This window comes from Papio anubis, chromosome 6 (assembly GCF_008728515.1).
Source record: "Papio anubis isolate 15944 chromosome 6, Panubis1.0, whole genome shotgun sequence".
In the NCBI taxonomy this organism is placed as follows: Eukaryota; Metazoa; Chordata; class Mammalia; order Primates; family Cercopithecidae; genus Papio; species Papio anubis.
The window spans coordinates 26,448,866-26,518,030 of record NC_044981.1 but is presented as its reverse complement, the minus strand read 5'-3'; the positions used below and the strand labels follow the sequence as shown (position 1 = coordinate 26,518,030).

At 44.0% G+C, this 69,165-nt stretch overlaps 2 protein-coding genes across 8 annotated transcripts in view; both read right to left on the bottom strand.

The window, feature by feature from the left end:
- Positions 1-9,681: 9,681 nt before the first annotated feature.
- Positions 9,682-55,308, bottom strand: LOC101026652 (butyrophilin subfamily 3 member A3). The gene is given in 25 exon segments (XM_009204591.3): positions 9,682-10,746; positions 10,748-10,952; positions 10,955-11,416; positions 12,954-12,980; positions 13,399-13,425; positions 14,325-14,351; positions 14,446-14,466; positions 14,639-14,839; positions 17,113-17,223; positions 17,226-17,393; positions 18,801-19,121; positions 19,124-19,144; positions 19,405-19,494; positions 19,622-19,681; positions 34,855-35,199; positions 44,433-44,459; positions 44,878-44,904; positions 45,922-45,948; positions 46,039-46,059; positions 46,219-46,419; positions 48,050-48,331; positions 49,747-50,094; positions 50,963-51,107; positions 51,180-51,240; positions 55,136-55,308. Coding segments are annotated over 23 exon segments (3,156 nt in total). The 5' UTR covers positions 51,048-51,107; positions 51,180-51,240; positions 55,136-55,308; the 3' UTR covers positions 9,682-10,694.
- A 7,472-nt stretch (positions 55,309-62,780) lies between these two features.
- Positions 62,781-69,165, bottom strand: part of BTN2A2 (butyrophilin subfamily 2 member A2) — an 11,891-nt gene continuing 5,506 nt past the window's right edge. For 4 of the 7 annotated variants that reach the window (XM_017957662.3, XM_017957669.3, XM_003897189.5 and 1 more), the window contains 4 exons: positions 67,323-67,529; positions 66,833-66,853; positions 66,711-66,737; positions 62,781-65,173 (listed from right to left, as the gene is read on the bottom strand). In XM_017957662.3, the coding sequence (XP_017813151.2) occupies positions 64,581-65,173; positions 66,711-66,737; positions 66,833-66,853; positions 67,323-67,529 (848 nt within the window). In that variant the 3' untranslated portion in view covers positions 62,781-64,580. Of the gene's footprint in view, positions 65,708-66,031; positions 66,126-66,710; positions 66,738-66,832; positions 66,854-67,322; positions 67,530-69,165 lie in introns of all 7 variants that reach the window. The other 3 variants (XR_004184529.1, XM_021936636.2, XM_021936637.2) reach the window with 3 other exon arrangements.

Sequence of the window (69,165 nt, the reverse complement as noted above, 5' to 3'; positions counted from 1 at the left end):
GGCATAGCCGAACAAAAGGCAGCAGAAACCTCTGCAGACTTAAATGTCCCTATCTGACAGCTTTGAAGAGAGTAGTGGTTCTCCCAGCATGTAGTGTGAGATCTGAGAACGGACAGACTGCCTCCTCAAGTGGTTCCCTGACCCCCAAGTAGCCTAACAGGGAGGCACCCACCAGTAGGGGCAGACTGACACCCCACACGGATGGGTACCCCTCTGAGATGAAGCTTCCAGAGGAACAATCAGGCAGCAACATTTGCTGTTCAGCAATATTCGCTGTTCTGCAGCCTCCACTGGTGATACCCAGGCAAATAGGGTCTGGAGTGGATCTCCAGCAAACTCCAACAGACTGCAGCTGAGGGTCCTGACTGTTAGAAGGAAAACTAATAAACAGAAAGGACATCCACACAAAAACCCCATCTGCACGTCACCATCATCAAAGACCAAAGGTAGATAAAACCACAAAGATGGGGAAAAAACAGAGCAGAAAAGCTGAAAATTCTAAAAATCAGAGCACCTCTCCCTCTCCAAAGGAACACAACTCCTCGCCAGCAACAGAACAAAGCTGGATGGAGAATGACTTTGACGAGTTGAGAGAAGAAGTCTTTAGACGATCAAACTTCTCTGCACTAAAGGAGGAAGTTCAAACCCATCGCAAAGAAGCTAAAAATCTTGAAAAAAGATTAGACGAATGGATAACTAGAATAACCAGTGTAGATGGAGCTGACAACCATGGCATGAGAACTATGTGACAAATGCACAAGCTTCAGTAGCTGATTTAATCAACTGGAAGAAAGGGTATCAGTGATTGAAGATCAAATGAATGAAATGAAGTGAGAAGAGAAGTTTAGAGAAAAAAGAGTAAAAAGAAACGAACAAAACCTCCAAGAAATATGGGACTGTGTGAAAATACCAAATTTACATCTGATTGGTGTACCTGAAAGTGACGGGGAGAATGGAACCAAGTTGGAAAACACTCTGCAGGATATTATCCAGGAGAACATCCCCAACATATCAAGGCAGGTCAACATTCAAATTCAGGAAATACAGAGAACGCCACAAAGATACTCCTCAAGAAGAACAACTCCAAGACACATAATTGTCAGATTCATCAAAGTTGAAATGAAGGAAAAAATGTTAAGGGCAGCCAGAGAGAAAGGTCGGGTTACCCACAAAGGGAAGCCCATCAGACTAACAGCGGATCTTTTGGCAGAAACTCTACAAGCCAGAAGAGAGTGGGAGCCAATATTCTTAAAGAAAAGAATTTTAACCCAGAATTTCATATTCAGCCAAACTAAGCTTCATAAGTGAAGGAGAAATAAAATCCTTCACAGACAAGCAAATGCTGAGAGATTTCGTCACCACCAGGCCTGCCCTACAAGAGCTCCTGAAGGAAGCACTAAACATGGAAGGGAACAAGTGGTACCAGCCACTGCAAAAACATGACAAATTGTAAAGACCATCGATGACAGGAAGAAACTGCATCAACTAACGAGCAAAATAACCAGCTAACATCATAATGACAGGATCAAATTTACGCATAACAATATTAACCTTAAATGTAAATGGGTCAAATGCTGCAATTAAAAGACACAGACTGGCAAATTGGATAAAGAGTCAAGACCCATCAGGGTGATGTATTCAGGAGACCCATCTCATGTGCAGAGACACACATAGGCTCAAAATAAAGGAATGGAGGAAGATCTACCAAGCAAATGGAAAACAAAAAAAGGCAGGGGTTGCAATCCTAGTCTCTGATAAAACAGACTTTAAACCAACAAAGATCAAAAGAGACAAAGAAGACCATTACATAATGGTAAAGGATCAATTCAACAAGAAGAGCTAACTATCTGAAATATATATGCACCCAATACAGGAGCACCCAGATTCATAAAGCAATTCCTTAGAGACCTACAAAGAGACTTAGATTCCCACATAACAATAATGGGAGACTTTAACACCCCACTATCAACATTAGACAGATCAACGAGACAGAAAGTTAAAAAGAATATCCAGGAATTGAATTCAGCTCTGCACCAAGTGGACCTAAGGGACATCTACAGAACTCTCCACCCCAAATCAACAAAATATACATTCTTCTCAGCACCACATCGCACTTACTCCAAAATTGACCACAAAGTTGGAAGTGAAGCACTCCTTAGCAAATGTAAAAGAACAGAAATTATAACAAACGGTCTCTCAGACCACAGTGCAATCAAACTAGAACTCAGGATTAAGAAACTCACTCAAAACCGCTCAACTACATGGAAACTGAAAAACTTGCTCCTGAATGACTACTGGGTACATAATGAAACGAAGGCAGAAATAAAGATGTTCTTTTAAACCAATGAGAACAAAGACACAACATACCAGAATCTCTGGGACACATCTAAAGCAGTGTGTAGAGGGAAATTTATAGCACTAAATGCCCACAAGAGAAAGCAGGAAAGATCTAAAATTGACACAATAACATCACAATTAAAAGAGCTAGAGAAGCAAGAGCAAACACATTCAAAAGTCAGCAGAAGGCAAGAAATAACTAAGATCAGAGCAGAACTGAAGGAGATAGAGACACAAAAAACCCGTCAAAAAATCCATGAATCCAGGAGCTGGTTTTTTGAAAAGATCAACAAAATTGACAGACCACTAGCAAGACTAATAAAGAAGAAAAGAGAGAAGAATCAAATAGATGCAATAAAAAATGATAAAGGGGATTGCACCACCGACCCCACAGAAATATAAACTACCATCAGAGAACACTATAAACACCTCTACCCAAATAAACCAGAAAATCTAGAAGAAATGGATAAATTCCTGGACACATACACTCTCCCAAGACTAAACCAGGAAGAAGTTGAATCCCTGAATAGACCAATAACAGGCTCTGAAATTGAGGCAATAATTAATAGCCTACCAACCAAAAAAAGTCCAGGACCAGACAGATTCACAGCCGAATTCTACCAGAGGTACAAGGAAGAGCTGGTACCATTTCTTCTGAAACTATTCCAATCAATAGAAAAAGAGGGAATCCTCCCTAAGTCATTTTATGAGGCCAGCATCATCCTGATACCAAAGCCTGGCAGAGACACAACATAAAAAGAGAATTTTAAACCAATATCCCTGATGAGCATTGATGCAAAAATCCTCAATAAAATACTGGCAAACCAAATCCAGCAGCACATCAAAAAGCTTATCCACCATGATCAAGTGGGCTTCATCCCTGGGATGCAAGGCTGGTTCAACATATGCAAATCAATAAATGTAATCCATCATATAAACAGAACCAAAGACAAAAACCACATGATTATCTCAATAGATGCAGAAAAGGCCTTTGATAAAATTCAACAGTCCTCCATGCTAAAAACTCTCAATAAACTCGGTATTGATGGGACGTATCTCAAAATAATAAGAACTATGTATGACAAACCCACAGCCAATATCATACTGAATGGGCAAAACCTGGAAGCATTCCCTTTGAAAACTGGCACAAGACAGGGATGCCCTCTCTCACCACTCCTACTCAACATAGTGTTGGAAGTTCTGGCCAGGGCAACCAGGGAGTAGAGAGAAATAAAGGGTATTCAATTAGGAAAAGAGGAAGTCAAATTGTTCCTGTTTGCAGATGACATGACTATATATTTAGAAAACCCCATCGTCTCAGCCCAAAATCTCCTTAAGCTGATAAGCAACTTCAGCAAAGTCTCAGGATACAAAATCAATGTGCAAAAGTCATGAGCATTCTTATAACCCAATAACAGAGAGCCAAATCATGAGTGAACTCCCGTTCACAATTGCTTCAAAGAGAACAAAATACCCAGGTATCCAACTTACAAGGGATGTGATGGATCTCTTCAAGGATAACTACAAACCACTGCTCAGTGAAATAAAAGAGGACACAAACAAATGGAAGAACATTCCATGCTCACGGATAGAAGGAATCGATATCGTGAAAATGGCCATACTGTCCAAGGTAATTTATAGATTCAATGCCATCCCCAACAAGCTACCAATGACTTTCTTCACAGAATTGGAAAAAACTACTTTAAAGTTCATATGGAAGCAAAAAAGAGCCCATATTGCCAAGACAATCCTAAGCCAAAAGAACAAAGTTGGAGGCATCACGCTACCTGACTTCAAACTATACTACAAGGCTACTTTAAGCAAAACAGCATAGTACTGGTACCAAAACAGAGATATAGCCCAATGGAACAGAACAGAGCCCTCAGAAATAATACCATGCATGTACAACCATCTGATCTTTGACAAACATGACAAAAAGAAGAAATAGGGAAAGGATTCCCTATTTAATAAATGGTGCTGGGAAAACTGGCTAGTCATATGTAGAAAGCTGAAACTGGATCCCTTCCTTACACTTTGTCCAAAAATTAATTCAAGATGGATTAAAGACTTAAATGTTAAACCTAAAACCATAAAAACCCTAGAAGAAAACCTAGGCAATACCATTCAGGACACAGGCATAGGCAAGGACTTCATGTCTAAAACACCAAAAGCAATGGCAACAAAAGCCAAAATTGACAAATGGGATCTAATTAAACTAAAGAGCCTCTGCACAGTAAAAGAAACTACCATCAGAGTGAACAGGCAACCTACAGAATGGGAGAAAATTTTTGCAATCTACTCATCTGACAAAGGGCTAATATCCAGAATCTACAAAGGACTCAAACAAACTTAACAAGAAAAAAATCAAACAACCCCATCAAAAAGTGGGCAAAGGATATAAACAGACACTTCTCAAAAGAAGACATTTATGCAGCCAACAGACACATGAAAAAATGCTCATCATCACTGGCCATCAGAGAAATGCGAATCAAAACCACAATGAGATACCATCTCACACCAGTTAAAATGGTGATCATTAAAAAGTCAGGAAACAACAGGTGCTGGAGAGGATATGGAGAAATAGGAACACTTTTACACTGTTGATGGGACTGTAAACTAGTTCAACAATTGTGGAAAACAGTGTGGCGATTCCTCAATGATCTAGAACTAGAAATACCATTTGACACAGCCATCCCATTACTGGGTATATACCCAAAGGATTATAAATCATGCTGCTATAAAGACACATGTACACGTATGTTTATTGTGGCACTATTCACAATAGCAAAGACTTGGAACCAACCCAAATGTCCATCAATGATAGACTGGATTAAGAAAATGTGGCACATATACACCATGGAATACTATGCAGCCATAAAAATGGATGAGTTCATGTTCTTTGTAGGGACATGGATGAAGCTGGAAACCATTATTCTCAGCAAAATATCGCAAAGACAAAAAAACAAACACTGCATGTTCTCATTCATAGGTGGGAATTGAACAATGAAAACACTTGAACAGAGGAAGGGGAACATCACACACCGGGGCCTGTCGTGGGGTTGGGGGGACAGGAGAGGGATAGCATTAGGAGATATACCTAATGTAAATTATGAGTTAATGGATGCAGCACACCAACATGGCACATGTATACATATGTAACAAACCTGGATGTTGTGCACATGTACCCTAGAACTTAAAGCATAAAAAAAAAAAGGTTCCCAGCACTAGGAGGATTTAAAACTCTTATCATAAAAATTATAGTAGTAATAGGAACCTGCTTACTGATCCCTTGTTTACTAACTGCACTCATTCAAATGGTAAAAGGTTTCATCGCTACTCTAGTTCACCAGAATGCTTCAGCACAAGTGTACTACATGAATCACTATTGATCTGTCATGCAGGAAGACATACATAGTGAAGATAAAGGTGAGAACTCCCACTAATAAAATGAGAGAGAGTCTCAAAGGAGCTGAATAAGGGAGTAGAACACCCCTCATATTGTCTTATGCCCAATTTCTGCCTCCAAAGAAAGAAGTAAAAACTAAAAGGCAGAAATGAAATCCACAGGCAGACAGCCCAGCACTGAGCCCTAGGCCTGGTAGTTAGAGATCAACCCTGACCTAACTGGTTATGGTTATCTATAGATTACAGACATTGTATAGAAAAGCACTGTGAAAATCCCTGTCCTGTTCTGTTCTGTTCTGATTACCAGTGCATGCAGCCCCCAGTTACGTACCTGCTGCTTGCTCAATTGATCACAACCCTCTCACACGGACCCCCTTAGAGTTGAGAGCCCCCAAAAGGGACAGGAAATGTTCATGCGGGGAGCTCAGCTCTTGGGACAGGAGTCCTGCCAATGCTCCTGGCTGAATAAACCCCTTCCTTCTTTAACTTGGTGTCTGAGGGGTTTTGTCTGCGGCTCTTCCTGCTACATTCCCATGTCCTGTCTTGTATTATTGTTACTCAGGTATGAACTGTGTCTTTGCTGTGATGGGTGTACCTGCTTCTCAGGATAGACTTCTGCAGGATGTGATTCCTCTCACCTTACAGGGCCCAGCTCTAAGCTCTAAGCTCTAAGCTCTGCTTTCAGCTGTTGTTCAATGCATGAGTGACATGTTCAGTGTAAGGTCATTCCCACCACATCATGGCCCAGTTCCTGGAGTCATTTGGCACCAGAGTGTGACAGAGAGGTGCTAGCAGGATTAAGCCACTCTAGGTCAGGATTTCTAGGACTGGGAAGGAGGAACCAGTAGGTTCCTTCTGCAGAGAAAGCTCTTTGATGAGAATAAGCTAAAGAAAGCTCAGAGAACTGTTTTATCCATTGGACTGACCCTTAAACTTTCTCTTTCTCATACAGTAGTCTCACACATCACCTGATGCTTCTGGATTATAATTCAAATAAGATTCTGGGTTGAGTGACTCATGAGGGTAAATACATCAGTATTAGAACATTCCAAACAGGACTGGGCAGCTGTTGAGAAGAGGCAGAAGAGAAGGATGCAAGGGTCTAAGAGCATGGTCAGCCAGGATGAGATCTGACTTTACATTTTTTACCTGAAGAAATAAGGCTCAGGGCTTTGAAGCAGCCCTTTTGCCAGAAGCATCCAGCTAAGCCAGGCCTCAACCTCTGCCAAAGTTGATCTGAGCCAGAGGGAAACATGTGTGTTCTGAGAAGAAAGAGGATCAGTTGAAGATGGGGTAGCTTAGAAAGAAATCAAGTTCTACTGGGGTGTGCCCAGTTAGATAGTAACAACCTAACCCAATCATGCTCTGTAGTGGGAGGGATAGAGACAGGAAGGGTCACTTTAGCAAGGTTGTTTATGGACTGGCCAACCCTGGAAGAACCAAGACACAGGGTGAACACTGATTCCCTTTTGCTTTGCAATAAACTACCGTCTTTGAAGGTAATATGGGTGTGTCATCTCCAGCTATGGAGTACTCCCAGGGGATGCCTAGACATCTTGGCACACAGAAAATCCATTCCTACTCTGCCCTGTTCAAATTCTAGATTTCTGACCCACAGAATCACTGAACATATTATAATAGTTGCATAAGCTTCTGAATATTAGGACTATAGCAATATTAATGAGTACATTTACCTTGCCTCAAAAGAACAAATTTTTTCAAAGAGAAGAAGTGATACTGGGCTTCTAAAAGAACCAAACAGGAGAAATTTGCCTAAACTCTTTCCATCTTGTAGCCTTCTCTCTGCTCATCGGCTTTGGTGTTCTCTCTGCAATCCACCATTTTTCAGTCCACACCATGAAAGAAACAGTTCTTCCCACAGCTCCCATGCACATCTGCTACAGGTGTAACTGGTCACATGTCACTTGGTCCTCTGGCCTAGCCTGGGTCGGGTGTCCATCCCAGGCCCAGTCCATGTGGTGAGGCTGCAGGGCCACGTGATATGGACATGTATTGGAAGAGAAGAGGTCACTAATGCTAAATGTGGTACAGGGAGGGCAGAGAGACCTTGAAAGGCATTCACTATATTCTCAGAGGCAGAGCCCTTGGAACAGGCGCTGTTGATGCCCCATCCCATATTCTCTTGGCCTATCACAGTTTGCCAATAGCTGAGGCACAGTTTTCTGCAAGGATGACAACCTCCCCACCTCCAGTGAGTATCTCCCTTCTCCTTTGCCTGTGAGCTTTATCACACCCATGATAGTTGCTTTTCTGCAGTTATATAGCTGAATCTTAAAGTGCATTAGAATTAACACTCCCAGGCCAACCTTCGACCAATTCAAGCAAAGGAGGATGGGAAGTGGAGATAAAGTCTCAGGCCCTGTAGTCCTTAGGAAGATTCTGAGCTATGTCACACATTTCATATGGTTTCTTACAGAGTCCTAAAAGGGATTGAGCCAAGTTATCCACATGGTAACTGACTCATGAGTGAACCCTTTATCCCATTTCTCATGTAAGTGGCTTTCTTTCATTTCTCAATTTGTTTCTGCACTTGTGTTTCCTGGGATCTCTTCCCAAATCAGTGTGGTGAGCTGAATAGTGCTGCCCCCACCCACCCTTGGAGCTATATCCACTATGAAAGTTATGAAAAGAATGTATAACACAGTAAAATGAATTTTACACAGAATTAAGATTATGGACCTTAAAATAGAAAGATTATTCTAGATTGTCTGGGTGATCTCAGTTTAATCATAGGAGTCTTTAAAAGTAAAAGGCAGACTAAGCGCTGTGGTTCACGCCTACAAACCCATCACTTTGGGAGACCAAGGTGGACAGATTGCTTGAGTTCAGGAGTTTGAGACCAGCCTGGGCAACTTGGCGAGACCCTGTCTCTACAGGAAAATACTCCGGCATGGTGATATGGGCCTGTGGTCCCAGCTACTTGGGAAGCTAAGGTGGGGGGATTGCTTGAGCCCAGGTGACAAAATATGTGGTGAGCTGAGATCACGCCACTGCACTTCAGCCTGGGTGACAGAGTGAGTCCTTGTCAAAGAAGAGGAAAAAAAAAAAAAAGGAAAGAAGTGAAAAAAAAAGGAGAAGGTGAAAGAATCAGAGAGATACAATGAGAAAAAGACCTAGGAGATGAGCCTCAATGCACTGTTGCTGCTTTGAAGATATAGGAAGCGAGCTAGGAGCCAGAGTGTGGCAGCCTCTAGAAGTGGGTACAGCCCTTGGCTAAAAACCGGGAAACAACTGGGACCTCAGTCCTATAAATGAAAGGAACTGATTCTGTCAACAATCTGAATAAGCAAGGAAACAGTTTCTTCCTTAGAGACTCCAGAAAAGAATCCAGCCTGCAGACACCTTGATTCTAGCCTGGTGAGATTCCTGTGGGACTTCTCACCTACAGAACAGTGAGATAATACATTTGTTTTGCTTTAAGTTTATGAATTTCTGAGGCCAGGCGCGGTGGCTCATGCCTGTTATCTCAGCACTTTGGGAGGCCGAGGTGGGTGGATCACGAGGTCAGGAGATCGAGACCATCCTGGACAACATGGTGAAACCCCGTCTGTACTAAAAATACAAAAAATTAGCCGGGCGTGGTGGCACACACCTGTAATCCCAGCTACTCGGGAGGCTACGGCAGGAGAATCACTTGAACCTGGGAGGCAGAGGTTGCAGTGAGCTGAGATTGTACTCCAGCCTGGGAGTGGTATGATCCAGTCTCAAAAAAAAAAAACAAAAAAACAAAAAAACAAAAAAAAGAATGTTTATAAATTTCTGATAATTCAGATGGCAGCAATAGAAAATGCACCCAATAAGGGTTTTGTGAAAATGCTGTAGTGAGGTAAACTGAGACTGTGGTGAGTACAGTGGGTGTGCAGACTACTCCTCTTTGCTGAGTAGACTCCACAGTCTAGAAAAAGCCAAGTTGAGGAGTAAGCATTATTAACACTTTATTAAATGACTAGAACTTGACAACCACTTGCCAAGTAGAGGGGATACAGTGGTGAGCAATAATAGTGATGACAATGAGGAGCAGTTTTCCCTAGCAGGCATCAGTTGAAAGGAATATGGGTTTAACATCCACCAATGACCAGGGGTGGACAGACCTATTTCCAGAAGACTGAGTCCATAGCGGGATTAAAACCATCCCTGTAATTCTTCTAGCTTCCTTCATCCAAATTTCCTATATCACAGAGAGTCTTTAGGGTATTTGTTCTGCCTGGAAACCTTGACTGTAAGAAGGCTGGTTCTGGCTGCGATATCACTTATCACATTTTTGGGTGGGCACACATCTGTGCCCCATTATTTATTGCGAGGGGCCTCTAGTCTCATTCCAAGTCACATGTCATGTGGGTACTATGAGGTTATTCTCTCAACCAAGACACTCTGCAGAGCTAATCCAAGGAGTGCTGGGTCTAAGGCTCTGATAATCAGCTGGGAAGGAGTCAATAGGGATGTCAACTCCACAACCACTTACAATGATCTGTACCCTGGAGCTGTTCTGGGGAGGAAACCTCAGGGCTACATGTAGGTTCTTCCCATGGGAAAACATCAGGCTGGAAAAGAATGGGCAATTAGCCAGGGACTGAGGCTGAACATCTCCCAACTACACAAATTACGATATGAGTTATGTAAATTACTTAATATTGCCCTGCCTCAACTTCCATACTTGCAAAATGAGACTACCCGATGGGGTATTGTGAGGATCAAAGGACTGACATCCACTAAAGCGTACAACACAGCACTCAGAACAGTTTAAATTCTCTGTTAATGTTAGTTATTGTTGTTTAGATCCCAGCTCTGTTGTTCACTAGTCATGTCTACTTTGTAAAGTTAATTCACCTTTCTGTACCCCAGTTTCCTTATCTGTATAAAGGGACAATAAGGTGGTACCAAACTCAAACAACTGTCATATGGAATCATCGAATGAATATCAGTGAAATGCTTCAGTGAGTGCCTGTAGCTTTATGGTTCTGATTGGTTGTTATGGAGGGGGAGGCCGTCAACTCCAGGGTGGGCAGGCAGAAGCAGAGATGTTGCTTCAGCCCGAGGCTCTCCATTTTCATTAGCTAAGCCTGGGGCCACTGGTGTCTCCAGGGAATGATCAGGCACTAGGTCAGGATCGGGGGAACTCTCTACTTGTTTTGGTGTTGGGCAAATGGTCAGGGCAGTGGGCTCCAAGGTCAAAATTCTGAATACAGGTACAGAGGCTCAGAGAAAGTGGTGTGCGGAAAGGTGTAGATATGAGATCCATCCGTGGCATTGTAGAATGAGATATCTCCAGTCTCATGGTCCAGGAAGATCCCCACTTTCTTAGGGGGCTCAGGAAGTTTCAGGTTGTTTCTGGCCTCAGTGAGAGCCCGATACTTACTCCCATCAGTCAGTCCTATAGTCCAGTATCCATTCTCCGGTGTCATTTTGACCCAAACTTTTCTCTGCACATTCTTACTACACACCCCTATATTCCACTCTTTCCTGTCCCCTACCTCCACCTCCCAGTAATGTCTCCCTTACGTGAAGTTTTCACGGCCAGGCACACAGTAACGCCGTTCAAATCTCTCAGGGTTGTCTGGCAGATCCCGCGGCTCTTCGGCACGCTGCACACTCCTCTGGTCTTCAGAAACAAGGAGGATGGCATTTGCCGTGTCTGGATCCAGAATCACATCCGCTGCAGAGAGTTTGAGGAGGTGTCCATGGGGTCAGCCATTTTTCCTCGATTTCAGAGCCTCAGCATGCAAGGCCTGGGCCATGCTGAGGAGGTCCTTCTATAACCTGGCGTACTTCACCTGCCCTGAATTTGACTCTCTCATCGATGTCATGGGAGAAAGCTTAAGGGGTCTTGTGTCCAGAGGGGAAATGAAAGTAAGGTCAGTGTTTGCCTAACCCAATACCCTGATGCTGCCTCAGGAAGCAACAAGGATCCTCTTACTACATTTTTCTTGTTTCCCTCCCCAGATTGACTCTGCCCCTGAATGCTTTATAATCAAAGGTTAAATTTCAGTCGTCACTCGACCACTCATGAACTAAATGAATTTCCCTTTTCTGCAGTCTATTTTTCCATACATCCAATTTATTTAACAAGGTGGAGCGTCATCTGAAGCATTTCCTCAACTGAAAAATGGGGATAAAAATACGAATCTCTAGCGTAGTATAAGGGAATCATGTTATTTACTCAGCCCACAGCAGGGCATGAAGAAAGCTCCTGATATTCTAATAGCTGCAAGGTAGTCTCTGTGCTGGGCTCTGTGGGGGCCCGTGATTCACTCTCCAACCTTCAGCTTTCTCCACCCTCTTCTGGGCCCCAGGAATCTGTACTCTAGCGACAGTGCCACTGGGCTCCCTTGTCCTCTAGTTTGCTGTTGGGTTTGGCCAATGGGAGGCCCTGGCAAAAATTGGAAGGAGAAAGAAAGGAGAGACACACCGTTTATTTTCCTGCTTCCTCCCTGCCAGCAGCAGCTGGTGTGGCTCTAACAAGGCCTGACGACTCTTCTCAGGAAGCCCTTTCTTTGTGCTACTTTTCTCTGGGTTCCAGTAACTGACTCCCCTCCCTATTCCTCCCAGGCTAGGGGTGGAGACAGCTCCCCACTGTTGGGAACCATGGGGGCACTGCACTTTTCTTTGTTGCTTTCCCTTAACCCTCTTTTCTGCAAACCTTCTTCAACCACGCAGTGTGAACTCATCATTTCTTTCTAAGTAGGTTTTTGACCAATGGATATTTATTATTCCTTCAATCTTCACCTCAACCCCCACAAACACAGATTGCAATCATCATCGAAAAATGTGGAGGCCAAAACTCAGAAGCATTAAATCCTTTGAAATGACACAGGCGGTAGGTGGCATGAGAAGCCTGGGAAGGGCAAAGTTCTTTGGGCAGGCGTCACCTCTTCTGTTTGGCATTTCCATCCTCACTCTCCCTGCAGTATCACTCAGTGTGTGTCATCTTCCCCTCAGCTCCACCCTTTATGTGTCTTCCTTCCCAGGAAGGTCTGAGGAAGCCCAAGGCAGCAATTCTCTCTGGTTCCCTGGGCTCTCAGCAGGAAGGGTCTTGGAGATGGGCCCACTTTTCAGATTGGGATTTAATGTTGTCTACCCCAAACTCTCTTAGTCAAAGAACTTTTCTTCCCCAAATCACAAGAGTTGGAGGAGGAAAAAGGAATATAGTCCCTCAGGTTGTTGGTCCAGGGAACATACAGTGATTTACTCACCAGGCTTGAAGAGGGCCATTTTCCATTCTGAAAGGAAAGAGACACAGATAAGAAAAAGGTCAGTAGTTTTATTCTTTTCTCCACTCCATTCTCCTTTCACTACATGTTTTCTCTCCTTTTCTTCAGAGTCTCTTCCAGGGTTCAGCCTCCCTCCTGTACAGGTCTGATGGATCAGAGGTGGCACCTTCTAAACAATGTCAGGCTTGGCTCCCTGTGCCATGGGGGGTGCAGGCTGCATGGCTATGCTTTGCCTGGGCATATGTGGGGTCAGGAGTCTCTCAGAGGCTCCAAAAAAGCAGAAGTCAACCCCCTACCATGCAAAACTGAGTCTATGGGTTAGAACTGATTAATCCAACTGAGAACGTCAATGAGTCACAGCAGAGAAAAGGTTGAAATGTTCATGGTACATGACCCGGCAAACCCAGAGAGCATCAGGCTCACTCACCATGATAGGCCAAAGACTTCTCTCCCCCTACAATGAAAGAAAGATAGAGATGTCACCTGACGTCTGCCTTTTCTGTGTTGGCCCCTTCCCCTTCCTTTTGTGTCCATCTAGTCTTTCTTTTTGGCCATTCCACCCTTCCCTATGGTCTCACTCTGCATGCTCAATTCTGTCTTCACCTCTTCTTCTTAATATCCAGTCTGGGAACACTGGTTGAATGCTAGTGGCAAGGCAGTCACTGTGAGAGTTCCTTAACAATGGAGCCCAGCTAATCTATTTTGAATCTGTTTATACTCCTGTACCTGGGCATAGGTGTCACCATGTCTATATGTGAATGTCTAGGAGTACAAGATCCATCCTTCTCGATCTGTATCATTTCCTACCGTGCTCTAAACAGAATTTGGGAAATTTAATGCGCAATTTCAGGGACTAGTTTTGAAAGCAGCTATGATCAATCTGTACCAATTGAGCCACTGTAGCTACTCCTCTTTATTAGACACATTTTCTCCCTCTCTCTTTTCTGATTTTCTTATCTCTTAAATCTTCCCTTCTTGTTTTCCTTTCAACATCCTCTAGATTATGGAAAACAACAAGTAAGTTTCCTGCCATAGAAAATGCACCTCATCCTTCTCTTTCCTCTTCCTTTTGAAGTGCACCCCTGGATATTCCTCAGTGCTTTTTAGGCCATAAATGTCTGTGGCCCCTAGTACAAAGAGATTGAAGATCTCTTTTTCTTTTCTTAGAGAGAAAGAGGAGAGAGAGAGACTCCTTCTGGGTGGTTTCTCCAAAGAGCCTCACTTACTTTCTTTTCCTGAGTAAGGGGATCTAGGACCATTTTTCAACCCTGGGCAAAGACTTATGGGCTGGAAAATTTCCAAGTAGAAGAGAGCCATAGATTCAAATTCAGAAAAAATGTCAGAGTCACTCATGAGCCATGTACTGGATTTTTCTCCACTCTGCAATGGAATGAACAGGGAAGGAACAGTTATCAAGACTCTCAAAATGGGGATAAGAAGACATGCCTGGGTCTCTGGGGGAATGGGAACTTACTGAGTTCCTTCTGGAGCTTCTCTGGAAAATAAACAAAAAAAGAGAGAGAGAAAAAAAAAGAACAGTTATGGGTGGGGGGGATTTCAGGAAAATAAACCTTAAACATGATGCAGTGCCAGGGTGGGGATGGGGGTGAGATCTTCAGGCTGGGCCTGCAAGCCTGGGGCTTAGATTCTCTGTTCGATTTGGATACCTCTTAGGCTTATTTCCTGCTTTGTTGCAGCATATCCCATTTCTTTCATCTCTCGCTCTCTTTCTGTCTCCCTGGACAGAGCAATTTTTTCCTTCTGTTGTCTCCACAAGAAGTAACTGGCTCCTGCGAGAAGCAGCAGCGAGATAGGCAGGGTCTCTTCCAGGGCTGCGATCCAGGGCTGGGTGCTCCTGAAGAAGGGGTCTGCGAAGGGGAGAGCTGTGGGTCATGGGTGCTGGTGCACTCAGCCTCTCTAACCCTAGCACCCCAAACTTTAGCTTCTCAGCCCAGGTTGGGGGCATGGAATCAATCTCATGAGGTTAAATAAGCGTTCTCTCTCTAAAGTCTCAGAGGACTGCAGAGAAGACTTTGGTAAACCCTCACTACAAGCTACTACTATCTTGAGAGGTCTGCCTCTCATATGGAAATTAACTTGAGCAGAGTCATACTCATTTTTTTTCTAAATATTTTTTTCAACCAGTAACACATTTACATGGTTCAAAAACTACAAATACATGAAATCATGCGACGCTCCCATCCACCCAGTTCTCCCTCCGTCCATCTATTAACTTCTCCTTAGTCCACTTAATATGATGCTTAGGGACATAAACTGTGGAGTCAGAGGGCCTGGGTTTAAATGCTGACTCGCCCTTGTGACCAGCAATGTGATGTTGGACTACTTACATAACCTCTGTTTGTAGTGGCCTAATCTATAAAATGAGGGTAATAATAATACCTATCTCCTAAGGTTAGAAGAATTAAGTTAATACTTATAAAGGGCCTGATGGGCTGTGCACAGTGGCTCATGCCTGTAATCCCAGCACTTTGTGAGGCCGAGGTGGGTAGATCACTTGAGGTCAGGAGTTCTAGACCAGCTTGACCAACATGGTGAGAACCCACATTTACTAAAATTACAAAAATCGGCCGGGCATAGTGGCATGTCCCTGTAATCCCAACTACTTGGGAGGCTGAGGCTATAGAATTGCTTCAACCTGGGAAGTGGAGCTTGCAGTGAGCCAAGATTGTCCACAGCATTCCAGCCTGGGTGACAGACTGAGACTCTGTCTCTAAATAAGTAAATAAAGTGCCTGATGTACAGTGAGGGTTACCAAATAGCTTGTTAAATTTTAAAAATGTAAATTAAGTAACACAATCAAGAACTAAAAAAAGTCCATTAAAATATGTTCCTATTTTTCCTCCTGTTTAAACTAAAAATAACATTCTATATACATCACTCTGTATCTCACTCTCTGTGTAGAGTGTGTCTTGGAGATCTTTCCACATTAGTATAGAGAGAATTGTCTCTTTTTTCTTTCACAACTGGGCAGTATTCCCTTGTATGGAAGTTCACCATCAGTGAGCATCTGCATAACTTCTAACCTTATACAATCATAATCAATGCTATAAGAAACTTCTTACAGGCCGGGCCGGTGACTTACACTTGTAATCCCAGCACCTTAGGAGGCTGAGACAGGCAGATCAAGCGGGGTCTGGAGTTTGAAACTAGTCTGGTCAACATGGTGAAATCACATCTCTAGTAAAAATGTAAAAATTAGCCTGTTGTGATGGTGCATGCTTGTAATCCCAGCTACTGGGGAGGCTGTGACAGGAGGATCTCTTGAACTGAGGAGGAGGAGGTTGGAGTGAGCTGAGATTGTGCCATTGCACTCCAACCTGGGCAGAAGAGTGAGACTCCCTCTCCAAAACCAACCAACCAACCAAACAACAACAACAACAAAAGAAACCCCAGAAACCTTTTACATGGATCATCTCATACAAATGGAAGCGCATCCCAGAACTGGAATTTTGGATCAATAAATATGTAGTTTGGATAGATCCCCCAACAGAACTTGAGCTAATGCACACCAAAAATACAAGAGACACGACCAAATGCCTGAGAATCACTGCCTTCCTACATTCCTGTCATAACCATGTGTTATCAAGCAAGGCAGTGTGGTTTTGATTTTTGCCAATATCATAAGTGAAAAATAATTTCCTATATATGTTTCCCTAATGAGTGAGAATGAGCACCCTTTTGTGGGTTATTTCCTTTCCTGTGAATTAACAATTCATGACCTTTGTTAAAAATTTTTTACTCAGTTTTTAAAATCTTCTGTTTCAAAAATATTAGCTCTTTCTCTATGAGTTTGTAAATATATATATGTTTTCCCATTTTGTCATTTGACTTTACATAAGGAGATTATCTTAATGTTTTTCCCCAATTCCCACTGCCTGTCACACTTTCTGTTTCTGTCAGACAGGAAGTGATCAGTAAACACTTGTGGCATGGACAGCTTTGTGGAGTGGGGAAGCTCCCCTGGAGGAAGGAGTAGTCTCCAAGTCCCTGCTTTGAGCCTTACATGCAGTGCAGAGACCCAGGTTGACCGCAGAGACTCACACAGTAGAGACTCACACATCCCCCTTCATCAACTGCCACAGCTCAGCTCAGTAAAGCTGAGGCCAAGCAGGGTACTGACCTGTGATGGAAATGCTGGCTGTCTTTTCCAGGCCGAGGAGGGAATTTCTGATGATGCAGGATACACCCTCCCTAGATCTGCCTCTCATGATCACGGATGCTGCTAATGCTACAGGCCCACTCCATCTGCAACCACAGGTGCTTCCACAACCAGGATGTCCTCTCCCCTGGTGTTGCTCCACTATATTTGGGGTTGTGGGTACCAGCCAGTGGACCTGCACTCCAGATGGATCCCTCCATCCTCATAACCCTTCACTTCAACGTGAAGATCAGAACCCAATGCTGTGGAAGGATAAATTGGCTCAAATTCTTGAGAGCTCCTGTATCAGGGAGGGTCTCAATAGGAATCAATGGCAGACTCACATTTGATAATTCTAGAAAGATTTCATTCAGGAGCTATTTACACAAGTGTGGTCATGATGAGAATAAAACTAAATTTGCTAGGGCAGTATCCCAGGGTCAGTAAGGTGGGGCTATTCCCACCCACCCCAATTACCAGAGGGAGGAGGAGAGGGATCTGTTCTGGAGACATAGATGAAGAGATTGATGCATTGAGGACATTCCTGAGTTGACCTGTGACCTTCAGCAAGGCAGTGCAGCCATCCTGAGGGTATCTTGCAGTCAGGAAGCCAGGAAATAAGCACCCAGACCTCTCCCTTTTCTCTTCCTCCTACCATTGTCTGCTATAGCTCCCCTTAAACCAAACCCAACCAGAAGCCATGAGGCAAGGGATTGCACTGAGAAAGAAAAAAGTTGTCCTCGGCATCTGGAACCTGACACCAGGTCTTGGTATCCACCTGTTGAACATGAACAATTTCACAGAACACAAACAATAGTACTTTATCACTGTGACAGATCATGGGAAATACAAGACCACCCCACATCATGTGTGAGTGCAGAGAAAAACATGAACATTGTCCAAACCACAACAATGACCAAACATCCCCCATTGGCAATGAGGAATTGCTGCCTCTTCATCAATTACAGCTTTAGTCTCATCCTAGTCTCCTTCCTCCTAGATAAGCTTGGCTAAGGCTCCCACTAGCAGAATTCATCTCCCCACACCTTCCTGACAGTATCTCATCCAGAGCAGAGGGCTAAGTCTATAAACCATCCCCCAAATCCCCTGACACAAACCCAAATTGTATAATAAATCTGCTCTAAAACGTTCTTACTGAGATACTGCCACAGCTCCCCATGATGTGTGTTCTTCCTCACTGCAACAAGTAAGAAACATGCCTCATTCTACTACAAAAATCTCTCTGGGAGTCAGTGATTGGAAAACACTGGCAGCAGATACAGTCACTATTCCACCTCCCAGGGTCCATGGTAGTGTGCACTTGGAGACACAACAGAAGCCGTCTGTTACACAACTAAACCAAAATGATGGTGTACCAGCCACTGAAGAGATGGTTTCTTATGCTTCCTATCCTTCGTCCTTCATTTCCCTTATATCTCTGGTCTCCAGCGGGAGGGAGTTGTTTACTTGAGCATGTAGGATACATCAGGAATTCTTTCTAAGGAAAGAATGTGTCTTTCTTAAGGGGCTCAGAGAAGCTAAGTTGGAAGGCAGTGCTGGTTATTGCTAGTGAGCAGCCAGGAGTGTCTGCAGTGCTTTTGGAAGAGGAACTCTGCATCTGCTCTAGATCCTACAGAGAAATGTTCTCAGAACAAAACCTGGAGGCTCACCTGCAACCTTCAGCTCCACCAGGGCTTTTTCATAGAAGTCACCATCTTGGAAATAACACAAGTACTTTCCACTGTCAGAGGCTGTGACGTGTATTCGGAGAGCAGCCTTCCCTGCAGTGACGTCATCCCGTAGAATCGAAGTTCTCCCACGATACGGTGCACTCTGCCTGTCTTCCACTTCCTTTCCATCTGCATACACGTTCACCACCTGCCTAAGGTTGGAACTCACCCACCTCAGCTCCATGGTCTCTGCACTCATGGTCGGGAACAGGTGACAGGGTAGATCAGCATCTTCACCTACCATGGCCAGGATGGGCCCATGGGTCCAAGCACAGCAAACTGAGCTGTCAGCACAAGGGGGAGGCTCCGTCAGTGGGTGTTGGAGTTGGGGTCATGAGAGGAAGGGTGCTTCTCAGACAGGGAAGGCGAGATGCAGAGAACCTTGAGAGGAAACCAATCCTAACAGAAGCACCCTTTGTCTCTTTGTGACAGGTGATCCTTCAGGTTGGAATGGACCTCCAGGTATGGGAAGGAGTAAAAAGTTCTAAGAGGACATTCATAGGTAATTGCCTGCCTCAGAAACAAGCGTTGCATCATTCCCTACCTGAGCAAGGAGTAAGCAGCTGGACCAAGAGGAGGCAACCATGAAAGTTGAGCAGAAGAAAGGCCAGGGAACTTGCCATTTTCATCCGTGCTGCATACCAGGAGACACCAGAAGGTAAGGGACAGACACAATGGCCCAGAAGAAGCTTTAGGATTCCACATGGAAACGTCCACTTCCCCAGGGACAATGCAAGTATGGTGGCCAAAGAAGATCTTACCTCTGCCAAAAAGGCCTGTCCTCAATGTCTTTACCTTTGAGTTCCAACATGGAAAATTACCTGTAAAACCGTGTCTATGTATAATGCACATGTTATTCAATCAAGAAATCCTTGACTCTACTGCTTGACAATATTCAGAATCCTATCACTTCCCCAAACTTCCCCTGCCATGTCCAACCCTCTACCATCTCCCTCTGATTCATGCAGGACCCTCTTTACTGGGCTCCTTGGTTCCACTGGGGTCTACCACTGTGGGTGTCCAACACTGTGGACTCCTGAAAGCCCCAACTCTTGGCCATAATCATGGTCAAGTCATGGCCCAGTGGACTCCTGGTGGGATTCAGGCAGACTGCCTGGTGGGGGCTCTGGAGTCAGTCAGGGGCTGAATCCACCACATTTAATTCAAGGCTAGAGATCAGAGAGCTGCAAATAAGACCAGGCTTTACCCATTGTTTCTTTCTTCCCTTCATAAAGTCATTCAACAAATATTTACTGAGCACCTACAATGGGTGAGGACTACTATATTAGTGTTAAGGACATAAAGAAGGTAAGCAATATGTAAAGGTTCTAAGATTCACAAGCTGCGTGATCTCGTTCATGGGACAAAACCATTCGAACTTTATTTATTCATACAATATCATGAAGTGTGAAATTTAGAATGTGCACAATTGTCCCAGCAATTCCACTTCCTGATGTCTAGTCCAGCAAAGTACTTGCATGGGTGCAGAGAGAAGCCTCTGTGAGAATGACACACTATTTTTAAAGTATAAAAGTGGTAACCAACTGAACCAGCCACCCAACAAGAGACTGCTTAGAAGAATGATGATTCATCCCTCAGAGGGAATTCAATGCAGCAGGTAAAAGAGTTGCTTTATTGTCATGAACGTAGATAATGGTGATACACTAAGCGGTCAAAAAGCACATTGCAGAACTATACTAATGATTCCGTTGAAAAACAAAAGCTAAGCTATACATTTCTGCATATTTATAGATGTAAATGCCTGCAAAAGTCTAAAAAGATGCATGCTCAACTGAAGATCGGAGGTTAAGTGAGCGAAAGATCACTTTGGCCTTTTGCTCCCTTTACTTTTAAAATATTGAAATGCTTTAAATTTAGAATTTTTCATGTATTACTTAACAGTAATTATTATGAGTGATAATACTGACTGGAACATATTAGCTGCTCAGTAAATACTAACTTCTCAACAGCTTCTTCCAAAGCAAAGGAGCATGAGGTCTGCAGCCATAACACCCGCTGCTGTGACCACCTGAGTCTGGGAATGGCCTTTGAGAACAAGGTCTGCAGACGGAGGTGGGGAGGGATGAAGAGGAAGCACTGGAACAGAGGTCTGTGCAGCCGGCCATCCTCCACCCTCGCCTGGATCTTGCACCCACCCAGACTAAACATTGCATTTCACATCTTCTGTTTCTCAAAACTGCTCTTTATGTTGCTACAGAATGGATATCATTTTTATTATCATTGGTTTCAAAGTTAACAATTTCTCTGCTCTGCTTAAAGTGAGCCGTGTGTTTTCATTCTTTTTTAAGGATGTTTATATTTTTCTTCCTGATTATAGTCAATATTGCGAATGAAGAAAAGCATAAAGGAATAAAAGTTTAAGTAGTGGCTCATGCCTGTAATCTTTGCAATTTGGATGGTCAAGGTGGGAGGATTCCTTGAGCCCAGGAGTTTAAGACCAGCCTGGGCAACACAATGAGACCCCCATTTCTACAAATTAGTCAATCAATAAAATTAAAAATCTGTAGTAGTAATCACATACTTTGGTGGTAGAAATATTTCTCAAAGCATTTTGGTCATATATACAGCAAGCGTCTTTAAAAAGTTACTTGCTCGGACAAGGAAATGCTATTAAAAAAAAAAGAAGTTGTATGCTTTACCCAAAAGTTCCACTTATAGGAATTACTGTTGAAGCAAAAAAAAGTCAGAAATTAAGGCAAAAATTTATGTCTGAGGCTGTTAAATATAATAAAATCTACAGTAGCCAAATGTAGATAATTGAAATAGCCAAAATTAGCAAAGTTTTAAAAAATAATTATATATTCATACAATGAAATAGATTGTGTCCATTGAAACATTTATATTGGGTTATAAGGAAACGATTATTGGAAGGAAAAACAGATACTGTACCTAAAACATACAAAATAAGATTTAACGTATGGACCTAATGCTATTAAAATGAAAAATAATTGCCCTTTATTAAAAACATGATTCCTAAAGACTGCATCGAAATCTCTTTTATGATAGAACCATGCATTGTCTGTCTATCCCCGCCTGTTGTATGTGTATGCTGGTTCAGATTTTTCTATATTATAAATATTTCTATAATGAACAAATTTACATATGAATCTATAAGGCACATCTCTTTCTAGACTCTCTTAGAATAGATGGCTTGAGATGGCCAAAACAGATTTTAGAGACTTTTTTGCCCTCTTCTGACCACAATAAGTTCTTAAGAACATGCAGTTGGAATATTTCTTCATTTATGTTGTCTCCCTTTCCTTCCACCAAATTGCAACATCTGCAGGTCTTTATTCTTTGCACTACTTGCCTCTTCCCCATGTGCCCACATGTATGTGTGGGTGCCCAGGCGCACGTACACACACACACACAGGTACCTCACCCTTTCTCTGGGCAAGTACTCTTCCTGCATGCCCACTCACTACTCTCAGCGATTCAGCCCCTGTCCTCCCAGGCATTGTAGCGCAGGCTCTAATCAACATCCCCCACTTACTTCTTAGTATTCCCCTCTGAATCACAGCCCACTGAAGAAAGGTGGTTAATAGTTCTCCATTCTTTCTATTATGAGATTTAATCTCTCATTCGGAAGAAAGGGAAAAGAAAGCAGAGACTGTCTGGTCTCCGTGAGAAATTGGAATAATCTCTCTTTGGAAGAATTAGTTTCTTGATTGGCTCAGAGGTGATGTTTCTCATCAGTTGCCGGGAAGAAATCACTGAGGAAGGTTGAAATGAAAACTAAAAGTACACTGAATTGTACATGTTGAAGAAAAATTCCAGCCCTACCTCCCTTAGTGTTTGTGTTTCTGTGTTTGTCTATTTGAATCATTCTTGCATGTACATGTATATAAGTATTTCTACGTATTAAGTCTTTTATCTTAATAGAAATATCAGCAGAACAAAATGAGAAAAGACTATAATGTGGTGAAGAGAGAAAGATGTACACTAATTAAAATGCTATTGTGGGAGTTTGCTAGCATCTACTTGCATGAATATGGGACATAAAGGAGGAGGAGATTTTACTACAGAGTCAAATAAATGTATACGTGGAAAGAAAGCCAGACACAGTGCACATTTTTAAGCACCTCCAGCATCCAGGCTTAGGATCTGTTATCAAATAATATAATTTTTCTGGTTTCCAGAGGCGGTGCTGCTTGACATGTTTTACCTTTTTCAGCAAATTTTTAGTGTGGGTGTTTCTGAGCATCTTCATTCACCCTCAGCTCCTGGTTTGTGCTATATTGTATTTTCCTGTGTATTTATTTCTCATGCTGCCAGTGGAGTACATATTATCTGAAGCTCGACACTAGATAGACTGTGAATACCATCTCTGTAAGAGGTCTGTGGGACAAGCTGGTTCTTCCTGTGGCCTAGGACCTCAAAACACACTTTTGGGATTTGCAAGTCAGTGATCAAAACTTCTAAGATTAAGATGTGACTAGGGTTGATGAAATTTGATTATATTGTAACAGTTTGAATTTGGGCTGTGCAGTATCTGGTTGAGATGACTGGTCGCTTCTGCATCATGCAGTCCCCCTTTTTTCTTGGTGATAAGGCCTAATTTTCTTGGGTACTGCAATAGGCTCTGCTATCTCATAGATACCAGAGAGCAAGGGACTAAGTTGGAATCAATAGTTTGTAGGTGAAAGTTGTGGGTTTGTGCTTCTCCCAGAGGTCCTTCAAAAGGGAGGCCAAGATAGCTGGGAGTGTGAGTGTACACTCTCTGTACTTCCTCTTTCTCTTGCCTAGGATGTAGACCTTTGAACTGGAGGTGCGGCAGCCCTCCTAGAACCGTAAGGCAACCTTGGGGTTGGAAGCCATATGCAGAGACAGCAGAGAATGAAGTCAGCAGCAGGCTGAGGCATGAATGACAACTCTGAACTGCCAGATCAGCCCTGCACTACCAGTATCTAAATTCATTTTACATGAAAACAAACAACAACAAGAAAAAACAAGAAAACCCTTGTTTTGTTTAAGCCAGCAGTATTTCTGGTCTCTGTTATCAGCAGAATATCAAAATTTTTCCCTCCCCCTTTTCCTTCCCAACAGTTTGTCATAAAACTTCTAAAACATAAAGCAAAGGTGAAAGAATTTTTGGTAAATACCAATTTGCCTACCATGTAGATTATAGTGATATACTTAATATTTTAATAAACTTCCTTACTTTATTATAATCCATACCACTGTTCATTCCCTATTTATCCATCATCCTTATTTACTTATTTATTTAAATGTTCATGCGCTCATTTTTATTTCTGCTTTTTTTCTTTTTTTTTTCTGGTGAGACGGAGATTTACTCTTGTTGCCCAGGCTGAAGTGCAATGGCGTGATCTCGGCTCACCGCATCCTCCGCCTCCCAGGTTCAAGTGATTCTCCTGCCTCGGCCTCCAAAGTAGCTGGGATTACAGGCATGTGCCACCATGCCCAGTTAATCTTGTATTTTTAGTAGAGACGGGGTTTCACCCATTGCCCAGGCTGACCTCGAACTCCTGACCTCAGGTGAGCCACCCACCTCGGCGTCCCAAAGTGTTGGGATTACAGACATGAGTCACTGCGCCCGGCCCATTTGCTCATTTTTAAATTCACAGTCTATCAGAAGCTTTGCTGCTTGAAATTATATCAGTAAGAACGATCACCCCACCCTTGCTTGGAGGATCCAAGTCATTCTGACACAGCAGCTGAGGTGCTAAGCTTCAGATTAGGAGTTTCTAGGCCCAATACTTTATATCATTGAACTTTGTAGTTTCCAAAGTACGAGGCCCTGGGTCCATTTCTCATGCAGCTTTATACTGAACTCTGGGAAAGAAGTCTTGGGAAAGAAATGGATGTGAAATGGGGCAGAAATGAATTCAGTGATTCAACAAATTTTTACTGAGAACCTACCATCTAGTAGGTCTCAGCCATTGAAGTTCAAAACTGGTGAGGAGAAGTTCCATAATACAGTGGATAAGAGCACTAATTCTCAAGTCAAGTGGCCTCTGTGACCTTTGGTCAGTTCCCTAACTTCTCTGTGCCCCAGTTTCCCTACCTGTAAAATAAGGACAGTAATAGTACTTGACTTTTAGAGTTGTTGCTATGAGCATGGAATGAGACAATACATGCATTTTGCTTACAACAGTGTATGATAAAAAAGTAAGTCACAAGAATGTATGCTAAGTGAAAAGTGCACTCAGCCCTCCTTCAAGACCTAGGCACTTGATGCTATCTTCTCTTTGTCTTTTATAAGACCTAGTGCAGTGTCCTGCATGTAGTAGCTGCGGCAAAATGCCCAGAAATTAATCTCCTTTATTGAGTTAGTCTCATCAAGAAATGTCCATTTCTCATGGTTATCTCACCACTTGTTGCCTTTCAGACCTCCCATGAACACAAATATTCTTTCTGCTGTATCTAGATATCTGTCAGCATGTCACAGGCACACTGGCTTACCATCTACTGTCTCTAGGCTTTTTTTTTTTTTTTTTTTTTTTTGTATCTTCATCTGTTGTCATGCACAACTCATTAGTCCTGGAACCCAAAGCTGGTTAACTAATTACTCAATGTTTCTGTTTCTTCGTCTGTAGGGTGGAAATGAGACATGGTCCATAAGTTATTTAAGGAAGAGTCAGCACAGCACCTGCATGTATTAACCCTCAATGATTTTCATTGTCTTCCATTCTGAAAGGCTTAATTCTGATGTCTGCATTGATGACTCCTAAATCCACCTCCCCTGGAGATAACATCAACAGTTGCCTGCTGTGGGGCTGAAGTTTTAGTTTGAAGGTGAAGGGAAAATATCTGAAAAGTCTGACGTGAGAAAATGCGTACATTGAAAATAGCAGTGGGGCAGCTGCCAGGGAAGATGGGAGGTAGGGGGCGCCATTTACATTGTATTCTATGGGATGATGCCTGCTGGGGTTGCACAATATATCCCGTCCTCATCGGTGGGCCAGATGTTAGGAAATAGGGAGACCAGGAAGGAAGCTACTGTGACACTCTAGGCAACAAATGATGGCGGCTTGGTGAAGGAGGAGAGGAGACTTGATTGATTACTCACATTAATTCTAGGAAATACTTACATAGAACCTGCTATGATGCTGGTACTGTACTTAGAGATTTACATGTATTAATAAGATTCAGAACAACACTAAGAGGTACCTTATTTACCACATTTTATAGATGTCAAAGCTGAGGTCCAGGGAGGTTAAATGACTCCCCAAGGTCACACGAGTAGTTTCTTTCTGACCTGGGCCTTGAACCCAGGCTGTCTGGCAAAAGAGTCTGTGCTCAAACCACTGAGCTAAATTACTGAAAGGAAGTGCAAATAGCAGGACTTGGCTATCAGTCAGATGTGGTGGGTTAAGAGAGAACAAGAGAAGTCTAAAATGACTGTTAGGTGGTGTCACTCACTCAGATAGTGATGGGTAGGCAGGGCTGATGGGAATTTAGTTTTGGACACACTCACTGTGAGATGCTAGTGGGCACTGAGGTCAGGGAATGTGTGGGGCTGGAGACAGAAATGCAGGTGCCAGTGGGGTCTGCTTATGGGGTAGAGCTCTGAAAATGGACTGGACCCTACAAGAGTATATGTGGTGTGAAATGAGAGTCCGGGACCAAAGCCTAAGGAGTTTAAGCAGTTCTGGAGCAAGTGGAGCAAGAATTCAGAGAAGGATCTCCCTAGGAGTAGGGAAAGACCACAAAGAGGGCCTGGGGGATTGATGAGGCAGATGTCACATAGGCAGGAACACCTACTCAGGCAGGTCTATGAAGAACTCAGGGTTGTCCGTAAAGAAAGGACAGAAGTGTATAAAGACAAGCAAGGCCCAGTGTCTCACAGCTATAATCCCAGCACTATGGGATGCTAAGGCAGGTGGATCCCTTGAGCCCAGGAGATTAAGGCTGCACTCAGCTATGATCACATCACTGACCTCTAGCCTGGGTGACAGAGCAAGATCCTGTCTCTCAAAGAAAAACAAAAAACAAAAAGCAAAAAACCATGGGGGTGGGAGGGGAAAATAGAAATGTATAATGGACTTAATGGTTGGGAACCCACTAGTAACTGATGAAACAATGTTTATGGTGTGGTACAGCAGTGGTCAGCATCATGGCAAACAGTGCCTGATGACCATACATGTGTTCTCTTTGTGAGACTTTGCGTGCATGGAAGTAGAGACCTAGAGAGAGGCAAGTGTGGTGTACTGCCCTGGGAAAGGGGAAGCAGGGCAGTTACAATGAGAGAACGTTGAGCTTGTATATGGTGTATCCTATAGACTCGGGAGTGGACCCCTTATGATTACTCCTCTTGCAGTTTGCAGCCTGTACTTTCTCTGAGTGTGAGTTGAACCTGTGGCTTGCTGCTAACCGATAAAATATGGTAAAGCTGATGGTATGCCCCTTCCATGACTGCATTATGTACTGTAAGACTCTGTCTTGCTACCTGACCCACTCTAGAGGCTCTGTGTTCCCAGCTGGCTTTGAAAATGAAAGCAGTCATCGTGGGTGACCCGCATAGCAAGGAGCTTAGGTGGCCTGTAGGAGCTGAGAGCAGCCTCCAGCTTCAGCCTACAGGGAGCCGGGGCCCTCAGTCCCTCAACTGTGAAGAAATGAATTCCGTTAATGGCCTGAGTGATCTGAAAAGAGGACTCTCCCACAGTCAAGACTCCAGATGAGGCTACAGAATGGCCAACACCTTGACTTTTGCTTTGTGAAGTTCCGAACAGAGAAGTCCTTTAAGGTCTTCCTGGATTTCTGATCCACAGAAACTAAAATGATAAATGTGCGCTGTTTTAAACCACTAAGTTTGTGGTAATTTTTTAACAGCAATAGATCACTAATGCATTAAATGGAAATAGGCAGTGGCAACAAACATGAAGATACAGAAGACAAAAAGAATAACTTGTTTTTCCAGCCCTGACCTCTTGCCTGGACTGCACATTAATTACTATTGCTATCATTTTATTTATTTACTTATTTACTCATTTTTTGAGATGGAGTCTCACTCTGTCTCCCAGGCTGGAGTGCAGTGGCACAATCTCGGTTCACTGCAGCCTCCGCCTCCCGGGTTCAAGTGATTCTTCTACCTCAGCCTCCTGAGTAGTTGGGATTACAGGCGCATGCCAACGCACCCAGCTAATTTTTGTATTTTTAGTAGAGACGGGATTTCACTATGTTGGCCAGGCTGGTCTTGAACACTTGACTTCAGGTGATCCACCTGCCTTGGCCTCCCAATGTGCTGAGATTACAGGTATGAGCCACTGTGCCCGCCCTGCACATTTATTATTGACCTGCCTACTCTGCATCTCCACGAGGATCTCTAGTAAGCTCCTCAACCCGAACGTATCCAAAACTGACATTGGATTCTATACTGGCTTCTCCTCTGGCCTCCGAAATGGACTTCTCCCTCAGTTTCCTCATCTCCGAAAGTGGCAACTCCATCTGTACCGTTTCTTAGGATTAAAACCTTGTGGTCACCCTTGATGTCCTCCTTTTTCACACACCACATTTAGGTTTACCAGCAAAGCCTTTTTACTCTGTCTTGAAAATAAATACAGCATCAGATCATTTCATGGCTCCTCCCTGGTACAAGTCATCAGCATTTCCCCTCTGGATCACTGCAGTAGCTCCCAGCTGGGTCTTCAGGCTTCCATCCACCACCCGTACACACAGCCCATCTCGGTCTAGCATCTGAAGTAAGTCCAGTTTTTTTTCTGCCAAACTTTCCGGCAGCTGCCCTCTCAGAGGTAAAGCCTAGGTTAGCATGATGACTTTCAGGGGCATATATGATCTGGCCCTCAACCCCAGAGGTTCAAAGAATCACTCTGGATTCTTTCAATAATGTGTCTTTTTGTAACTGCAGTAACACAATTTTGGACTTTTGAAATTTTTTTCATTCCTGTTAGATTATTGTATTGTCTCAAACCTAAAATACTGCCATTCAAGTCAGAATTTGAGATGCCTGAGTGTATTAGAATTCTCCAGAGAGACAAAACCAATATGATATAGATATATATGATGAGCGGGTGTTTATTAGGAAAATTGACTCATGTGATTATGGAGGCTGAGAAATCCCATGATAGCTCGTTTGTATGCTGGAGACCCTGGGATGCTGGTAGCATGGCTCAGTTTAAGTCTGAAAGCCTCAGAACTAGGGACACCGATTGTGTAAATCTCAGTCCAAAGTGAAAGGCTTGAGAACCCAGGGCTTCCTGGTACAAGTCCCGAATCTCAAAGGCCAGAGAGCCAGGAGTTCTGATGTCCAAGAGCAGCAGCAGAAGAATGTCTCAGGGGAGAGAAGAATTTGCCTTTCCTTTGCCTTTTTATTGTATTGGGCCCCCAGCCAATAGGAGGGGAGAATTTCCCACTGACTCACATGCCAATCTCTTCTGGAAATACATTCGCAGACACACCCAGAAATAATATACCAGTTGTCTAGGTATTCCTTAATCCAGTCAAGCTAACATCTAAAATTAACCAGCTCAGGGATTCACTTCCAGGATCCACTATTCCAAATATGGTCTGGGGACTCCTAGGGAGAACTGTGATATACTCCTAAGGAGTCCCCAGTGTTAATACTGTTTTCATCATCATCATCATAATATAACATTTGTTGTTTTTGATCTCATCCTCTCGGTAGGGTACAATAAGGTTTTTGGGGGCCTATATAACCTATGATATACCAATAGATTTAATACAAAAGCAGATATGAGAATACAAACATCTTCTATTAAGCCAGACATTAGATTTGAAAAAAGTTAACCAATGTCACACTTCTTGTTCTTTTGTTTGGACACAACAGTTGATTTTTCACAAAACATTCTATTTATATTAACCTATATTTGGTTCATTTGTCGTATTTTAACATGAATTAGTAAATAGTATTTTAACATTTTCTGTTTTAATGTCAAATGACATAAATATTAACAAATGTCAACCCAAATAAACAAAAGCTCCTCAAGGCCCTCAATAGTTATTAAGTGTCTAAAGACATAATTAGACCAGGAAGTTTGAAGTCACCGGTGCCCCCATTTAACTTGAATGCTGTCGCAGACCTGATCCAGTACCACCCTGCTCAACCAGGACCTCAAACGTCAACCACACCCAAGGACTGAGTACTGACTCCTTGTTTATTGTAGGGACACGTGAGCCAAACCACATCCACATGTCCATGTTCTTCATTCGTCTTCATCCCAGGTCCAGGCCTGTGGGTGTGTGCTCTGGAAATCATGGGGTTGGGTGGAAATGAGCCATCATCTCCTGGGACCCCTTAGCTGTCATGGTGGGACTTAGCTATCCTTACAACCTTGGTCCCTCCCAGCTCTCTGATTCCACTTCCTCTATCTCTGACCTGCATATCTGGTTCCCTGTCCCTCTGGTGATCCTGTGGATTCCTCCCTCCTCTCACATCCTGGCAACTCCTCTTGGCCTCATTCCAAGTCCATAGCATCTGGTGCCAACTGGCATGCTGGGCTCAATAGGCCACCCTGATGTTAAACAGCAGGTTCGCTACCAATCAGCTTCTCACACTTTCTTCCTGGCTGGGAGCCTTGGAACAACTAGTTGTTCCCCTCCCATAGTTACAACCAAAGGAACTACTAAAGCCACACCTAATGAGGAGGTGAACAGGGGCTGAGGTCTGGAGTGGGTGTGAAAGAGGCAGCTGCAAGAGGTTCTCCTGTGTGACCAGAGGGGAGGAGGGCGTGTCTTCCACCAGGGGCGTTGTGCAGTGGCTGCCGAGACGGCCAGGGCTTATCTCCATGGCTGTGAGACAGGGAACTGATTCTGTGGGCTGTGGTGGGTCTCTGCTCTGTGAAGTGTCCGGCCCTCTTCAGGCACCGGGACCCCACTGGCTCCTGTGAATGCAGAGCAGATTAAGATGCAGCTGTCAAGGGCCTAAGCTGAACAAGGGCCTCACGGGCACAGAAAAGGCTGAATGGGGAAATGTGTAGATGTGTGATCTGTTTCTCATGTTGTAGAAGGAGACGTCTCCAGCTTCATAGTCCAGGAAGACGCCCACCTGGCAAAGGGCTCCTCCAGAGAGAGAATCCACTTAGGCGAGGTCAGGGCCCAGTATTTCCTTTTATGCGTCTCCAAGGTCCAGAAGTCATTCTGAGGAAGCAGCGGGACCTCCCATTTCCTCAACATTGTCTCTACAGATCCCCACAGTCCACTCAATCACGTTTTCCACCTCTACCTCCAAGTGATGTTTCCCTGAGGCGAAGCTCTCCTGGCCTAGGACACAAAGCTAACTGTCGAATCTCACTGGGTTGTCCGGCATGCTCTCCCTGGAGGGTTCCAATGTCACACTCCTCTTGTCCTCTGACACGAAGAGATCGGGATAAGCAGTGTCTGGGTCCAGGACCACACTGGCTTCAGAGGAAGTCTCAGGAACTCTGTGTGGTTCCTGGCCCCCAGAGAGGTCTCGGAAAGCTGCTGCGGGATTCCCACGTAGGGGCCATTTCCCTGAAGGCCCCCTGATCCCAGGCAGCTCATACCCAAGAATTCCTGAAGCTGCACTTTTTTTTTCTTTTTTTTTTCTTTTGAGACGGAGCTTTGCTCTTGTTGCCTAGGCCTGAGTGCAATGGTGCGATCTTGGCTCACCGCAACCTCTACCTCCCGGGTTCAAGTGATTCTTCTGCCTCAGTCCCCCAAGTAGCTGGTATTACAGACATGGGCCACCATGCCTGGCTAATTTTATCTTTTTAGTACAAACAGGGTTTCTCTCCATGTTGGTCAGGCTGGTCTCGAACTCCCAACCTCAGTTGATCCTCCTGCCTCTGCCCCACAAACTGCCAGGATTATAGGTGTAAGCCATCATCCTGGCCTCTGAAGCTGCACTTCTGTCTCTCCAGAGACAGAAGCAGCACCCTCAGGTTGAGAAGAACTGAGGCTTTATGAAATCCAGAGAGTTTAGGAAATGAGCCCCAATTAATCATTCACATTTTTAGCATTCTAAGATCTACCTTTCTATTGTGTTAAAATGATTTCCTCCATTCCCCAAGTTAATATGTCTGGTTGTGACAATTTGCTATTTTGTCCCAAGTTGACAGTGGCAATTTTGAAATTCACCTGAAGAGGAAAGGTCCGTGTGCCATGGTATCTGGTAAAGCTTGGATTCTGTGGTGCTTATGGACAGAGGGGCTGAATCATAAGATGGGAAGTGCTCATTGGGAGTAGGCAATTGGTTCTGTGCTCTCCCACTCACCCGAACTCCCTCCCCTGGCAGGCTATACACAAAGTATCAGTGCTCTTTTAGGAGCAGAAAGGCATCTCTGGCCACTTATTTGTATACCATTCTGTCAGGCTGATTGGGACCCTTTATAGCCTCTTCCCCACATGGGCCTTCAACTATGCACAGTCTACACCATCCCTAGTATATAAATTGCTAAGACAGCATTGTCTTCTTTCAAATTGATCCAGAATCAAAGAGCAAAAATCACTGAAGCATAAATCTTGCGGAGGCTACGATATACGGAAACCTCTGGTCATCATGTATTAAATTATTCCAAAAGAGAAAGGATCCTAGGATGTAAATCACAGGGTGGACTGAGAGCTGCCGGGATTCCCTGACAGAAGAGCCATGATGCATCATTGCTGGGACACTGTTGATGAACTGACCCCAGTTCCCTGCTGTACCTGCCTAACCCTGGGCCCCTTGCTCATCTCCTCTAAGGAGTCCTGTTAGCTGGCTAGCAGGAGAAAGCTGAGATCTGAGGGAACATCAGGGGCACTCACTAGCATGTAAGAATATTCTTCTCCATTCTGCAAGGGACAGACAGAGGTGAATGTCATGAGATGCTGCTAAATGAGCAGAACACAAATTGTACAAGGAGTAGTTCAGGAAAGGGTAAACTTATGCAATTCTTCTTGAGGTTGCTCTGAGAAACAGAAACAAAATCATGTCTTCAATAGAAGAACTAAAAGAAGCTGGGTTTATAGTAAACAATGCAGGAACCATCCTTTCTTACGAACAGCATCTCCCTTCCCTCATGCTTAGGGCACTGTCAGAAACCAGAAATGATATATGATCAGGTGGCTGGGTAGTACCGGTACATTGTTACACTTGTTTTTGCTCAACCATTTAGTACTTTACATAGCCAGGCGAATGAGTGCAATGCGGGCAGAATGAAAGAACGAAAGCTCTGAGAGATTCATCCCAAGGACATGAGAGTTCCAAGTCTTTGTTGCTGCTGCGGTGCATTTCCTGTCTCTTCCGTACGCTGGTACCTGGGAGAGTGGTGTCCTTTGTACAGTGGTGAACTGTCCTCCTACTCTTTTACCTTTTTTTTTTTTTTTAATTAGAGATAAGGTCTCACTGTATTACCCAGGTTGGCCTCGACCTCCTGGGCTCAAGTCATCCGCATGCCTCAGCCTCCCACAGTGTTGGGATTCAAGGCTTGAGCCACTATACCTGGCCTCTTTTACCTTGGATTTGAAGTTCTTTCTCTTTTTCCACACATTCTTTCTCCAGTTCCTTTAGCGCAGTTTCTTTCCTTTCCTGTTCAAACTCTTTTTCCTGACAAATCTTTTTTTCCTTTTGGAGTTTGTTGATCCAGTAGATGCATATGGCAATGAATATCATCAGAATAGTCATGATAACAGGCAGGATCACCACACAGGGAGACCTGCTGGGCATGAAGGATTCTGAAAAGGCAGCCAGAAATGTCCACTTACTTTGAAACAGAACATCCAGATGAGAGCGCCCCTAGGAACACATCTCAAGAGCTCCTCAGCCACCTGCTTTGTTAGTTTCTCCCTCAGAAAACTCAGATGGAGAAAGTGATGCTGGCTCAGCCCTGGTTGACACCTCAGTGGCTTCCAGGGCCAAGGCCCAGAGGTAGCAAAGCAGAAACATCTGCAGTCACCATGGGAAGGACCAGGGTGCATAAAGCTAACCAGCCATGCTGAGTCAGCACAGCCACCACCTTGTCTCAAGCCACCATCCCTCACACCTGGAATACTGCAGTGCCCTCCTTCTTATTCTGCCCTTATCTTTTGTAGTCTATTCTCAACAGACCATCCCAAGTGTAATCATGTTAATTCTTAGCTCAAAACCTTCCAATGCTTTCCATGTCACTCTCCCTAAAAACCAAAGACTGTTTGTGGTTTATGATGCCATGTAGAATGTGTTTTCATTGTCTCTGTGAATTAATCTCCTTTCTCTTCCTGCACTCACTCCATTTCAGCCACACCAGCATCGCCTTCTGGGGGTCCTGGAAACTGCCAGGGATGTTCCTTCCCCAGGCCCTTTGCATATGCTTTTCCTGTAGCTGGTTGCTCAGTCCTTAAGCATCTGATGGTCCCTTACCATCAGACGGGATGGCTCAATTCCCATCTTTACAGTGAAGTCTTCCCTGACCATTCTGTTAAGAATTGCAATGTCTCACACTGCCTCTTTATTCCTTCCTTGCTTAATGTTTCCTATAGAAGTTCATCACCATCTGATGGAATATATAGTCAATTATTTAATCACTTTTTGAGGGAAGAGATCTTGATATATTTTGTTCAATGATTTACCCTTGGTTTCTAGAACAGTGTCTTGAATATACGATATGCTTCTTGAGCATTTGTTGAATGAATTATGAGTGTGTATCAATAAGGATTTTTCCCAGCTCTGTCCCTTGGAAAATCCCTTGGGCAGAAAGGGATGGCTGCAACATACAGGAGCACCAAGTGTAGAGAGTCACCTATCTACACCACTCTCCCTCCATGTGTAATGGTTATTTTCAATGTTTAAAAATTGCTACATCATAAGGACCTTGCAGGAAAAAAAAAAAGACTAGGTTGACCCTCAGAGAAGAGGCTCCTACTCTTGAGTTTTGGGACTCTTTGATTCTCCTTTTGTGAAAAGGGATTAGAGAAGCTTCATATTAGCTGCAGCCTCCAGCTCCACAGGGGTCAGGACCATTCTACCCACACTGCTGCCCCCATCCCCGCTCTGGGCTCCATCTGTGTGCTAAGGATCCCCATGCACTCGATGAGTCTCAGAGAGCAGAGAACTAACCTGGAATAAAAATGGCACTTTCTTTCTTCTGGCCGAACAGGGTATCATTGATAGAGCAGGACACGTTCCTCACCAACTTGTCTCTGGTAATCACAGCTGTGGTGACTATGAAGAGCCCTTCTGTGTCAGGGGTGGAGATCTCCTTCAGGGCAGGCACGACCTCACTGTAGGGGTCCCTCCACACCGTGAGGGGCTTCAGGTACCACCCTCCAGATATGCACTCCAGCCAGATGCCCCCGTCCTCGTGGTCTCTCATTTCAATGAGGGGCTCAGAGTCCAGTCCTGGGGAGAGATACCAGGGCTCAGCTAAAAGGCAGTGGTGTCTCAGTGCTGACTGCATCTCTTCTGTGAAGAGAGAAAGTAAAGGAAAAAAAAGAGGGAGGTAAGAAGCAAGAAATAGGAAGGAAGAAACAAAGGATGAGGGTAAGGAAGAAAGAACGTTGATGTTAGAGAACACCAGGAGACCAATGGGCCACAAAAACTGTGAGCTCTCTAAGAGGAAAGGATCCCATTGCACCCTTTTCTTTGTGTTCCACCTACAGGCCCCATTGCAGCACCAAGCATCTATGTGTCTGCTATAAATGCTTATTCAATTTATCCTGCAAGATTAATTTTCTCACTTAAGGTGGGTTTGTCAACTCCAACTTCAAACAGGCAGGTTTTGGAGTTCACTTTCTGGTCCTAGGATGACTTCTCAGTAGACCTCAGCTTCCAGAAGCTCTTGAATAACAAGTAGAGGGACAGAAATCTACCAGACAGGCAGAATACTAAGCAACCTTTTGACCTAAAGACATTGACCCTTCTGTCTAGTTTAGGACTTCACATAAACACTGCTCTCTCCCACCCATAGTAGGTGATGGTTTTTAGGAGCCTCAACGTGGTAGCCTGCAAAGCCAACCCTAATCCTAATTCACAGTTTACCTCCCAGAGGCTCCGTCTGTTAGGCAACATCTCTTTTGCTTTTCTTTTGATTTTCAGAGACAGGGTTTTAGCTCTGTTGTCCAGGCTGGAGTGCAGTGGCAAAGTCATAGCTCATTGCGCCCTGTAGTCCTGGGCTCAAGAGATCCTCCCACTTTAGCCTCCCAACTAGCTAGGATTACAGGCATGTTCCACTATGCTTGGCTAACATTTTATTCTATTGTAGAGGCAGAGTGTTGCACAGGTGGGGAGATTTTCTTATAGCGCTTTGAGAACATCAATTTATTAGAAAGATCTGGATGCTCTTGGGATTAAGATAACCATATCACTTTTTTAATATCAGAGATCATCACCAAAAATCCTAAGAATCTAGACTTACCCTAACTACAATCCATGTTTAATGAATCTTCAGTAAAAGTGAATACCAGGTATGAAAGAGCTGCATGATCCTAGGGGACCCTTCAGCCATGCGTGAACATCCAAACTTCTTCTGAATAATTCCTTTGTAAAGTCTCCAAATTATGGCAAAGACAGGAAATTAAGCCAATAACTTAAGTCTATTGTTGTGGCTCAATTTAATTATTATTAATATTTTTTGACACAGTCTCACTCTATCGCCTGGGCAGGAGTGCAGTGGCATGATCGTGGTTCACCACAGCCTGAACTTCCTGGGTTCAGGTGATCCTCCCACCTCAGCTTCCCAAATAGCTAAGACTACAGGCATGTGCCACCATGCATGGCTAATTTTTTAATATATTTTTTAAAGAGATGGGTTTTTGCATGTCGCCCAGGCTCACTTTAATTTTTATCAGGAGATAAAACTACTTGTACATTTAAAGGCTCAGTGGAATAAGAATTAAAATAATTCAGCAAATTGGAAAACAAAGTTCTTCAAAACATTCCATGAGGTTCAATACAGGAAGTATGACAAAATAGATTTAAAGGCAAAATCAGCCACCAACCAACCTAACAAAGAGAATACAGTAAACAAACAAACAAAAAGTCCTAAGCAGCCCAATTCAGAGTGGAGAAGGCCAGGCCAGTGTCAGTTTTACAGAGAGGGAGGAGCAGATTGCTGCCACGTAGAAACCATAACTGGCCAACCCTGCAGTGCTGCTACAAACACAGCCATGACACAGGGTCAAGAAAGCCTCCTTTCACAATATTCTGTTTTAATCACACACAAAGTTGCCATTCTGAGTAGCAAAGATGGGGTCTCCTACTTGCTATGATTTGAGGTGCCTTGGGACAGACCCAATTCCCTAATCTGCACCTCCTCTGGTCTGATGGAGTGAAATGCCACCACAGATTATCCTGCACCTGAAAGGCTTTTCCAGTCCTCAAATATATATTTTAAAGCACAATCAACTAACCCCAAGACTGAAGTAATCACTTAATATCATTTTAGCAAACTTCTAGAAATTCCAGTTTAAATGTATTTCTATGTTGAAATCTTGTGTATTCCCTGCCAGATAAATTCTTACACTTTCTCTGTGGAGTCAGCAGGAACATAATTTTGCCTCTGGGCTAGGCGTTGTGGCTCACACCTGTAATCACAGCACTTTGGGAGGTCAAGATGGGCAGATCACATGAGGTCAGGAGTTTGAGACCAGCCTGGTTAACATGGCAAAACCCTGTCTCTACTAAAAATACAAAATATGCCAGGCGTGGTGCTGCATGCCTATAATCCCACCTACTCAGGAGGCTGAGGCAGGGAGAATTGCTTGAACCTGGGAGGTGAAGACTGCAGCGAGCTGAGATCCTGCCACTGCTCTCCAGCCTGGGCAGCAGAGCGAGACCACTTCTCAAAAAAAAAAAAAAAAAAAAAAATTTGCTTCTGTATTAAATCTTGCTTTAATAAAACCCTCTATTTACATATAAGTCACTCTCTTTGCAATCAGCGTTTCAGGAAAGAAGTCAGGATTAATATTTATCAAGAAATAAGATTTCAAATATCATAGTTCTCTGGGCAGTTGTTGTTTATTCCAGTTTGTCCTGGGACAATTATTAACGGTGTCTCCTCTCACTCTCAGAAGTGCACAGCTCAGTGCTAAGGCACGCATTAGACTTCTCTTCTGAGATTCACCATTTTCCCCTGCTCATGGCCTCAGATGAGTTCTGCATGTGCTTCTCAAGAAGTCGAGCCCACAGCTTAGCAGGACAAGCTCACTCATGGTGGCCCTTGTGCAGGAGGAAGGATTTTTCCCTGGACTCTTCTTTCCATAGGGAGAGTGTCTCTGTGGAAAGGGGATCCAGGAAAGAGGACTGTGCTGGTCTGCAATGGGCCAGAAGTTAGGAGATATACTTTCCCCAAAAGTCATACTGTGCCAAAGTAACAAAGCAAATGAAGAGACGCATCTGCCACCACGAGGTGCAGGATGGCCTCATCGTAGGACCTGCCTTCTTGGAAGTAACAGCTGTAGGTGCCGTTCTCCTGGGCTGTGATGTTGTGTATGACCAGGGCCACGCTGCCCCTGCTGATGTCTTTGCTCACAAAGATGGTTCTCCCTCGGTACTCCTCCATCTGCTCCTCTGTTCTCTCTCTCCCACCCTTATACACAAACAGTGCGGGGAAGAACTGAGACTGGAACCACCGCACCTTCATGTCCTCAGCATTTTTCTCGGGTGACAGATGGCAGCGTAACGTAGTGCTTTCTCCCACCATGGCCAGGATGGGATCAGTGCCCCACGACAGTGACCTTGGCTGTTCAACACGGGGCAGAATCAGACAAAGACACCAGCCATCACATCTCTAAGGCAGGAAAGGAAGCAGATATTGCAGGGACAAAAATATTCTTTCCACGGCCATAGGGTCTTCTTGGGCTGAGAATTCTGCGGACCAGTAGCTATGGGTAGTTGACAGCACCCCTGGGAGTAGTAACTATGAAATCTGCTTCTGTTTCATGAAGGAAACCCTGGGAAGCCTGCCCTGAGCACCCTCTGTCCACCCTGTGCCCCATGAGGAGAATTTCCTCCATTCCCCAATCTAGTGCTGTGCCTGAGTGTACTGTAAACTTGAGCTGTGCAACAGGGCACCTACCCACTAGCTCATTCCAACTGAAATGAGCTGTAAGTGTAAAATACACACAGGATTATGAATATTTAAAATTTCAAAATGTTGACTAAGCATTTAAACATTCATATTTGGTTATTTGGGGTGAAACAAATGTAGTATACACATTTATTTTGATTTGCAAATGAGTTTCAAGTTTTGACAGCAATTTGGGCAAGTTTCTTCCTTTGAGTCACCTCTAGCTATGGAGTCCTTCCAGGGGAGGCCCAGACTTTTTGTTGAAGAGAAAAACCATTCCTACTGTGCCCCTTTCAAATTCCAGATTCCTGCATTACTGAATCAATGAGCATAGTGCCATGGTTGTGTAAGTTGCTAATTTTAAAGACTAAAACAATATATGCCAATACATATACCTTATCTGAAGAGAACAAATTTCCCAGAACATACTAGAATGATACTGGGACCCTAAGGGAAAAAAAGATGAGAAAATTGCCCAAAGTCCTTCCATCTTGAAGCTTCCTCTCTGCACACGTGCTTTGGTCTTCTGTTTCCGCAGTTCACCTTCTTTTCCTCTTTTGGATCATAATGTGAGTGGAAGAGTTCTTCCCACAACTCCCATGCACTCCTGCTACAGGTACAGCTAGTCACATGTCACTTGAAGGTCCCCTGGCCTAGCCTGGGTCGGGTGTCCATCCCAGACCCAGTCCATGTGGTGAGGCTGCAGGGCCATGCTATACGGACATGTATTGGAAGACAAGAGGTCACTAATGCTAAATGAATGTGGTGCAAGGAGGGCAGTGGAACCTTGAAAGGCATTCACTACATTCTCAGAGGCGGACCCCTTAGAACAGATACTGTTGATGTCCCGTCCCATATTCTTTTGGCCTATTACAATTTGCCAATAGTGCAATAGTGGAGGAACACAGTTTCCTTCAAGGATAACAACATCCGGCCTCCGTTATCTGTGTATCTCCTCTGCTTTCTCTAACACCAGTGGTATTTGCTCTTTTTTTTTTTTGCAGATGCACAACCCAACCTTGAAGTACAGCAGAACTAACATTCCCAGGGGCAACTTTCAACCAATTTAAGCAAAAGAAGATGGGAGGTGTTGATAAATGTACAAGGGTCCCCAGGCTTTAGGAAGATTCTGATGTATATCCCACAATTTCATATAGTTTCTTACAGTTCTCAGGTGGGATAAGCCGAGTTGTCTATATGGTAACTCATTAATGAACTCTTTATGCCATTTCTCCCACAACTGGCTTTTCCCCTTCTGTGATTCACTATTTCTTCCCTTGTGTTTCCTGCAATGATTTCCCAAATAAGTGGTAGCTTCAATAGTGCTCCTCCCTCCATACACACCTAGTGATGTTTACTGTGAAACATGTGACAATGATATATAACATGGCAGAATGTACCTTATAGAATTAAGGTTATGGACTTTAAAATTTAGTGATTATTCTAAATTATGTGGGTGGTCTTAATTGAATCACAAGAGCTCTACAAAGTAGAAGGCAGAAGAATCAGAGAGATGCAATGGAAAAAGAACCAGAAAAACTTCAAAGATTGAAAGTCCTCAATGCATAATTGCTGCTTTGAAGATTGAAGAAGGGAGCTGTGAGCTGAAAAACAGAAGCCTCTAGAGATGGGAGGAGACTTCAGCTGTAAATCAGTAAGCAACTGGGACCTCTGTCTTGTAATTGCAAAGAATTGAATTCTGCCAGCAATTTGAATAAACAAGAAAACATATTGTTCTCCAGAGTCTCCACAAAAGAATCCAGCATGCAGACACATTGATTTTGGCTGGGGAGATCCCTGTTGGACTTTTGACCTATAGAACTGAGAACCAAAAATTTGTGTTGCTTTAAGTCTAAGAATTTGTGCTAATTCATCATAGTAGCAGTAGAAAACACATACAATAAAGGTTTTGTGAAAACACTACAATGAGGTAAACTAAAACTGTGGGGAGTACAGTGGGTGTGTGGACTATTCTGCTGTGCTAGTAGACTTATTAGAGTCTAGAAAAAGCCAAGTTGAAGAGTAAGCCTTATTAACAAATTTATTGAACAACTAGAACTCGACAAGCACATGCCAGGTAGAGGGGATGCAGTGGTGAGCAATAATAATAATGTTAATGAGAAGTAGTTTTTCCCTAGCAGGCTGCAGTTGAAAGGAATATTGGTTTAACATCCACCAGTGAGCAGGGATGGATAGACCCCTTTCCTGGAGACAGAGTCCATAAGAGGATTAAAAATATCCCTGTAGGCCGGGCACCCTGTGGCTCAAGCCTGTAATCCCAGCACTTTGGGAGGCAGGCAGATCATGACATCAAGAGATCGAGACCATCCTGGCCAACATAGTGAACTTCATCTCTACTAAAAGTACAAAAATTAGTTGGGCGTGGTGGCGTGCACCTGTAGTCCCAGCTACTCGGGAGGCTGAGGCAGAAGAATTGTTTGAACCCGGGAGGTGGAGGCTGCAGGGAGCCGAGATCGCATCACTGCACTCCAGTCTGGCAACAGAATAAGACTCCGTCTTAAAAAAAAAAAAAAAAATCCCTGTAGTTCTTCTAGGTTCCTTCATCCAAATTTCCCCAGAGAAGCTTTACGGTATTTTCTCTGCCTGGAAACCTTGACTGTAGGAAGGCTGGCTCTGGCTGGTCGATCACTTATCACATTTGTTGGGTGGGCACACATCTGTTCCCCAAGATTTATCAAGTGTGGCCTCTAGTCTCTTTCCAAATCACGTGTCATGTGGATACGGTGAAGTTATTATCTCAACCAAGACACTCTGCAGAGCTAATCCAAGGAGTGCTGGGTCTAAGGCTCTGATAATCAGCTGGGAAGGAGTCAACAGGAATGTCAACTCCACGACCACCTACAATGATCCTTACCCTGGAGCTGTCCTGGGAAAAGAACCTCAGGGCTACAGGTGGGTTCTTCCTATCAGCGAAGAATCTGGGTGGAAAAGAATGGGCAAATGGCCAGGGACTGAAGCTGACCATCTCCCAGCTGCACAAATTACTGCATGAGTTATGTAAGTTACTTAATGTTGCCCTGCCTCAGCTTCCATACTTGCAAAATGAGACTACCTGACAGGGTGTTGTGAGGATTAAAGGAGTGACATCCACCAAAGCTCATAACACAGCACTCAGAACATTTTTAAGTTCTCCATTAATGTTAGTTACTGCTGTTTAGATCCCAGCTGTTATTAAGTAGTCATGTCTACTTTGTAAAGTGAATTCACTTTTCTGCACCCCAGTTTCCTTATCTGTCTAAGAGGACAATAAAGTGGTACTAAACTCAAACAACTGGCATATGAATAATTGAACGAGTATCAGTAAAGTGCTTCAGTGTGTGCCTGTAGCTTATGGTTGTGATTGGTTGCTGTAGAGGGGGAGGCCCTCAGCTCTAAGCTGGGCAGGGAGAAGCAGAGACAAGTTACTTCAGCCTGAGGCTCCCCACTTTCCCTAGCTAAGCCCAGGGTCACTGGTGTCTCTAGGGAGACACCTAATGATCACCACTCGGTCAGAATTGGAGGAATTCTCTTCTTCTTTTGGCGCTGGACAAATGGTCAGGGCAGTGGGCTCCAAAGTCAAAATTCTGAAAACAGGATATAGAGGCTCAGAGAAGGAGACGTCCAGGAAAGTATGAATATGCGATCCATTCACAGCATTGTAGAATGAGATATCTCCAGTCTCATAGTCCAGGAAGACCCCCACTTTCCTAGGGGATTCAGGAAGTTCCAGGTTGGTTCTGGGCTCAGTTAGAGTCCGATACTTTTTCCCATCAGTCAGCCCCATAGTCCAGAATCCGTTCTCAGGTGTCATTTTGACCCAACCTTTTCTCTGCACATTCTTACTACACACCCCTATATGCCACTCTTTCCTGTCCCCTACCTCCACCTCCCAGTAATGTCTCCCTGACATGAAGCTCTCACAGCCGAGAACACAATAATGCCAATCAAATCTCTCAGGGTTGTCTGGCAGATCCTGGGGCTCCTTGGCACGCTGCACACTCCTCTGGTCCTCAGAAACAAGGAGGATGGGGTTTGCTGTTTTGGGATCCAGAATCACATCCGCTGTAGAGAATTTGAGGAAGTGTCCATGGGGTCAACCATTTTTCCTGGATTTCAGAGCTTCAGCATACAAGACCTGGGCTGTGCTGAGGAGACCTGAGTCCAGAGCCCGGCGTCCCTAGCCTGCCCTAAATGTGACTCTCTCATTGATGCCAGGAGAGAAAGCCCCAGGTATCTTGTGTCCAGAGGGGAAGAGGAGGGTGAAATGAGAGTTGCCTCAGCATCTGCCTAACCCAACACCCTGATGCTGCCTCAGGAAGCAGCAAGCATCCTCTTTCTATGTTTTTCTTGTTTTCCTCCCCACATTGACTCTGCCCACTAATGCTTTATGATCAGAGGTCAATTTTCAACCTTCATTTGACCACTCATGAGCTAAATGTGTACCCCTTTTCTGCAGTCTATTTTCCCATACATCCAATTTATTTAACAAGGCAGAGCCTCGTCTAAGGCATTCCCTCACCTGAAAAATGGGGATAAAAATATGAATCTCTAGCATAGTATAGGGGAATCATGTTATTTATTCAGCCCACGGCAGGGCACGAAGGAAGTTCCTGATGTTCTAATAGCTGCAAGGCTCTCTGTGCTGGGCTCTATGTGGGGCCTTATATGACCTAGATTCACTCTCCACCCTTTAACTTTCTCCACACTCTTTTGGGCCCCAGGAATCTGCCCTCTAAGGACAGTGCCACTGGGCTCCCTTGTCCTCTGGTTTGCTGTTGGGTTTGGCCAATGGGAGGCCCTCATAGAAGATTGGAAGGAGAAAGAAATGAGAGACACACCGTTTATTTTCCTGCTTCCTCTCTGCCTGCAGCAGCTGGTGTGGCTCTAACAAGGCCTGATGACTGTTCTCAGGAAGCCCTGTCTTTGAGCTACCTCTTTCTCTGGGTTCCAGTAACTGCCTCCCCTCCCTACCCCTCCCAGGCTAGGGGTGGAGACAGCTCCCCACTGTTGGGAACCATGGGGGCACTGCACTTTTCTTTGTTGCTTTCCCTTAACCCTCCTTTCCGCAAACCTTCTTCAGCCACCCAGTTTGAATTTATCATCTCCTTCTTACTAGGTTTTTGACCAATGGATATGTATTATTCCTTCAGTCTTCACCTCAACCCCCACAAACACAGATTGAAATCATCACCTAAAAATATGGAGGCCAAAGCTCAGAAGCATTACGTTTTTTGAGGAGGCACTGGCAGTAGGTGGCATGAGAAGTCTGGGAAGGACTAAGTTCTTTGGGCAGCCATTGCCTCCTCTCCTTGGCATTTCCATCCTCACTCTCCCTGCAGTATCACTCAGTGTGTGCCTCTTTCCCCTCAGCTCCACCCTTTCTGTGTCTTCCTTCCCAGGAAGGTCTGAGGAATCCCAAGAGATCTAATCACCCTGGTTCCCTGGGCTCTCAGTGGGAAGGGTCTTGGAGATGGGTCCACTTTTCAGATTGGAATTTATTGTTGCCTACCCCAAATTCCTAGTCATGGGAGCTTTTCTTCCCCAAATCACAACAGTTGGAGAAGTAAACAGGAAAAGGAATATAGTCCCTCAGGTTGGTGGTCCAGGGAACATACAGTGATTTACTCACCTGGCTTGAAGAGGGCCTTTTTCCATTCTGAAAGGAAGGAGACACAGATAAGGAAAAGGTCAGTATTCTTGTACTTTCCCCATTGCATTCTCTCCTCACTACATGTTTTCTCTCCTTTTCTTGTGAATCTCTTCCAGGGTCCAGCCTCCCTTCTCTACAACTCTGATGGATCAGAGATGGCACTTTCTAAAAAATGGTGGGCTCTGTTCCCTCTGTCATGATGGGTACAGGCTGCATGGCCAGGCTTTGCAAGGGGGTGTGTAGGGTCAGGAGTCTCTCAGATTCTCCAGAAAAGCAGAAATCAACCCCCCACCATAGAGAAATTGAGTCTTTTGGCTAAATCTGATTCATGCAAATGAGAACATCAGTGGGTCACAGCAGAGAAAAGGTTGAAATGTTCATGGCACGTGTCCCAGCAAACTCAGAGAGCATCAGGCTCACTCACCATTATAGGCTGAAGGTCTCTCTCCCACTACAATGAAAGAAAGGTAAAGATGTCACCTTAACTTGCCATGTTTGATTTGGCCCTATTCCCTTGACTTTACATTAATCTAATCTTTTTCTTTTCTTTTTTCTTTCTTTCTTTTTTTTTTAACCACCTGTATCTTCCTCCTCTGCAGGTTCAATTCTTTCTATGGTGTCGTTCTTAATATCAAATCCAGGAACATCAGTCAAATGCTAGTAACATGGCAGACACTGTGAGAGTTCCTTCCTGATGGTGTTCAGCTGATATATTTGGAATGTATCTATACTGCTATACCTAGGCATAGGTGTCACCATGTCTATATGCATATATATATATATGTGTGTGTGTGTGTGTGTGTGTATGCAAGATCCTTCTATTTAAATCTGTAATTTCCTACCATACCCTGAAAAGAATTTGGGAAATTTAATGAGCAATTTCAGGAACTAGTTTTTGAAGCCAGTTAGAATAAATTGGTACCAACTGAGAAACCATTCAAGCCACTCTTGTTTATTAGACACAATTTTCTCCCTCTCTCTTTTCTGATTTTCTTGTTCTTTGTTATCTTTTGTTCTTCTTTGTCTTCTCTGGAGCCTATAGATTATGTAAAATGACGAGTGAAGTTCCTACCATAGAGAATGCACTTGATCCACCTCTTCCCCCTTCCTTTACAAGTGTGCCCCTGGATATTCCTCAGTGCTTTGCAGGGCTATAGAGTCTGTGGCCCCTGGTAGAGATAAATTGAAGGCATCTTTTCTTGGAGAGCAGTTGAGAGAGAGAAAGAGAGCGAAAAAGAGACACTTCTCCTGGGTGTTATTCCAATGAGTCACATTCTTTTTCTTTTTTCCTTTCTTTCCTTTTTTTTTTTTTTTTTTGGCAATGACTAGGAATTGGCACATTTATTTTCTTTCCTTAGTCAAAGAGATCTAAGACCACTTCCTAACGTTGGGGAAAAAGTTAAGAGTGGAAACTATTCAAGCACAGACAGTTAAAGATTCAAATTCAGAGAAAATGTCAGTCACTTACAAACCGTGTACTGCATACTTCTCCATCCTGCAATGGAAGGAACAGGGAAGATGCATCAAGGCTCATAAAGCAGGGACAGGAAGACATGTCTGGGTCTCTAGGGGAACGGGAACTTACTGAGTTCCTCCAGGAGCTTCTCTGGAAAATAAGCAGAAAAAATAATGAACTGTTACAGGTGAGGGAGTTCTCTAAAAAATAAACCTTAAAAACAACCCAGCTCTGGGGTGGGGATGGGTATGAGGTCTTTGGGCTTTGGCCTGTAAGCCAGGGGCTCAGGTAAACTCCGGGGTCACCTACCTCTTGTGCTTTTTTCTTGCTTCACTGTGCTCCATGCCAGTTCTCTCAACTCTTGCTCTCTCTTTTTCTTTCTGAACAGAGTCTTTTTTTCCTCCTGCTGTCGCCACAGGAAGTAACCGGCTCCCCCAAGAAGCAGCAGCAAGACAGGCAGGGTCCCTGCCAGGGCAGCGATCCAGCTCTGGGCGCTCCTGAAGAAGGGGCCTGTGAAGGGAAGGGCTATGGGCCATGGGGGCCTGTGCACTCAGCCTCCCCAGACTGCAGCGCCCCAGGTGTTAGCTGATCACCCCAGGTCACAGGGCACGGAATCTATCTCACAAGGTTAAATAATCTTTCTCATCCTAAAATCTCAGAGGACAGTGGGTAAGACTTTGATAAACCCCCACTAGAGGCTGCTACTATTCCATCTCTTGAGATGTCTGCCTCTCACGTGGAAAGTGAGTGACTAGAGAATATCATACACTTTTTTTTCTAATTCAACTTTTTAATAGGTAACACATGCACATGGTTCAAAAATACATGTATAAAAAGTCACACAAGTCTCCCATCCACCCAGTCCTCCCTCCCACCCTCCCTTTTTTGACTTCAAATTAGTCTACTTAATATGATGCTTAAGAACAGGAACTTTGGAGCTGGAGGCCCTGGGTGTCAATGCTGGCTCCTTTAGGTGACTTGCAGTGTGACTTTAGACTAATTACTTAACCTCTCTGTTCCTACTGCCCTTGTCCTGAAGTGAGAAGGATTAAATTAAAACTTATAAAGTGCCTGACACCTAGTGGGTGTTATGACACTGCTTGTTAACTTAAAAATGTAAATAAAAATATATGCTTGTTTTTCCTCTCATTTGCACTAAAGATAGCATTCCGTACACACCACTCTGCATTTTGCTCTTTCTGTGCAAAATTAATCTTGGAGGTTTTTCTTCTTCAGTATAGAGAGAATTCTCTCTTTTTTCTTTCACACTTGAGTGGTATCCATTGCATGCAAGTTCCCCAGCAGTGAACATTTGCATAGTTTCCAACCTTGTGCAGTCATAATCAGTGCTATAAAAAATAACTTTTTACCTGGATCATCTCACACAAATGCAAGTTTATCTACCAAATCAATTCCCAGAAGCAGAATTTTGGATTACTAAAGATGTAGTTTGGATATTGTTATGTAGTCCCCAATAGAGGTTGTGCTAATGCACACCAAAAATACAAGTCATCCCTGCATATGCCTAGGAGTCACAGTCTTCCTACATTCCTGCCATAACCATGTGTTATCAACCAACAGATGTTTGTTTTGATTTTTGCCAATACTATAAGTGAAAAATGATTCAGTATGTTTCTCTAATGAGTGAGAATGAGCACTCATTTGTGGGTTATTTCCTTTTCTGTAAATTAAACAATGTATGACCTTTGTTAAAATGTTTTACTCAGTTTTTAAAATCTTCTGTCTCAAGGAGATTAGCTCTTTCTCTATGATATGGGTTTGTAAATACACACACACACACACACACACACATATATATACACACACACACACACACATACATACATGTTTTCCCTTTCTGTCATTTGACTTTACATAAGCAGCTTATGTTAACAATTATTACCCAATTCCCATTGCCTGTCACATTTTCTGGCAGACAGAAAATGTTCAGTAAATGTTTGTGTCATGAACAGCTTTATGGAGGAGAGAAGCTCCCCTGGTGCAAGGAGGAGTCTCCAAGTCCGTGTTTTGGGCCTTATATTCAGTGCAGAGACCCAGGTTGACTGCAGACACTAACACCTCCCCCTTCATTCAACTGCCACAGCTCAGTTCAGAAGATCTGAGGCAAGCAGGTACTGACCTGCGATGGAAATGCTGGCGGTCTTTTCCAGGCCGAGTAGGGAACTTCTGATGGTACAGGAAACACCCTCCCCAGAGCTGCCTCTCAGGATCACGGATGCTGCTACTGCATACAGGCCCACTCCATCTGCAAACACAGGTGCTTCCACAGCTGGGATGTTCTCTCCCTTGTCGTTGCTCCACTGTATTTGGGGTTGTGGGTACCAGCCAGTGGACCTGCACTCCAGATGGATGCCTCCATCCTCATAACCCTTCACGTCAATGTGAAGATCAGAACCCAGTGCTGTGGAAGGATGAATCAGCCTAAATTCTTGAGAGCTCCTGTGTCATGGAGGGTCTCAAAAGGAATCAGGGCACGCTCACATTCCATAATTCAAGAAGAATTTCATTTCAGAGCTGCTTACAAAAGTGTGGTCCTGGTGAGGAGAAAGCTACATGAATGAGTGCAGTATCCCAGGGTCAGTGACAGTGGGGCTATTCCCACCCACTCCAGTTACCAGAGGGAGGAGGAGAGGGAGCTGTTTTGAAGACATAAAAGAAGATATTTATGCATTGAGGACTTTCTTGAGAGGGACAGTGACCTTCAGCAAGGCAATGCAGTCAGGCCGAGGGTACCTTGCAGGAAGGAAGCCAGGGAATAAGCACCCAGACCTCTATTTTCTCTCCCTCCCTTCTGCATCTGCTACAGATCCCTACTGACCAAACCCTTAAACAGAAGCCACAGGGAAAAGGATTGCACTGAGAAAGAAAAGGGCAGCCCCCTCATCTGGAAGCAACAACAGGATTCAGTGTCCTCCTGTTGAACAAAAGGGATTTCACAGAACACCAGCATCAGATGATGGCACTTTGTGACTATGATGGATCATGGGAAAAACAAGACCACCCCACATCCTGTGTGAGCAAAGAGAAAAACATGAACACTGTGCAAACCACAGCAATGACCAAACATCCCCCATCGACAATCAGGGATTGCTGTCCCTTCATCAATTACAGCTTCAGTCTCACCCTAGTCTCTTTCTTCCTAGATAAGATTGATTAAGGTTCTCACTCATAGAATCAACCTGTGCACACCTTCCTGACAACATCTCATCCAGAGCAGAGGCTGAAGTCTATAAACCCTCCTCCCAAATCCCCTAACACAAGCCCAAATTACATACTAAGTTGGCTCTAACAGCTTCTCACTGAGACTCCGCCACAGCTCCCCATGATGTGTGTTCTTCCTCAATGCAACAAGTAAGAAACACAGCTCCCATGACTACAGGTGTATTCTAGGGTCATTGGCTCGAGAACATTGGCAGCAGATACAGTTCCGAAAGCCCAGTCTTCTAGGGCCCACAATAGCATGTACCTAGTGGGGCCACAGAAGCCACCCGGTACACAACTAAACACGAATGACTGTGTACCTCTCACTGAAGAGATGATTTCTTATGCTTCCTATCCCTCCTCCCTCACTTCACTTATTTCTCTGGTGGCCAGCAGAAGGGATTTCATTACTTGAGCATGTAGGGCACAGCAGGAATTCTTCCTAAAGGAAAACCTGTGTCTTTCTTAAAGGCCTCAGACAAGCTAAGTTGGAAGGCAGTGCAGGCAATTGCTAGTGAGCAGCCAGGAGTGTCTGCAGTGCTTTTGCAAGAGGGACTCTGCATCTGCTCTAGATCCTACAGAGAAATGTTCTCAGAACAAAACCTGGAGGCTCACCTGCAACCTTCAGCTCCACCAGAGCTTTTTCATAGAAGTCGCCATCTTGGAAATAACACAAGTACTTTCCACTGTCAGAGGCTGTGACGTTGTGTATTCGGAGAGCAGCCTTCCCTGCAGTGATGTCATCCCGTAGAATCGAAGTTCTCCCTCGATACGCTGCACTCTGCCTGTCTTCCACTTCCTTTCCATCTGCATACACGTTCACCACCTGCCTTAGGTTGGAACTCACCCACCTCAGCTCCATGGTCTCTGCGCTCATGGTTGGGAATAGGTGACAGGGCAGATCAGCATCTTCACCTACCATGGCCAGGATGGGCCCAGGCGGTCCAACCACAGCAAACTGAGCTGTTGGCACAAGGGGGAGGATCTGTCAGAGGGTGTTGGAGTTGGGATCAGGAGAGGAAGGGTGCTTCTCAGACAGGGAAGGCGAGATACCAAGAATCTAGGGGGAGGCTGGGCGCGGTGGCTCATGCCTATAATCCCAGCACTTTGGGAGGCCGAGGAGGGCTGATCACAAAGTCAGGAGATCGAGACCGTGGTGAAACCCCACCTCCACTAAAAAATAAAAAAAGAGGCGGGGGGCGGTGGCTCAAGCCTGTAATCCCAGCACTTTGGGAGGCCAAGATGGGCGGATCACGAGGTCAGGAGATCGAGACCATCCTGGCTAACACGGTGAAACCCCGTCCTACTAAAAAATACAAAAAACTAGCCGGGCGAGGTGGCGGGTGCCTGTAGTCCCAGCTACTCGGGAGGCTGAGGCAGGAGAATGGCGTGAACCCGAGAGGAGGAGCTTGCAGTGAGCTGAGATCCGGCCACTGCACTCCAGCCTGGGTGACAGAGCAAGACTCCGTCTCAAAAAAAAAAAAAAAAAAAAAAAGATTTAGCCGGGTGCGTTGGCTGACGCCTGCAGTCCCAGCTACTCAGAAGGCTGAGGCAGGAGAATGGCGCAAACCCGAGAGGCGGCGCTTGCAGTGAGCTGAGATCGCGCCACTGCACTCCAGACTGGGTGACAGAGTGAGACTCTATCTCAAAAAAAAAAAAAAAAAGAATCTAGAGGGGGAAACCAATCTTAACAGAAGCACCATTTGTCTCTTAGTGACACGTGAACCCTCAGGTCAGGATGGACTTCAGGTATGGGAAGGAGTCAAAAGTCCTATGAGGACATAATCAGGTAATTGTCTGCTTCAGAAACAAGTGTGGAATCATTCCCTACCTGAGTGAGGCATGAGCAGCTGAAGCAAAAGGACGCAGACATGAAAGTTGAGAAGAAGGAAGGCCAGGAAATTTCCCATTTTCATTCATGCTTCATATCTGGAGACACCAGAAGGTGGGGGGTAGACTCTATGACCTGGAAGAAGCTATAGAATTCCAGATGGAAACCTCCACTTCCCTACAGTTAACTCAAGTATGGTGACCGAAGAAGATCTTACCTCTGCCAAAGATTTCTGTCCTTTAGTGTCTTTACGTTTGAGTCCCAACATTGAAAACCACCTGCAAAAACATGTCTATGTGAAATGCACATCAGTTATTCGATCATAAAATCCTCACTCTACTGTTTGACAATATTCAGAATCCTATGACTTCCCCAAACTTCCCCTGCCAAGTCCAACCTACCACAATCCCCTCTGATTCATGCAGGACCCTCTTCGTTGGGCTCCCTGGTTCTACCAGGGTCCACTACTGTGGGTGTCCAACACTGTGGACTCCTCAAAGCCCCAACTCTTGGCCATCACCATGGTCAAGTCATGGACCAGTGGACTCCTGGTGGGATTCAGGAAGACTGCCTGGTGGGGGACCTGAAGTCTGTCAGGGGCTGAACCCACCACATTTAATCCAAGGCTAGTGATCAGACAGCTGCTAATAAGACCAGGCCTTACTTATCTTTTCTTTCTTACCTTCATAAAGTCATTCAACAAATATTTACTGAGCACCCACAAGGGGCCAGGCCCACGATATAAGGTTTAGGGACACAAAGAGGATAAGCAATAGGTAAAGGCTCTAAGATTCACAAGCTATTTGGTCTCAGACATGGGACAAAACCATTGGAACTTTATTTACTCATACAATATCATGAAGTGTGTAACTTAGAATGTGCACAATTGGCCCAGCAATTCTACTTCCTGATGTCTAGTCCAGCAAAGTACTTGCATGGGTACAGAGAGAAGCCTCTGTAAGAATGACACTGCAGCACTATTTTTAAAGTATAAAAGTGGTAACCAACTGAACCAGCCACCCAACAGGAGACTGCTTAGAGGAATGATGGCTCATCCCTCAGAGGGAATTCAATGCAGCAGGTAAAAAGAGTTGATTTACTGTCATGAACCTAGATAATGGAGACACTCTAAGTGATCAAAAAGCATGTTGCAGAACTATACTAAAGATTCAATTGAAAAACAAAAGCAAAGCTATACATTTCTGCATAACTGTTTATGTAAATGCCTGAAAAACTCTCAAAAGATGCATGCTAATCTGAAGATCAGAGGCTAGTGAGTGAAAGGACTCTTGGCCTTTTGCTCCCTTTACTTTTAAAATATTGGAATGCTTTAAATGTAAAACTTTTCATGTATTACTTAACGATAATTATTATGAGTTACGATAGTGACAGGAACATATTAGCTGCTCAGTAAATACTAACTCCTCAACAGTTTCTTCCAAAACAAAGGAGCATGAGGCCTGCAGCCATAATCTCTCTCGCAGTTGGCCTGGGAGTGGCCTCTGTGAACAAGATCTGCAGAGGGAGGTGGGCAGGGATGTAAAGGAAACAAGGGAACAGAGATCTGAGCAGCCGGCCATGCTCCACACCTGCCTGGATCTTGCAACCACCCAGAGTAAACATTGCATTTCACCACATCTTTTGCTTCTGGAAACTGCTCTTTATGTTGCTATAGAGGGGGTATCATTTTTATTATCATTTTCTCTGAGTTAACATGTTCTCTGCTGTCCTTAGAGTAAGATATACATTTTTCTTCTCCTTTTTTTTTTTTTTGAGACGGAGTCTTGCTCTGTTGCCCAGGCTGGAGTGCAGTGGCTGGATCTCAGCTCACTGCAAGCTCCGCCTTCCAGGTTTACGCCATTCTCCTGCCTCAGCCTCCCGAGTAGCTGGGACTACAGGTGCCCGCCACCTCGCCCGACTAGTTTTTTTTTTTGTATTTTTTAGTAGAGACGGGGTTTCACCGTGTTAGCCAGGATGGTCTTGATCTCCTGACCTCGTGATCCGCCCATCTCGGCCTCCCAAAGTGCTGGGATTACAGGTTTGAGCCACCGCGCCCGGCCCATTTTTCTTCTTCTTAAAGGATATTTATTTTTTTTTCCTGATTATAGTCAATATTGCAAATGAAAAAAAGCATAAAGGAATACAAGTTTAAGCAGTGGTGCATGCCTGTAATCCTTGCAATTTGGGAGGTCGAGGTGGGAGGAACCCTGGAGCCCAGGAATTCAAGAACAGCCTGCTCAACATAATGAAACCCCATCTCTACAAATCAATCAATAAATAAAATATCTATAGTAGTAGTCATATACTTTGGTAGTGAAAACATAAATATTTCTCGAAGTATTTTGACTATATATATCAAGGACCTTAAAAAAGTTATATGCTTTACTAAGGAACGGCTATTAAAGAAAACAAAAAAGTTGTATACTTTGAACCAAAAGTTCCACTTTTAGGAATTAGTATTGAAGAAAAAAAAAAATCAGGAACTAAGACAAAAATTTATGTTTTAGGCTGTTCAATATAGTAAAATCTACAATAGCCAAATGCAGAAAAGAGAAATAGCCCAAACTAGGGAAATGTTAAAAAATATTTGTAAAGGCCGAGTGTGGTGGCTCACGCCTGTAATCCCAGCACTTTGGGAGGCTGATGCAGGCAGATCACCTGAGGTCAGGAGTTTGAGACCAGCCTAGACAACATGGCAAAATTCTGTCTCTACTAAAAATACAAAAAGTAGCTGGGCATGGTGGCATGCACCTGTAATCCCAGCTACCCAGGAGGTTGAGACAGGAGAATCGCTGGAACCTGGGAAACAGGCTGCAGTGAACTGAGAATGCACCACTGCACTCCAGTCTGGGCAACAGAGCAAGACTCCATCTCAAAAAAAAAATTGTATATTCATACAATGAAATAGGTTGTATCCATAGGTTTTGGGGAAATGATGAATAAAAGGAAAAACACATACTGTTCCTAAAAGATACAAAACAAGGTGTAATGTGTGGCTCTAACGTTGTTAAAATTATAAATAATTGCCCTTCTTTACAAACACAACTCCTAAAGGCTTTTTGGAAATCTCTTTTATGACTGAAACATGCATTTTTTGTCTATCCCCCGCCTGTTGTATATGTGTGCTGGTTCAGACTTTTCTATATTTTTAATATTTCTGAAATGAACAAATTTACATATGAATGTAAAAGGGACATCTCTTTTTAGAAATTCTTAGAATAGATACCTTGAGTTGGCCAGAACAGATTTTAAAGATTTTTTGCCTTTTTGTGACCACAATACATTCTTAAGAACATGCAATTAGAATATTTCTTGACCAAATCCCAAACTCTGCAGGTCTTTATTCTTTGCACTACTTCTCCCCTTTCCATGTGTCCACATGTGTGCGTGTGCACCCCCTCAGCTACCCAGGAGACTGTGGCAGGAGAATCGCTGGAACCTGGGAAACAGGCTGCAATGAGCTGAGAATGCACCACCGCACTCCAGCCTGGGTCACAGAGCAAGACTCCATCTCAAAACATACAAAATGCATATTCATACAATGAAATAGATTGTATCCGTTGGATAGCATTCTTTAGGTTTTGGGGAAATGATGAGTAAAAGGAAAAACACATACTGTTTCTAAAAGATACAAAACAAGGTGTAATGTATGGATCTAACATTGTTAAAATTATCAATAATTGCCCTTCATTAAAAACACGATTCCTAAAGGCTGCATGGAAATCTCTTTTATGATTGAACCATGCATTGTCTGTTTATCCCCTGCCTGTTGTATATGTATGCTGGTTCAGATTTTTTCTGTATTTTTAATATTTCTGTAATGGACAAATTTACATATGAATCTATAAGGGACATGTCTTTTTAGAATCTCTTAGAATACATGCCTTGAGTTGGCCAGAGCAGGTTTTAAAGATTGTTGCCCTTTTCTGACCACAATACGTTGTTAAGAACATGCAATTAGACTATTTCTTCACGAAACCCCAACCTCTGCAGGTCTTTATTCTTTACACTACTTCTCCCCTTTCCGTGTGTCCACATGTGTGTGTGCACACTCCCTCAGCCACATACCCTTTTCTTTGGGCAAGTACTCTCCCTGCATGCCCACTCTCGGCGATTCAGCCCGTGTCCTCCCAGGCATTGTAGCCCAGGCTCTAATCAACTTCCCCCGCTTACCTCTCAACATTCCCCTTTGAAAATCACAACCCACCGAAGAAAGGCGGTTAATAGTTCTCCATTCTTTCTATTATGGTTGAATCTCCACTTGGAAGAAAACAAAAGGAAAGCAGAGGCTGTCTGGTCATTGTGAGGAATAATCATCTCTTTTTGGAAGAATTAGTTTTTTGATTGGCTTAGAGGTGATGTTTCTCATCAGTTGCTGGGCAGAAACTACTGAGGAAGGTTGAAATGAAAACTGAAAGTATATTGGATTGTACACATTGAAGAAAAATTCCAGCCCTATCTCCCTTAGTGTTTACGTTTCTCTCTTTCATTCTTGCGTGTACATGTATATAAGTATTTCTATATATTTACTTATGTCTTTTTTCATAATAGAAATATTAGCAGTACAAAATGGGAAAAGATTTTAATGTGGCAAAGAGAGAAATATGTGCAGTAATTAAAATGCTATTGGGGCAGTTTGCTAACATTTGCTTGCATGAATATGGGTACATGCAGGAAGAGGAGATTTTACTAGAGTCAAATAAACGTATAAATGGAAAGAAAACAAGACACAATGCACTTTTTTTTTTTGAAAGGGAGTGTCACTCTGTCACCCACGTTGGAGTGCAGTGGCAGGATCCCGGCTCACTGCAACCTCTGCCTCCTGGGTTCAAGCAATTCTACTGCCTCAGCTCCCTAATAACTGGGATTACAGGTGCTCACCACCATGCCCAGTTACTTTTTGTATTTTTAGTAGAGATGGGGTTTTGCCATGTTGGCCAGGCTGGTCTTAAACTCCTGAGCTCAAGTGATCCTCCTGCCTCAGATCCCAAAGTGCTAGGATTACAGGCTTGAGCCACCACACCCGGCCAACAGTGCACATTTTTAAGTACTTCCAGCATCCAGGCATAGGATCTGTTAATAAATAATATAATTTTTCTGGTTTCCAGAGGCAGTGCTGCTTAACATGTTTTACCTTTTTCAGCAAATTTTTAGTGCAGGTGTTTCTGAGCATCTCCATTCACCTTCAGCTCCTGGTTTGTGCTACATTGTATTTTCCTGTGTATTTGTTTCTCATGCTGCCAGTGGAGTACATATTCTTTGAGGCCGGACTCTAGACAAACTGTGAAGGCTGTCTCTGTAAGATGTCTGTGAAGCAAATTAGTTCTTCTTGTGGTCTAGGACCTCAAAACACACTTTCCGGGATTGCAAGTCAATGATCAAAGTTCCTAAGGCTAAGATGTGACTGCGGCTAGTGGAATTTAATTACATTGCAACAGTTTGAATTTAGACTGTGTGGCATCTGGTTGAGAAGGCTGGTCACTTCTGGATCATGCATTTCCTGTTTCTTCTTGGTGATAAGACCTAATTTTCTTAGGTACAGCAACGTGCTGTTTCATCTCATAGATAGCAGAGGCCAAGGGACTAAGTTGGAACCAGCGGTTTGTAGGTGACAGTTGTGGTCTTGTGCTTCTCCCAGAGAACCTTCAAAAGATGGACCAAAATAGCTGGGAGTGTGAGGGTACACTCTCCATACTTCCTCTTCCTCTTGCCTACAAGGTAGACTTTTGACCTGGAGGTGCAGCAGCCCTCCTGGGACCATGAGACAACCTTGAAGTTGGAAGCCACATGTAGAGACAGCAGAGAATGAAGTCAGAAGCAGTCTGGGGCATGAATGACATCTCTGAGGTGCCAGATCAGCCCTGGACTGCCACCACCTGAATTCATTTTACGTGAAAACAAAAAACAAAAAAAACCAAGGAAACCCTTGTTTTGTTTAGGCCAGTGGTATTTCTGGTCTCTGTTATCAGGAGCAGAAGTACAAATTTTTTTCCTCTCCCTTTTTCCTCCTCAACAGTTTATCATAAAACTTCTAAAACATATAGCAAAGGTGAAAGAATTTTCAGTGAATACCAATTACCTACCATATAAATTATATTGATAGAGCTAATATTTTACTAAACTTTCTTACTTTATTATAATATTCCATATCACTATTAATTCCCTATCCATCCATTATCCTTATTTATTTGTTCATTTGCTTCTTTTTTTTTTTTTTTGAGATGGAGTCTTGCTGTGTCTCCCAGGCTAGCATGCAGTGGCATGCTGTTGGCTCACTGTAATGTCTGCCTCACAGTTTCAAGCGATTCTCCTACCTCAGCCTCCCGAGTAGCTGCGATCACAGGCACCTGCCACTATACTCAGCTAATTTTTGTATTTTTAGTAGATGGGGTTTTGCCATGTTGGCCAGGCTGGTCTTGAACTCCTGACCTCGGATGATCTGCCTGCCTCTGCCTCCCAAAGTGCTGGGTTTTCAGGGGTGAGCTACTGCACCTCATTTACTTATTTTTAAATTCATAGTCTATCAGAAGCTGTGTTGCTTGAAATTATGTCAATGAGAACGATCACCCACCCTTGCCTGAAGGATCCAAATCACTTTGACACAAAGAAGCAGCTGAGGTGCTAAACTTCAGATTAGGAGTTTCTGGGCCCAATAATTCATATCTCTCAAGTTTGTAATTTCCAAAGTATCAGGCTCCTTGCTCCATTTCTTATACAGTTCTTCACACAGAACTCTGGGAAAGAAGTCTTGTGAAAGAAATGGATGTGAAATGGGGCAGAAATGAATTCAGTGACTCAACAAAGTTTTACTGAGAATCTATCATCTAGTAGGTCTCAGGCACTGAAGTTCAAAATTAGTGAGTAGAGGTTGCATAATGGAGTGGATAAGAGCACTAATTCTCAAGCCAGGTGGCCTGCATGACCTTGAGCCAGTTACCTAACTTCTCTGTGCCCCAGTTTCCCTATCTGTAAAATAAGGACAGTAACAGTACCTGACTTTTAGGGTTGCTGTTGTGAGGATGGAATGAGATAATGCATGCAGTTTGGTAACAACAGTGTATCAAAAACAGTAAGTCACAAGAATGTATGCTTAGTAAAATTGTACTCAGCTCTCCTTCAAGACCTAGGCCCTTGATGCTATCTTCTCTTTGTCTTTTACAAGACCTAGTGCAGTGTCCTGCATGCAATAGGTGTGGCAAAATGCCAAGAAATCTGTCTCCTTTATTTAGTTAGTCTCATCAACAAATGTCCATTTCTCATGGTTATTATGCCACCTCTTGTTGCCATTAAGAACTCTCATGAACACACATTTTCTTTATGCTGTATCTAGATACCTGTCAGCATGTCCAAGGCACACTGCCTTACTATGTACTGTCGCTAGGTTTTGTTTTGTTTTGTTTTCTATCTTTATCTGTTTTCATTCACAACTCATTAGCCCTGGAATCCAAAGCCAGTTAACTAATTACTCAAGATCTCTATTCATTTGTCTGTAGGGTGGAAATGAGATCTGTTCCATAAGTTATTTAAGGAACAGTTAGCACAGGCCCTGCAAGTAGTAACCCTCGATGAATTTCATTGCCTTCCTTTCTGAAAGGTTCAATTCTGATCCCTGCATTGATGACTCCTAAATCCACTTCCCCTGGAGATAACATCAACAGATGTCTGCTGTGGAGTTGGACTTTTAGTGTGAAGATGAAGGGAAAATCTCCGAAAAGTTTGACATGAGAAAATATGTACGGTTGAAATATAAGTGAGGTAGGTGTGGGGAAGATGGGAGGTAGGGGGCGCCATTTACATTGTATGCTATGGGATGATGCCTGCTGGGGTTGCACAATATATCCTGTCCTCATCGGTGGGCCAGATGTTAGGAGATAGGGAGACCAGGAAGGAAGCTATTGTGACACTCTAGGCAAGAAATGATGACTGCTTGGAGATGGGGGATAGGAGACTTTATTGATTACTAACTTTAATACTAGGAAATACTTACATAGAACCTGCTACAATGCTGGTATTGTGCTTAGAGATTTACATGTATTAGTAAGACTCACAACAACCCTAAGAAGTAGAAACCTTATTTCCTACATTTAATAGATATAAAATCTGAGGTCCAGAGAGGTTAAATAACTCCGCAAGGTCACATGAGTAATTTCTTTCTAAGCTGGGCTTTGAGTTCAGGCTGTCTTACTCCAGAGTCTGTGCTCAAACCACTGAGCTGGACTACTGAAAGGAAGTACAAATAGCAGGACTTGGCTATCAGTCAGATGTGGTGGGTAAAAGAGAGCAAGAGAAGGCTAAAATGACTCTTAGGTGGTGTCGCTCCTTCAGATAATAATGGGTAGGCAGGGCTGATGGGAATTTAGTTTTGGACACACTCATTGTGACATGCTAGTGGGCACTGAGTTCAGGGAATGTGTGGGGCTGGAGACAGAAATGCAAGTGCCGGTGAGGTCTGGTTATGGGGTAGAGCTTTGAAAACGAATTAGACCTTGCAAGAGCATATGTGGTGTGAAAAGAGAAGCCGGGACCAAAGCCTAAGGAATTTCAGCAGTTCTGGAGCAAGTGGAGCAAGAACTCTGAGAAGGATCTCCCTAGGAGTAGGGAAAGACCAAGAAGAGAGCCCTGGGGATTGATGAGGCAGATACCACATAGGCAGGAACACCTACTCAGGCAGGTCTGTGAAGAACTCAGGGTTGTCCATAAAGAAAGGGCAGAAGTGTACAATGACTAGCAAGGCCCAGTGTCTCACAACTATAATCCCAGCACTGTGGGAGGCTAAGGCAGGAGGATCGCTTGAGCCCAGGAGATCAAGGCAGCACTCAGCTATGATCACACCACTGAACTCTAGCCTGGGTGATGGAGCAAGATCCTGTCTCTCTAAAAAGGGAAGCACAGGGGTGGCAGGGGAAAATAGAAATGTATAACGGATTTAATGGTTGGGAAACCATTAGAAACTGATAGAAACAATGCTTACGGGCCGAGAGTAGTGAATCTCTCCTGTAATGTAGCACTTTAGGAGACTGAGGCGGGCAGGTCACCTAAGGTCAGGAGTTCAAGACCAGTCAGGCCAACATGGCAAAACCCTGCTCTACTAAAAGCACAAAAATTAGCTGGGCATGGTAGCACAGGCCTGTAATCCCAGCTACTCAGGAGGCTGAGTCAGGGGAATTGCTTGAACCTAGGAGGCAGAAGTTGCAGTGAACCAAGATCACGCTGCTGCACTCCAGACTGGACAACAGAGCAAGAGACTGTCTCAAAAAAAAAAAAAAAAAAAAAAGAAAGAAAGAAAGAAAAAACAATGTTTTTGGTGTGGTACAGCAGTGGCCATCATCATGGCAGACAGTGTCTGATGGCCATGTATGTGTTCTCTTTGAGACTTTGCTTGTATGGAAGTAGAGACCTAGAGAGAGGCTAGCACAGTTGTATTGCCCAGGGAAAGGGGATGCAGGGCAGGGAGAACCCTGAGTTACTTATATGGTGTAGCCAACAGAGTCTGGAGTGGACCCCTTATGATTACTTTTTTTGCAGTTTGCAGCCTGTACTTTCCCTGAGTTTGAGCTGAACCTGTGGCTTGCTGCTAACCAATAAAATACGGCAAAACTGATGGGATGTCCCTTCGATGACTACATTATGTAGTTTAAGACTCTGTCTTGCTAGCTGACCCACTCTAGAGGCTCTATCTTCCTAGCTGGCTATGAAGAGGAAAGTAGTCATCATGGGAAATCTACACAGCAGGGAACTGAGGAGGCCTGTAGGAGCTGAGAGCAGCCTCCAGCTTCAGCCTGCAGGGAGTTGGGGCTTTCAGTCCTACAACTGTAAAGAAATGAACTCTGTTAACAACCTGAGTGATCTGAAAAGAGGACTCTCCCACAGTCGAGGCTCTAGATGAGGCTACGGCCTGGCCAACACCTTGACTTTTGCTCTGTGAAGTTCTGAGCAGAGAAGCTCACTAGGTTCTGCCTGGACTTCTGACCCATAGAAACTAAAATGATAAATGTGTGCTGTTTTAAACCACTAAGTTTGTGGTAATTTGTTATGCAGCAATAGATCACTAATGCATTAAAGTGAAACAGGCAGCGGCAGCAAACATGAAGATAAAGAAGATAAAGAGAATAACTTGTGTTTACAGCCCTGACCTGTTGCCTGGACTACATATTTATTATTGACTGGCCTACTCTACATCTCCACAGGAATCTCTAGTAAGCTCCTCCACCTGAACATATCCAAAACTGACCTTTGGATTCTATGCTGGCTCCTCCCCTGGCCTCCAAAACCTGCTTCTCCTTCAGTTTCCTCATCTCAGTAAGTGGCAACTCCATCTGTACAGTTTCTTTGGACCAAAACCTGTGGTCACCCTTGATGGCCTCCTTTTTCACACCCCACCCATAAGTTTATCAGCAAAGCCTTTTTACTCTGTCTTGAAAATAAATCCAGCATCATAACATTTTCATGGCTCCTCCCTGGTACAAGTCATCTGCATCTTTCCCCTGGATCACTGCAGTAGCTCCCAGCTGGGTCTTCAGGCCTCCATCCACCAGCCCTACCCACAGCCCATATCAGTCTAGCATGTGAAGTAACTTCTTAAAACCTAAGTAAGTCCAGTCCTTTTTCTGCTCAACCTTCCTGTGGCTCCCCTCTCAGAGGTAAAGCCCAGGTCAGCATGATGACTTTCAAAGCCATACGTGATCTGGCCCTCAACCCCCTCTGGTCTTGTTACCTCCTATTCTCCTAGTTACCCTGTGTGCTTTGCCAACCCCAGCCTCATTACTGTTCTTCACACAAACCACAGTGCTTCTGACTCTGTGCTCTGGCACTGCTGTTCTCTCAACTCAGAATGTTTTTCTCCGAGGTATTCTGTGCCTCACTCCTATTGCTCATTACCACCCTTTTAGAAGTTGTGATTTCCTATATTCCTTCCCCAATTTATTTATCTCCTGATCAGTTATCATCATCCAACACACCATATATGTTACTACTTATTTTGTTTTCTGTCAGTCTTCTACAACCATAAGGAATAGGACTTTACGCTTTGTGCACTTCTCTGCCCCCAGTACCAGGAACACTGATTGGCATGTAGTTAGTACTCATTGATTTTTGTTGAATGAATGAATGAACTAAACACAGAAGTCCTAAGGGAAACTGGAGAGTGAGGGTCCAGGGTGTGGATGGAGAATTAGCCTGACACAGGGGAAAGGATACCTGCTTCTTAAATCAGAGAAAATAGATGAGGAGGGGCAGGAGCAGGTCAGGGAACCAGCAGGAAATTTGGAATCTCCTCCTCCTATTTTCTCTCTGAGGTTGAGGGAGCCCTAATGAATGTCATTAGTGTCCCTCCAAAAGAGACCCTAGAGATCTATCTTTATCCTTCGCCATGTGAACAAGTCTACGGGCCCTCACCACACACCAATATGCTGGGGTGTTGACCTTAGATTTCCCAGCCTGCAGAATTGCAAGAAATAAATTTCTGTTGTTTACAAACTATTCAGTCTTGGTGGTATTTTTGTTATAGCTGCCCACATAGGCTAAGACATACACATAAACATAAACAACCTTGCTTTCCATCTTTACAAATAGGTATTGAAAAAATCACTCCTGATTCTTTCAATATTGTGTCTATTTGTAACTACAGTAATAAAATTTTTGATTATTTAAAATTTTTCAGTCCAATTGGATTACGGAATTGTCTAAAACCTAAAATACTACCATTCAAGCCAGAATTTTAGATGCCTGATTGTATTAGTCAGGGTTCTCCAGAGAGACAAAACCAATACGATATAGATATAGATATAGATACACATACAGATATAGATATAGATACAGATTTATGAGCAGGCATTTATTAAGGAAATTGGCTCATGTGAATACAGAGACTAAGAAATCACACAACAGCCCGTCTGTAGGCTGGAGACCCTGGGATGCTGGTAGCATGGCTCATTTTAAGTCCGAAAGCCTCACAGCCAGGGAAGATGATTGTGTAACTCTCAGTCCAAAGCCAAAGGCCTGAGAACCCAGGGCCTCCTGGTACAAGTCCCAAAGTTCAAAGGCCAGAGAGCCAGGAGTTCTGATGTCCAAGGGCAGAAGAAGAAGAATGTCTCAGCTCCAGAGGAGAGAAGAATTTGCCTTTCCTCTGCCTTTTGGTTCTATTGGACCCCTAGTCAATTGGACGGGAGAATTTCCTACTGACTCACATGCCAGTCTCTTCTGGAAACACACTCACAGACACACCCGGAAATAATGTTGTACAGTTGTCTAGGTATTCCTTAATCCAGTCAAGGTGACATCTAAAATTAACCAGCACATGGATTAACTTCCAGGATCCACTATTCTAGTTTCCAAATGTGGTCTTGGGATTCCTAGGGAGAACTCTGACGTACTCTTAAGGAGTCCCCAGTGTTAGTACTATTTTCACAATAATAATAATGAAACATTGATCGTTTTTCATCTCGTTATTTCAGTAGGGTGCAGTAAAGTTTTTTTGAGCCAATATGACCCATGATATACCAATAGGTTTAATACAAAGACAGATATGAGAATACAAACATCTTCTATTAAGCCAGACATTAGATTTGGAAAAAGTGAACCAGTGTCACACTTCTTGTTCTTTTATTTGGACACAATAGATTGCTTTTTCACAAAACATCCTGTTTATATTAACCTATAATTGATTTATTCATGCTATTTTAATATGAATTAAAAGATAACATTTTAAATTTTTGTTTCAATGTCAAATGCCATAAATATTAACAAATATTAACCCAAATAAACAAAAGCTCTCTAAGGTCCTCAATAATTTCTAAGTGTCTAAAGACATAATTAGATCAGGAAGTTTGAAGCCACTGGTGTCCCCACTGAATCTGAATGCTGACCTAGACCAGGTCCAGTACTTCCCTGCTCGACCAGGGCCTCAAACCTCAACCACACTCAGGGACTAAGTACTTACTCCTTGTTTATTGCAGGCACACGTGAGCCAAACCACATCCACATGAGTCCATGTTCTTCATTCATCTTTGTCCCAGGTCCAGGCCTGTGGGTGTGTGTTGTGGAAATCCTGGGGTTGGGTGGAAATGAGCCATCATCTCCCAGGACCCTTTAGCTGTTATGGTGGGACTTAGCCATCCTTACAACCTTGGTGCCTTCCAGCTCTCTGGTTCCACTTCCTCTATCTCTGACCTGCATATCTGGTTCCCTCTACCCTCTGGTGGTCCTGTGGATTCCTCTCTCCTCTCTCATCCTGGCGAATCCTGTTGGCCTCATTCCAAGTCCACAGCATCTGGTGCCAACTGGCATATTGGGCTCAATATGGTTGTCCTGATGTTCAGCAGCAGGTTTGCTGCCCAACAGCTTCTCTCACTTTTTTCTTGGCTGGGAGCTATGAAACAACTAGTTCCCTATGCCTGGATCCCATCCCATAATTACAAGCAAAGGAACTGCTAAAGCCACAGCCTAGTGAGGAGGAGAAAATTGGGGCTGAGGGTTGGAGTGGGTGTGAAAAAGGCAGCTGGAAGATGTTTTCTTATGTGACCAGAGGGGAGGAGGGCGTGTCTTCCATTAGGAGTGTTGTGCAGTGGCTGCTGAGATGACCAGGGCTTATCTGCATGGCTGTGAGACTAGGGAATTGATTCTATAGGCTCTCCTGGGTCCCCACTCTGTGAAGTGTCAGGCCCTCTTCAGGCACCGTGACCCCATTCGCTCCTGTGAGTGCAGGGCAGATGAAGATGGGGCTGTCATCAGACCCTATCCTGAAGAAGGGCCTCACAGGCACGGAAAATGCTGAACGGGGACATGTGTAGATGTGCGATCTGTCCCTCATGTTGTAGAAGGAGACATCTCCAGCTTCATAGTGCAGGAAGACGCCCACCCGGCAAAGGGACTCCTTCAAAGGGAGAATCCTATCAGGGGAGGACAGGGCCCGGTATTGGTTTCCAAACATCTCCAGGGTCCAGAAGCCATTCTGAGGAATCAGCAGGACCTCCCCTTTCCTCTGAACACTGTCTCTACAGACCCCCACAGTCCACACCATCACGTTTTCCACCTCCACCTCCCAGTAATGTTTCCCTGAGGCGAAGCTCTCCCATCCCAGGACACAAGGCTGACTGTCGAATCTCTCTGGGTTGTCAGGCACTCTCTGCCTGTAGGGGCCCCGTCTCACACTTCTCCGGTCCTCTGACAGGAAGAGCTCGGGATGAGCGGTGTCTGGATCCAGGACCACATCAGCTGCAGAGGAAGTCTCAGGTTTAGGCCTGGGGTCTCAGGAACCCTGGGGATTGTGTGGTTCCTGGTCCCCAGAGAGGTCTCAGAAAGCTGCAGGGGGTTCCCCATGTAGTGGCTGTTTCCATAAAGGTCCCCTGATCCCAGGCAGCTCATACCCTGAGAATTACTGAAGCTGTACTTCTATCTCTCCAGAGACAGAAGCAGCACCCCCAGGTTGAGAAGAATTGTGGCTCTATGAAGTCCAGAGAGTTTAGGAAATGAGCCAAAATTAGTGGTTCCCAGTTTTTCTCAGCATTCTAAGCTCTGATTCCTTTTCTATTCAAGACATGTGATCTCTGGGACTTTAGTTAGAAACTTTCCAACTTTGCTTAAACCATCACAGAAGCTTTATCTCCTGTTGTTCCACCACACTCCTCTCAATGATCAATTAAGTGAGTCTCTCATTACACACTGTCCTAGGTGGTGAAGGACCTCTTCATTGGTCCTATAGGTTGTTTTAATAGGTGACAACTGATTTACATGACTGACAAGGACACCCTTCAAAGGATAAAGAAGGAGAATAAATGTGTACAAAAGAAAACCTGGTGCCTGAGGGGCGTGTGGGCAAAGTTAGGGAAGAAATACTTCAATCCAGTTTTGCTTTAACAACATGGGTCTGACGTCTACCAGGATGATTTCTCCCATACAGGAAATGCAGGAGCTGAGCATTCTGCAAACCTCTACCATCTGCATGTATTCTTACTAATTCAATCTACCTTTCTACTGCGTTACAATGATTTTCTCCTTTCCGCAAGTTGATATGTCTGATTGTGACAAGTTGTGATTGTGTCCCAAAGTGACAGTGGCAATTTTGAAACTCACCAAAGAGGAAAGGTCCATGGGCCCTGGTATCTGGTAAAGCTTGGATTCTTTGGTGCTGACAGACAGAGGTGCCGAATCACGAGATGCGAACTCACTGAAAGTGGGCGATTGGTTTCTCTGTGCTCTCCCACTCACCCTCCCACTCACCTAAATCCCCTCCCCTGGCAGACTACATGCAGAATATCAGTGCTCTCTTAGAAGCAGAAAGGTATTTCTTGCTGCCTATTTGCACACCATTGCATCAGGCTTATTGGGGAGCCTTATGGCCTCTTCCTCACATGGGTCTTCAACTGTGCACAATCTGTACCATCCCCAGGATATAAATTGCTAAGACAGCATTATCTTCTTTCAAATTGATCCAGAATCAAAGAGCAATAACTTCTGAAATGTAACTCTTGGGGAGGCTACCACGCATGGGAAACCTTTGGTAACCACGCATTAAGTTATTCCAAAAGAGAAAGGGTCCTGGGACGTAAACTGCAGGGTTCATTAAGAGCTGCTGGGATTCCCTGACAGAAAAGCCATGATGCATCATTGCTGGGACACTGTTGATGAACTGACCCCAGTTCCCTATTGTCCCCACCTAGCCCTGGGCCCCTTGCTCATCTCCTCTAAGAAGTCCTGTTAGCTGGCTAGTGAGGAGAAAGCTGAGATCTGAGAGAATGACAGAGGCACTCACCAGCGTGTAAGACTGTTCTTCTCCATCCTGCAAGGGACAGACAGAGGCGAATGTCATGAGATGCTACCAAGTAAGCAGAACACAAATTGTACACAGAGTAGTTCAGGAAAGGCTAAACTTACGCAATTCTTCTTGAAGTTGCTCTGAAAACAAAATACAGAAACAAAATCATGTCTTCAACAGAAGAACTAAGAGAAATTGAGCTTGTATTAAACAATGTAGGAACCGTTCTTTCTATGAACACTAACATCACCCTTCCCTTATGCCTAGGGAACAGTCAGAAACCAGCAATGACGTATGATCAGATGGCTGGGGAGTATCAGTGCATTGTTAGATTTTTGTCTGAACTTTTGTTCAGCCATGTAGTGCTGCATATAGCCAGGTGAATGAATGCAATGTGTGAAGCATGGAAGAAAGAAAGCTCTGAATGATTACTTCTTATGACATGAGAGTCCCAAGCCCTTATTGCTGCTGCTGTGCATTTCCTCTCTCTTCCCCAAGCCGGTACCTGTGAGAGCTGTGGCCTTTCTATGACAGTCAATTGTCCTCCTACTTATTTAACTTTTTAAAATTTCTTTCTATTTTTCCATACTTTCTTTCCAAATTCCTTACGTGCAATTTCTTTTTCCTCTTGTTCAACTTCCTTTTCCCCTGACAGAATCTTTTTTTCCCTTTGAAGTTTCTTGATGCAACAGATGCTCACAGCCATGAAGATGATGAAAACAGCCAGGATGACAGCCATGGACACCATCCAGGGAGATGTGGTCAGGATGACAGCCAGGGCCACCATCCACGGAGATGTGCTGGGCATAAAGGATTCTGAAAAGGCAGCCAGAAAAGTCCACTTAGTTTGAAATAGAACATCCGGATGAGAGTGCCCCTAAGAGCACATCTGATGAGCTCCTCAGCCACCTGCTCTGTTGGCTTCTCCCTCAGAAACCTCAGATGGAGAAAGCGATGCTGGCTTAACACTGGCTAACGCCTCAGTGACTGCCAGAGCCGGGCCGAGAAGGGGGCAAAGCAGAAACATCTGGAGTCACCATGGAAAGGACCAGGGTGCATAAAGCTAACCAGCCATGCTGAGTCAGCACAGCCACCACCCTGCCTCAAGCCACCATCACTCATGCCTGAAATACTAGAGTGTCCTCCTTCTTGTTCTGCCCTATTCTGTAATCTGTTCTCAGCAGAGCAGCCCAAGTGAGATCATGTTAATTATTTGCTCAAAACCTTCCAATGCTTCCTGTGTCACTCACTCTAAAAGCCAAGGCCTGTTTGTGGCCTGTGCTGCCATATATAACGTAGTTGCATCACCTCTGTGAATTCATCTCCCCCAACTTCCTGAACTCACTCCATTTCAGCCACACCAGCATCACCTCCTGGGAGTCCTGGAAACTGCCAGACATGCTCTTTCTTCATGCCCTTTGCATATGCTCTTCCTGTACCTTGGTTGCTCAGTCCTTAAGCATCTGATGGTTCCTTGCCTTGATTGCTCAATTTCCATCTTTACAGTGAAGTCTTCCCTGACCACCTTGTTAATAATTATGATGCCTCACACTCCTGGAACTCTCTATTTTCTCTTTGCTTAATTTTTCCTACATGATCATCACTATGTGATAGAATATATAGATAATTATTTATTTAATCATTTGTTTCAATTATTTCATATCTTGCTCTCTCTCTGTCTCCCTTTTTTGCTTTTTCTTTTTTAAGAGAGAGTCTCACTCTGTCACCCAGGCTGGAGTGCAGTGGCGCGATCTCGGCTCAAGCTCTGCCACCCAGGTTCAAGCGATTCTCCTGCTCAGCCTCCCAAGCAGCGGGGATTACAGGCGCCTGCTACTGCACTCGGCTAATTTTTGTAGTTTTGGTAGAGATGGTGTTTCATCATCTTGGCCAGGCTGGTCTTGAACTCCTGAACTTGTGATCCACCACCTTGGCCTCCCAAAGTGCTGGGATTGCAGACATGAGCCATCGTGCCTGGCCGCTGTCTCTCTCTAGAATATGACCTCCTTGAGGATAGAAATTTTGATATATTTTGTTCAATTATTGACCCTTGGTTTCCAGTAGAGTCTTAAACATAAGAAATGCTTGTTGAACATTTGTTGAATACATTTATGAATGTCTGTTGAGGGAATTTCCCTAGCTCTGTCCTTTGGGAAGTCCCATAGACAGGAAGGGATGGCAGCATACAGGCATGCCAAGTATAGACAGTTACTCATCCACACTACTCTCCGTGTTTGATGGTTGTCCTTAACATTTTACAATTGTTGCAGCATAAAGACCTAATCAAGAAAAAAAGACCAGGTTTACCCTCAGAGAAGAGGCTCCTACTCTTGTGTTTTGGGACTCTTTGAATCTCCCTTTGTGAGGAGGGGAGAGGCCTCAACTCAGCTGCAGCCTCCAGCTCCTCAGAGCCCAGGACCATTCCACCCACACTACTGCCCACATCCCCACTCTG